The sequence below is a fragment of the Rattus norvegicus genome, chromosome 8, assembly GCF_021556685.1.
Source record: "Rattus norvegicus strain SHRSP/BbbUtx chromosome 8, alternate assembly SHRSP_T2T, whole genome shotgun sequence".
NCBI classification, from domain to species: domain Eukaryota; kingdom Metazoa; phylum Chordata; class Mammalia; order Rodentia; family Muridae; genus Rattus; species Rattus norvegicus.
Window position 1 is genome coordinate 23819110 of NC_141541.1, and position 72089 is coordinate 23891198.

Consider the following 72089-nt stretch of genomic DNA (forward strand, 5'->3'; position numbering starts at 1 on the left):
TGATGTCCCTGTTCTATGCTGCTCCATTCCTTGGGGACACAAGTCTTTAGAGAGGGTTAAGCACATCTTCTCCCACTGACAAAAGACCGGGCATTCCTCTGCTTTATATGAGTCATCAGGGGGTGGGGGATCTCTCTTACCAGCTGCTGTATGCTGCCTGGTTAGTAGATCAGTGACTGAGAGATATCAGGTTTCCAGGGTAGTTGAGACTGCTGGTATTCCTATGGATTCACCCTCCTCCTCAGCTTCTTCTAGCCTTTCCCTAATTCAACCACAGGGGTCCCCACGTTCAGTCCACTGATTGGGTATAAATATCTGCATCTGTCTCAGTCAGCTGCTTGTTGGGCCTCTCGGAGGACAGCCATGCTAGGCTCCTGTCTGTAAGTTTGCTACTACATCAGTAATAGAACCAGGCCTTGGAGCCACCCCTTGAGATGAACCCGAAATTAGGTTGGTCACTGGACTACCTTTCCATGAGTCTCCTCTCCATTTTTGTTCCTTGCAGTTACTTTAGACAGGAACAATTCTTGATCAGAATTTTTGACTATGGGATGGCAATACCATTCCTCCACTTGGTGTCCGGTCTTTCTACTGGAGGTTGACTCTACAAGCTTCCTTTATCCACTTTGGGTTTTTCATGTAAGGTCCCTCCTCCCTTTGAGTCCTGAGAGTCTCTTACCTTCCAGATCTCTGATACTTTCTAGATAATCTCCCAACTACCCACTTCCTAAAGTTGCATATTTGCATTCATTTTGCTGACCCTCAGGACATTTGTCCTGCCTCCCGCATCCCTACCAGTAATGTTCCTCTTTTCCCCTGACCGTCTCCTCTTCCACCTAGGTACCTCCCTCTACCTCTCTTGATTATTTTCTTCCCTCTTCTAAGTTTGATTGAAGCATCCTCATTTGACCTTTCTACTTGTTAAACTCCTTAAATTCTGTGGGTAAATTCTGGTATATAAGCTTTTATTTTCGATGAGGTTTCATTTGTCAACTTAATTTCTGAGTGAATGATCCTAAACCAATAAAATATCTAACAAATAATGATTAATTTTATACACATGTAAAAGTGTAGCTCTTATATCCCACAGAACAGCTTCTTTTATAGTTAATAGAGATCATAATAGAAATACACGACTGGTTAAAAAAAAAAAAGTAATGGCTGTGTGTTGGGTCCAAGGTTACCACATCTACAAGGCAACTCCTAATCCTGAGACTCAGGCAAATTTGCAGAAGTGCAGACATGTTGTATTTATCAGAGAACCAGAATGACTGCTGGCTGCCACAATGGCATTTTCTAAACATGGCTGGGAAGGTGCATCCATAAAACCTTAAATTTATTGTTGCATTTACAGTGCTTGCATAATGATAACAACAGTCAACATGGTTGGGTAAATTTTAATATGACCTGATCCCTAGCTAATGTACTATATGTAATGATAATATAACATATGCAATAGATAATAAACTATATGTACTCAATAATTGATGGGTGATTATATTATTACAATCTATAATGCAAATTACATTATAATTCAATAGGATATATATACATGTAAATATATACATAATGTATGTACATATGAGAAGAATTGCAGAGGACATAGGAGGAGGTGAAACAGAGAGGGGTGGTAATAATATAAATACAGTGGTCATGTAAAACTCTTTAAAAAGTTAAATTTAAAAAAATTTACAAAGGAAAATTAACATGTAAAAATGTATCTTACAGTTTCCTAAACTAAAAAAGTAGACAGTTAAATGATTTGAAGAAACTGAGACCATTTTAAAATTCTCAGTACAACAATGCAGTATATTCTGACCACAGTTTCTCCAACACTATCATCTCTCAGATTCTTCATAGCTCCTCAACCATCTTACTGCATGTTTACTTCCTCCCTTTCATTTCTTTTTATGGTGGAAAAATTAACCACAATGACTCAGTTGAGATAATTTCAATTTGGTTGGCAACATCCATACCATCATAATAATGACACAACTAAAATATATACACCTTTTTTCTCTATCAGGCTCTATCAGGTTATTGACTTGGGCCACATCGACATCAATGAGTTTATGTACATTCCGTTTGATCTGGTAAGGGAAATGCAAATCAAAACAACCCTGAGATTTCACCTCACACCAGTGAGAATGGCTAAGATCAAAAACTCAGGGGACAACAGATGCTGGCGAGGATGTGGAGAAAGAGGAACACTCCTCCATTGTTGGTGGGATTGCAAACTGGTACAACCATTCTGGAAATCAGTCTGGAGGATCCTCAGAAAATTGGACATTGAACTGCCTGAGGATCCAGCTATACCTCTCTTGGGCATATACCCAAAAGATGCCCCAACATATAAAAAAGACACGTGCTCCACTATGTTCATTGCAGCCTTATTTATAATAGCCAGAAGCTGGAAAGAACCCAGATGCCCTTCAACAGAGGAATGGATACAGAAAATGTGGTACATCTACACAATGGAATATTACTCAGCTATCAAAAACAACGACTTTATGAAATTCGTAGGCAAATGGCTGGAACTGGAAAATATCATCCTGAGTGAGCTAACCCAAACACAGAAAGACATACATGGTATGCACTCACTGATAAGTGGCTATTAGCCCAAATGCTTGAATTACCCTAAATGCCTAGAACAAATGAAACTCAAGACAGATGATCAAAATGTGAATGGTTCACTCCTTCTTTAAAAGGGGAACAAGAATACCCTTGGCAGGGAAGAGAGAGGCAAAGATTAAAACAGAGACTGAAGGAACACCCATTCAGAGTCTGCCCCACATGTGGCCCATGCATATACAGCCATCCAATTAGACAAGATGGATGAAGCAAAGAAGTGCAGACCGACAGGAGCCGGATGTAGATCGCTCCTGAGAGACACAGCCAGAATACAGCAAATACAGAGGCGAATACCAGAAGCAAACCACTGAACTGAGAATAGGACCCCCGTTGAAGGAATCAGAGAAAGAACTGGAAGAGCTTGAAGGGGCTCGAAACCCCATATGTACAACAATGCCAAGCAACCAGAGCTTCCAGGGACTAAGCCACTACCTAAAGACTATACATGGACTGACCCTGGACTCTGACCTCATAGGTAGCAATGAATATCCTAGTAAGAGCACCAGTGGAAGGGGAAGCCCTGGGTCCTGCTAAGACTGAACCCCCAGTGAACTAGACTGTTGGGGGGAGGGGGACAATAGGGGGAGGGTGGGGAGGGGAACACCGATAAGAAAGGGGAGGGGGGAGGGGGATGTTTGCCCGGAAACTGGGAAAGGGAATAACACTCGAAATTATATAAGAAATACTCAAGTTAATAATAAAAAAAAAAAGAGAGAGAAAAAGGAAAAAAAAAACTAAAAAAAAAAAAAAGATTTGAAATCCACAATGAACACAAGTGCAGTGTTCTTCAATCTTATTCAGGGCAGTGGTCATGGAAAATTTGATGATATTATAATGGTCAAGCTTCCTACAAGCCAATAAGAAAGAAAGACCACAAGAAACACACACAAACACAAACGCACATGCACACACACACACACACACACACACACACACACACACAAACACACACACACCCCAAATCCATACAAAAATAAAGTTTAAAAATGATATTTTACATTCAAAAGGCCAGTAAAATAAATAACAAAGCAATATATGACAAATAGTCAACAAAATACCATTGAGTTTATTTTGTGTTGGCCATCTAGTGGTTGACCTAGAACTCCCCTTATGTGTACTAATGATACAGTGAGTTTCCATTGAAAATTGATGTTTACTTTGCAAGCTGTTGTTTATTGAAGAAAGCTTTTTGGTTATGGATGGAAATGTGTACCCAATCTCCTTCTCAGTGCTAGGACCCCATCTAGCTTAAACATGTGCAGAACCTGTGCATGCTTCCAAAGTTTGTGTGAGTTAATATATGCATCAATCCTATTGTCTCTATGTCAACATCTAATGCATTGAGGGGTCCCAAGTGAGGGCCACATTAATCAGACACAGGGATGCACAGTGATAACATACCAATGCATAGTTTATTAAAAGTTTCAGTATATATTATAAAATTGCAGAATAAAGATTTTCCTACAGTTTCCAGTTTATACCAGATGTGGTTTACCTAGAAATAGCTTATCTTGGTTTTAAGTGGCCCAAACCTCCTTGCAGACTGATGAATCTGCCAGCAATTCAACTCTTAGTTGTGTTGCTTCTAATAATTAAAAACAATGTTACTTTCTCATGAGGAAATGGACAGGGAGGTTGCTTCTTCAGGTTTGTAGAACCTTGGCAGAACACAAGGATTCTCTGCTTAAGAAAGTAAGCTTCCTGGGTCTCAGACTGCTAAGAATGACAAAGACACTAGGTTGCCTGGAAGCTGGCAAGCTGAGAATATTCTCCTCATGTCACTTTTCTACATTTCTGGAAGACATTGTCTCCTTTGTGACATCCATCTCACCCAGCTCTTATAATAATCTCTCTGCCTCTACTTCTCGATAGCTTCCTGAACTCTGAACAGAGGGCTTTGATAAAGAGATTCCATTAAAAGATTAACTGTTTTAAAGCACCTCACTTTTTACAGTATTTAGTTCTGGGTCTCTATGTGAATTTCCATATACTGCAAAAGGAAGAATCTTTGATGGGGGTTGATCTAGACACTGATTTGTGGATATACCAGAATATCACTACAGGTTACTTTATTGCTATGTTCCTTCACTAGAGCAATAATATTTTACATCCTTCAAACCCATAGTTTATTTAACTTAAGGTTGTTGACTAGTAAAGCAACATGATGATCTATTGGGTAGGGTCTTAAATCCAAGCAGAGACCCTGAAAAAATCATTTCCTATAATTACATTAAAATATTAGAATGTAGTAATATTAAGTGGTATTTAGGAAAAAAGAGTATTTGTAATGTTACAATATGACACCTAATTAAGTTTTTAATCTGGTTCCGTGCCATCGTTACTGAGAAAGTAAAAGATTTTATTTTTATATATAAAGTGTCGATTTAATTTACTCTGGAAAAATATGTCCCAGATACATGGAATGAATATAAATAGGCAAAATGGGGAGAATTTTGTGATGCCAAAAAAATCAATATTCATTTAGGTGAATAGCAAGAGCCTATATTGCTTCTTCAGTGAATATTTATGTAAATGGATAAATAAACTTATTTGTCTTGAAATTATTGAGTTTAGAGATCCTAATCTAGAAAAGATCACCCTGAGTGAGATAAGTCAGACCCAGAAATACAAACATGGGATGTACTTACTTATAAGTGGCTATTCTCCATAAATTACAGAATAACTATGCTACAATCAATAGACCCAAGAAGCTAAGGAACAAAGAGAGCCCAACTTGGGATTCTTGAACCCCACTGAGAAGAAGAAATAAAACCAGCATTGGGGGTGAGCAGATGGAGGGAACTGGGTGAGATAGGGGGATCAGCTGTGGGGAGGATGGAACTGGGGAAGAGGGCTACTCTGTGTTGATCTAGAAACCTAGGTCAATGGAAACTCCCAGGAATCTATGAGAGTGACCATAACTAAGACTCTTAGAAATAGGGAATATTAAACATTAAATGGCCACTTTCTGTAAGCAGGAAAGATCTCCAATGGAAAGACAGGAATACCAACAGACCCATAGAATCTTCAACCTACAATTTGTCCTGCCTACAAGATTTTTAGGAATAAAGATGGGGCAGAAATTGAGGGAGTGACAAACCAATGACCTGCCCAACTTGAGACCCACACCATGAGAGAGAGTCCACCCCTGGCATTATTAATGATATTCTCCTATACTTGAAGACAAAAACCTAGCATAAATTTCCTCTGAGAGGCTTCACTTGGCACCTGATTGAAACACATGCATAGACTCCACAGACAAATATTAGGCAAATCTCAGGGAACCTTTGTGGAAGACAGAGAAGAAAGTTTGAAGGAGCTAGAGGAGTCAAGGACACCATAGGAAAATCTACAGAATTGATAAACTGGGCCTATAGGTGTTCAAAGAGATTGAGCTCCCAACTAAAGATCACGTATGGTACAGATCTAAGCCCCCTTTACATATGTAACAGTTGTGCAGCTTGATCTTCATGTAGCCCCCCTTAATAAATGGGGCAGGGTTTGTCTCTGACTCTGTTGCTTGCTTCTGGACTCCTTTTTCCTTACTGAACTGCCTTGTTATAATTTTATGAAATATTTTGGTATGATGCTAACCAAGCAAGTGAAAGATCTTTATGACAAGAGCTTCAAGTCTCTGTAGAAAAAAATTGAAGAAGACGTGTTAAGATGGAAAGATCTCCCATGCTCATGGATCACCAGAATTAGCATAGTAAAATGGCCATCTTATCAAAAGAAACCTATTGATTCAATGCAATCCCCATCAAAATTCCAATGAAATTCTTCACAGATTGAGAAAGAGCAATTCTCAAATTTATCTGGAATGACAAATAACCCAGGATATCACAAACCATTCTCAACCATAAAAGAACCTTTGGGGGAATCACCATCACTGATCTCAAGCTATATTACAGAGCAATAGTGATTAAAAAACCACATGATTTTGGTACAAAGACAGACAGGTAGATCAATGGAACAGAAGTGAAGGCCCAGAAATGAAACCACACATCTTCATACACTTGATCTTTGACAAAGGAGTCAAAATCATCCAGTGGAAAAAAGACAGCATTTTCAACAAATTGTGCTGGTTCAGCTGGCAGTCAGCATGGAGAAGAATGTAAATTGACCCATTCTTTTTTTTAATTGAACCATATTTTTATCTCCTTGAATAAAAGCTCAAGTCCAAGTGGATCAAGGACCTCCACATCATACCAGATATGATGAATCTAATAGAAAAGAAAGTAGGAAAAAAAAACCTCAAACACAGGGGAAATTTTCCTAAACAAAACACCAATGATTTATGCTCTAAGGTCAAGAATTAACAAACAGGACCTAATAAAATTGAGAAGCTTATGTAAGGCAAAGGACACTGTCAATAGGGCAAAATGGCAACTAACAGAGTAGAGCAAGATATTTACCAACCCTAAATCCAATACAGTACTAACATCCAAAATATACAAAGAACTCAAGAAGTTAGATCCCAGAGAACAAAATAACCCTTTTTAAAAATGGGGTAGAGAAGGGCTGGCGAGATGATGACTCAGCGGTTAGTGGCTTACAACCATCTGTAATGGGTCCAATGCCCTCTGCTGGTGTGTCTGAGGACAGCTACAGTGTATTCATAAGAATATAAAAATAATAAATCTTTAAAAATAATGGGGTAGAGAACTAAACAAAAATTTCTCAACTGAGGAACATCAAATGGCCAAGAAGCACCAAAAGAAATGTTCAACATCCTTAGGCATCAGGGAAATGCAAATCAAAACAACCCTGATAATCCACCTCATACCAGTTAAACTGGCTAAGATAAAAAAATTCTGGTGACAAGAAGATTCTGGCAAAGTTGTGGAAAAAGGTGAACACTCCTCCATTGCTGGTGGGATTACAAACTGGTACAACCACTCTGGAAATCAGTTTGGCAGTTCCTCAGAAAACTGAAAATAGTTCTTCCTGAGGATCCAGCTATACCACTCCTGGGCATATACCCAAAAGAAGCTCCAACATATAATAAGGACATATGCTCCACAATGTTCATAGCAGCCTTATTTATAATAGCCAGAAGCTGGAAACAACCCAGATGTCCTTCAACAGAGGGATGGATACTGAAAATGTTGTACATTTCCACAATGGCATACTTCTCATGTATTAAAAAACAACGAATTCATGAAATTCATAGGCAAATAGATGGAACTAGAAAATTTGATCCTGAGTGAGGTAACCAAGTCAAAAGGAAACACACAACACACATGGTACATACTCACTGATAAGTGGATATTAGCCAAAAAGAAGCTCTGAACACTCATGATACAATGCACAGACAACATGAAACCCAATAAGGAAGAAGATCACATCAAAGTGTGGATGCTACAGTCCTACTTAGAAGAGGGAAGAAAATTATATCCAAGAAGTAGAAGTAGAAAGGAATCTAGGATAGAGAGAAGAAGGTGATGGAGAGGAGGGCAGTTCAGACATGGGAATTGATAGGGGATAACTACAGAGGATCAGGGATTTGAAAGTAGGTGTATAGCATTGGGGAAGGGGGAATCTGGGGATAGGAAACAGGGAATCTCCAATACCAGGGACCAACAGAGCGGACATTACCAGAAATACCCAACAAAAGGGAGAGAGACTGGTAGAAACCATATCCAGTGGGTAAGCATGGCCCCTGGTTGAGAGATGGGGCCACCCATCCACTTCAAAAATATCAATCCAGAGTTTCTTCTGTCAAAAGGAAATGTAGGGATAAAAAGCAGAGCAGAGACCAAAGGTAAGGCCAGCCAGAGATCGCCTCCCTTAGGGATCTATCCCATCTGCAGACACCAAACCCAGACACTATTGCTAATGCCAAGAAGTGCTTACTGAGAGGAGCCTGGTAGAACTGTTCCCTGAGATGCTCTGCCATAGCCTGACCAATACAGATGCAGTTGTATGCATCCAAACATTGGACTGAGCTAAGGGACTCCAGTGGAGAAGTTAGGGCAAGGAGTGTAGGAGCTGAAGGGTCTGCAACCCCATAGAAAGAACAACAATATCAATAAACCAGACCCCCTGAATCTTCCAGGGACTAAACCTCCAACAGAAGTGTACACATGCGGATGACCCAGGGCTCCAGCAGAGGATTGCCTAAGTGTCAATCACTGAGTGGGGAACATCTAGGTCCTGTGGAAGCTGGATGACCCAGGGTAGGGAATGCTAGGGTGCTGAGGCATGAGTGGGTGGGTGTGCTGGGCAGCAAGCTCATAGATGCAGGGGAGGGAGGAAGGGAAAGGGGGCTTGTGGAGGAAAAACATGGAAGAGGGATGATATTTGAAATGTACATAAGTAAAATAATCAATAAAAATGAAAAACAAAAACAAAACAAGATACAATGAACCTGATATAAAAGAAAATAGGGAATGGCCTTGAATACACTGGCACAGGTGACACCTTCTAGAACAGAAGGCCTTAGCACAGGAACTAAGGTTGACAATTAATAAATGGTTGTCATGAAATTGAAAGGCTTTTGAAGACAAATGGCACCTTACAAAATGACAAAAGTTCTTTACCAGCCTCACATTTGACATGGGGCTAATATCCAAAGTACATAAAGAACTCAAGAAACTGGACATCAACAAACCTACTAATTCAATTTAAAAAATCGGGCATATATCTAAATAGAGAGATTTCGACAGAGAAATCTCAATGGCCAAGAAACACTTAAAGAAATGTTACATCTTTAGCCATAAAGTAAATGCAAATCAAAATGACTCTCAGATACTATGTTTCACCTGTCAGAATGACTAAGATGAAAAACACAAGGGATAGCTCAAGGTGGCAAGGATGTGGAGCAAGAGGAACGCTCCTCCATTGTTGGTAGGCATACAAACATGGCCACTTTAAAAATCAATATTTTTGTATCTTAGCCAATGAGGAATAGATCTACCTCAAGATTCAGCTATAAAACTCTTGAGCATATAACTAAAAGACGCTCCATTATCCCACAAGGGCACTTGCTCATCTATGTTCATGGCAGCTTTATTTGCAATAAACAAAAACTGGAAGCAACTTAGATATCCCTCAACAGAAGAACAAAGAAAATGTAGCACATCTACACAATGGATTATTATTCAGCTTAAAAATATGTAACATGAAATTTGCAGGCAAATGGATGAAACTAAAAATAAAATAATTGTCAGTGAAATAACTCAGGCCTAGAAAGTCAAACATGGCATATACCAACTTGACACAAGCTGGAGTTAGCACAGAAAAAGGAGCCTTTCTTGAGGAAAGGTCTCTATGAGATCCAGCTGTGAGGAATTTTCTCAAATCATGATCAAGCCAGAGATGGTGCCTGGTGGGTGCTACCATCCCTGGGCTGGTAGTCTTGGGTTCTATAAGAAAGCAAACCAAGCAAGCCAGGGGAAGCAAGCCAGTGAGTAACACATCTCCATGGCCTCTGCAGCAGTTCCTGCTTCCTGCCCTGTGTGTGTTCTAGGCCTGACTTCCTTTGGTGATGAACAGCAATATGACTATATAAGCTGAATAAACCCTGTCCTCCCCAACTTGCTTCTTGGTCATGATGTTTGTGCAGGAATAGAAACCTTGACTAAGATACCAACCTATAAGTCAATATTAGCTTTAAGGAAAGAATAACCAGGTTATAATACACAGATTCAGAAAAGCGAATTAAAAACAAGGTGGAATGCAAGAATCACCCTGGGAAGAAAAAATAGAAAAGATATTATGGATAATCAGTTGGGGTGGGGTTCTTGGGTGGGAGTTGGCAGGGGGGTTGACTCAGGTCCATGAGGGATCAGGTGGAGGGGGGACAGTGGGAAAGACTATGAGGGGAGACAACTGCCAATGGGAGACTCCTTGGGGGCCAGCTAGAAACCTAGTGCAAACGAAACTACAAGTAATCTATTAGGATGACTCTAGCTAAGACTTCTAGCAATGGAGGATATGAAGCCTGAACTGGCCATCTCTTCTAACCTGTAGAGTGTTCCAGTGGATATATTGGTACACCAACCCAACAACAAAACCTTCGACCTCCAATCTGTCCTGCCTACCAGATAATGCTTGGGTAAAGATAGCACAAAATTATGGGAGTGTCTAGCCAATAAGACTTATTCCACTAAAGGGAACACACCCTTGAATCTGCCTGGAAGGGCAGGAACTAGAGCCTGGATTGCCCAGAGACCTAGGGAAAAAAAGCATGATTTGAGAGGAAAAGTCAATTAAACGATTCCTAACTACATTCTGCTCTACTCATGGATTGGTGACTATCTCAATTGTCATATGAGAGGCTTTGTACATCAACTTATGGAAATAGATGTAGAATCCCAGAGCCAAACATTAGACACAATTTAGGGATTCCTGGAGAAGAGGGAGGAAAAAGATTCTAGGATCCAGAGAAATCAAGGGCACTACAAGAAATCCCATTGAATCAAATAACCTCATCTAAACAGAGAACCAGGGTACCGGCATAGATTGTACCTTGGCCCTCTACATATATGTAACAGTTGTGTAGCTTGTCACTCTTTATGGGACTCCTAGCAGTGAGAGCAGAGGCTGTTTCTGACATGAGGTTCACTTATTAGTTGTTTTTATAGCTTGGGCTATGATTGTTCTGTTCAGAAGTTTTCTCCTACCAATGAGTTCAAGAATATTCCCCACTTTCTCTTCTATCAGAGTCAGTGAATCTGGCCTTTTATTGAGATCTTTAGTCTATTTAGAGTCAGGTTTTATGCATAGTTGTATGTATGGATCTCTCTGTCTTGTTCTACATACAATTATCAAGTTTGGCTAGCTCCATTTGTTTAAGACATGTCTTACTTTCAATGTGTATTTCTTTCTTTCTTATAAAAAATCAGTTGTCCATAGTAGTGTAGACTTACTTCTGGGTCTTCAGTTACATTCATTAATGTGGCTGTTTTTGTGCCAATTTCATGCTGTTTTTATTCCTAGACCTCTGCAGTATAATTGGAGATCAATGATCATGATACCAGCAGTTCTTTTACCATTCAGGGTTGTTTTAGGTATAATGAATTTTTTTTGTTTGTTTTTAAATGAAGCTGAAAATTGTCAAATTTTGTGAAGAATTTTGTTTGAAATTTGATGGGAATTTTACATTGAATCTAAGGTTTGCTTTTGGTAGGAGGGTTATTTTTACACAGTTCTATTAGCTATTTACCTTACATTGTCACAACATAAATAACATGAAGTAATTTCCAGTTAAACAGTTATCTGAACTTATAGTTTGAGAGGATATAGTCCATTCTGATTGGGAAATTCTGGGAGCAGGGGCATAAAAGGGGCTTGTCATATTGCATCTGCTGTTAAGAAGCAGTGCGTAAATAGAACTGGAATCAGACTTTCAAACCTCTAGTGATTCTGTAACTAAAGGTTACACAGACTTCCTAAACAGATATTCCTGTACTGGTCAACTATTTAAGCTGTGGCTGCCATTTTACCTTCAAACAGCAACAGGGTTACAGCAAGATACTGGAAATCAATACTTCAGGTCTCACATGCTACCGGATGACATTTTTTGGCTCTCAGTGTGGTAGACCCTAGTGTTAAGTAGACATAGTCAAGGCAAAATGAGTAATATTTTGTGAATTATTGAATGCAGGCTGACAAGTAGAAGTATACAAATGTTGACTGCTATCATCTGAAATTTCCCTAATGGTAAAAATAGAAAGAAAATAATACAAATGTATATTGACTTTGACATTGGAGATTCTTCCTGTTGGTATTCTGTCTAAGCTCCACTCCCACAACTTCCTGGCAACAGCCAGGTATGCTCCGCCCTAGAGTTACCTGGCAACAGCCAGCTGTGCCTGACACTATATAAGGGGCTGCTTGTCCCTTCCTCATTCTCTTTGCTCTCTCTCCTCCATTCTTTTGTCTCTCCCCTTGGTTACTTCTCTCCCCATTCCCCTCCCCTGTTCCCTCCACTTGCCCATGGCCGGCCTCCTTTAATTCTCCACCCTTCTACTCTTCTTCTCTCATTAAACCTTTCCACATGGAACCATGTTGGCTTGGTGTATTCTGTCCAGGAAAGGAGCTGAGGTTTAAACCCCAATACATCCATCTTTACTAATATTGTGATTTTCAGCCTGGGGTCATGGTCTATGCTGGGAGTACAGGTTGATAATACAGAGATACTATGGCTATGAGAATTTCAGAGCTTCATGTGAAGTTTGAATGCTAAGTAAAAACGAATTATCTTGGGCAATTTTCAGTATCCTCTATTCATTTCATTGTCTGGCCCTGTATGTGGTTGAACAACCTTTTATGAAATTCTTTAACATGTGTTATTAACAGATAAATGATATCAATTAATACTGAAACTATGAGTGGTATCGGGTAGCAACACAGACACACAGCAGAGGTTTTTTATTCTTTCTGTTTTTCTGCAAGATACTAATCATGTCACCCATCATATTTATTAAATGTCTTGATTATTATTAATGTCTTGATTAATTTCTGTGGTAAATATTTGTCTTTTATCACACAGTTGGTGTTTCTAGATCATGATCATTGGTATTTCTTTCAAAACAAATTTGTGGCAAGAACAGTTTTGTGTTGACACCGATTTTGAAATTAACAATCTGGTAGAGCTGCTATATTTGAAATTATGTTGGGAATGGTTTTAGAAATTTAATATGTGAATAAAATATGTAAGTAAGGCAGTCTGATTTGGGGGTTAGAGGTGTGGGTTATTAATGGAACATAGTGATTCTATACAGACTATTTAAAATAGAGTCACTGCTAAGAGATGATGGTTATTAGAAATAAGAATAAACTGAGTACAATGCTGTAGTGCAATTAGAAATTGGAAAAATACTCCTGATATACATTCTCTACTTGAGCGAACTTAAGCAGGCCGTCAAACTTAAAGACTACATTTCCCATAAACCATTTCTAAGGTAAGTCACATCGAAAGAGTTAATTGTTTACGCGAGAGTTTCCAGTACACCGAGAATGCGGAGGTTCATGGAGGCTATCAAACTCCATTTCCCAAGATGCACTCCGAGAAGGTTTCACAGTATAAATGGCTAATGAAGTTTCGCGAGATTTCGAAGGAAGTGAAGTAGAAGCCATTACTGTCAAGGAACTACTTTAATAAGACACATCTGCTAAAGAATGTTTGGGGTTTCTCCCGTGTTTGGTCGGGACCCTTCTGTTCCCCGAAGCGTTCTGAAGCATTCGGGGCCTTTAGGTGAACTTCTAGTTCTTCCGCCTTAGCTGCGGAGACTTCCGCTTCCTGCATTCCACCCTCTGGTAAGCTCATGCTTCATCACTTAACCCTTTAGCTCCAGGAAGCAGAGGGCAGTGGTGGGGATGAGGACACCAGAAACCTTAGGAGGCGTGCCTTTTGGTCCCCATAGCTGGCGACCGAGGAGAACTTGGATTAGAACACTTCATAGGTGATAAAAGGAGTTTCTGCTTACCTGGCTTAAAAATATGTAGAACAGGATGTTCTTGGGTGACGAAAGGACAGGAATGCTCTTAGCATGGATTTTCTTTCTAAAACTATCATCCTATGCACACTTTCTTCTTGTTATCATTAATTTCTTCCTATTATTGTTAAATCATCAACTACTTTATGCGTTTGTTAGCTGGCAATCCTCGTGTTTATAAATTACTTGTAAAAGTGGTTTTAATTCAATTTAACATACTGCTAATTTAATTCAGAAGTTAGTGTATTCGCTAATGTTCTGCCTTGAACTTTTCCCATAATATTTTCCATGTTTTGTTTTAAATGAAGACCACAATTTTCATGCTTAACCATACAATTAAAAAGATAGCAATAGTTATATTCTTTGTAGAGGCCAAATTTTTGTTTGTAGTCTGTGAGGTGACAGTAGTATCGGTAAATAATAAACATGACTTTAGAGATCAGTGATAATGGTTACACAATAATGAACATACTGGGTGCCAGTGAAATTGTACACTTTAAATAAAATCACAATTTCTATGTTACGAAAAAATTAAAAATATGACCATTTAGGAAATTTATAAGTTAGATTATGGTGGAGATCATTAAGTCTTAAAGACTTGGGTGTTCTTTTTATAGTGCTTATTTTTCTCTCCCCTATAATCAACTATATGGATTTCACTGTTTCCCAAATACATATTACACTATTATGTATCTTAATAAAATCATTTTTCTACTGATGCAAGTATACTATTGATGTAATTTAACTGTTTCTAAGTATCTTGAATGCAAAAAATAGTCATTGCTTTTCAATAGTGTCACACCTTATATTTTAAAATGAGATTATAAAACTCATATACTGGATTTCTCTTTCCAAGGTATGTTGGATCTGTATCTAAATCTTAGAATATTGACATTTTTATGCCATTGAATTTTATAGTTAATCTGTTTCTATTTCTGAGAACCTTGACTTTCAGTGTGCAATTACATTTTCTGTTAATCTGTTATACTTTATGAATTTGAGATCAAGATTCTTTCTACAATATATATTTCTACTAATTTAGTACACTATTTGGATGTTATTCATAGGTAGTTCTGTCACCTGAATAAAATAAGTAAATATGTATGCTTCTTTTGAATTATACACAGTTGTTGCATCTTGGTCTGGATGGAGACTTGAAATATCGATAATGAACTTGTCTAGTGTCTAGGCGGTCCTGCTTTCCTTCTGACTCCCCAGTGCTGGAATTTTTCTTTCTATTTTTATGTCAAGAAACTTATCTTTTTCTGGAGGTGATTTGCTTTGTTTGTTTGTTTGGTCCTTTTTTTTTTTTTTTTTCTTTTCTTTTTTTCGGAGCTGGGATCGAACCCAGGGTCTTGTGCTTGCTAGGCAAGCGCTCTACCGCTGAGTTAAATCCCCAACCCCGTTGTTTGGTCCTTTTAATTGTTGTTGTTCACTTGTTTTTATTCTTTTTGTCCTCTGAGTTGCTGTACTCTTCCACCAAGTGTTTTCCTTTTTTCTGTTCTTTTTTTCCCCACTGTCTGATGTGCTGATGAATTGAGATAACTTGTGCTTGACCAATATAATGCTGGTATATTAAATGAATAAGCAAATAATGGAGTTTTGTTTTGTATTCTTTTGTTATTCAAGAATAATAGAATTAAGATAACTGACTTTTCAGTGGTAATTAGGTTTAGAAAGGATACATTCTCTTGACATTAGGGAGTTTTTGCTGAGTTTGCTAATTGTGTGTGTGTGTGTGTGTGTGTGTGTGTGTGTGTGTGTGTTACTATAAGTTTTTCTTTTCTATTACAGGCTCATGCCAGCTATCTTCCCAAAATGTGTCAGAGGTTTTTTGTCATCTAAATTCTTGGATATTTGGGTCAGAATATCACTGGACATGTTTGCGGACCCCTATAATTTCAGTATTTAGGAAGTAGAAGCAGGAGGATCAGGAGTTCAAGACCAGTGTATACTGTATGCGTGTCTAGTTATAGGCCAACCTGGGCTGCATGAGACCCTATCTGATAAGAACTATAAAAGGAGTTCAGTAAAATGACTCAATGGATGAAATCATTTACAGAGTAGTTCTGACTAACAACCTGACCACACACATCAAATCCCACCATTCCTTTAAGGAAAATGGAGGCTTGCACAGTAGAATATCAACTAGAAGCAAGTGGGATGGTGGGGGAGGAGGCATGCAACTGTCCTAGGAAGTACAGACACAGAAATAGGAGAGCAGCCTTGAATCAACAAGGTGGAAATCAACAGACCTGACTCTCAAGGGTTACTCTCTGACCTTCTTGTGTGTGCCCAGACACGTGTACACACGTTTTTGTTTTAAAAGTACAGTCTCACTTTATAGCCTTCCAATCTTACTGCTTCAGAGGCCAGAGTGTGTGCTTGTATTAAAGGGTTTTGTCATCTTGCCCAGCTCCAGAAAATTTTATTTAAAGCTGTACTTGAGTTCATGGAGGATTATGTTGCATCCATCTTTTCTATTTTGTTATGGTAAACATTTCTTTAGGAAGTTAGTATTTCCTCATAATCCTCAAGTTATATAATTAATATTTATTCACTATGACTTATGTCTTAATATGTCCTACATATTCTTAATATTTATATACTTAATCTTTTTTTTAAATTTCAACAGGATCTCACAATGTAGTCCAGACTGGCTTTTCAAACTTAAAATTTTTATGTTCTGACTTTCTTCTGTCCTGGGATTATAGGTGCGTATGTACCATGCCTGGTTTAGATATTATTTATTTATTTATTTATTTAGAACAAAACCATCCGGTCTTTACCTGTTTTATTTAGATAGTCCCTTTTCTATTATGTATTAGCTGAGAGTTCTACATCTTCATCTGAAGGCTCCTAGTAGAAGGTTGACTTCTAGGCAGCTAGGGTGAGGGTCGTATATCCCACATCCACAGTATCACACCTACTCCAACAGAGCCACACCTTTTAATAGTTCCTAGGTCAACATATATAAACCGTAACTCTCAGTCAAGTATAGCTTGCCATATGGTTATCATATATAATGGCTCCTTTGATATGTGTATAGAGGTTTCTAATGAATTTCCTTCCTCAACATTTTGTTGGAAATAAATCTCACTCTTCCCTTCTAGCTCCTGGGACATGGGCTAGATAGCAGAGCTATATTGAAATATTTGTATGTATTTACTGAGAATGAAACTCATATTGTTTCCAAGTAATACTGGAGAAATGGATCTAAATAGTAGTGGAATTGCAGAGGCAATAATATATATTGTTTTGTGTATGTTTATATCCTGAATACTAGTTGAAATAAGGACAGGCCCAATTAAAATGCTGCTTTGTTCATAATAGTTGCAATTATATATGAGTGCCCTGCCTGCCACTGTGTTGTGAAGTCATATATGGAAATAAAGTTGAACTTTCTAAGAATTACAGCACAGAAACAAAACCAAATTTGAATCATAAACTTGACAGCCTACGTATAACTTCTGCCTTTGTGAGAAGAAAGGCAGAGACTAGCGTAAGTTCTATTAAGTTCCAGGTGCCAGTTCAGGGAAGCCCTTCCTTGGGACCAACACTTGATGACCCATATCTGTTTGAGTTAAGCACTCTAGTGAAAGGAACCTAAGTAGTGGCTGGAATAGTAACAGCCACTCCTTGTTAGCCCATTGCTTTCTATAGTCCAAGTCATAATGAGAAAAATGTGTCTGCATAGTAGTGGAATTGAGGAAACAATACACAGGGGTAATACTCACTGTGTTACAAGGTGGGCGCCATAGAATCCAACATCTGGTATCTCTGAAAATTCTGTATCCCACTTCATCTATGGTGCTGTCCTTCTGATTACCACTGTATTATATTGTGGATCTTGCAGAAAACTTCAGAACTAATATTTACTGTGCTTCAAACAGTTGATCTCTGCTGCATCTGTATGTGAGATCACCAGTTTGTGACCTTCATCCAAAACTTGTATATAGGGGCATTCTCTCTGCTTGAACTACCTGGGAAATTATTTGCTCCATGAAGTAGATGGCAAGGCTTAAGGTGCTAAACTGTAAGGCTGTCTTAGCACCATATTTGCTGTTGATATCACATAACCTTTAAGAATATTTCCAACCCTTTAAATTCTTTATAGGTCTTTTCTTTGTAATGCTTGCAAGGCGCTTGCCTCATAGAAAGTATCTTGCTGTAAGAGTAAATGCGTATTGACTTCTGTTTATTTGTTGCTTGAATCACTGTTTACTTTTCTGTTATGAGTTATCACTCCAGCTTAAGGACAACAAACAGAGCAGAGAGGCGAAAACCTTACTTGGAGTGTATTGTATGATTAGAAATGTAGAGAAAGAACTAACCAAGTAAGCTGTGTAGGACGTTGGACATATGGCATCCTAATTTCATTACTGTAGCTGTGATAAGTACTCTAACAAAAAGCATCATAAAGGAAGAAAGGCTGTGCAGAGAAGACACAGGCCGCAGTGCAAGGCAGCTAGCCTCATGATATTCAGAGCCACGAGCAGAGGAAAAAGAATACATCCATGCTGCCTGCTTACCTGCTTCTTATTACTCAGCTAGCTCCTTACACCCTCACACAGCTCATTGCCCAGTGTGCGAAATGGTGCTGCCACAGCGACCTGTGTCAACTAGGAGTTGAGCTAGTTTCCCTGTGCTTGACCACAGGCCTGTCTGGGCTTGACAATTCAATTGAGACTCTCTCCCAGGTGACTATTAATTTTGTGGAAATGGGACATTTTAAATTAGCCATTATAGACAGCAATGCCTACTGACCTTTGTGTGTGTGTGTGTGTGTGTGTGTGTGTGTGTGTGTGTGTGTGTGTGTAGCTCCTTGGAGATAGCAACAACAAGAGGCTAGCTCTGACCAGTTTTCTGTGAGGATTTGTAGGCAAAAGCGTAGAAGAAAGAATGCATTGTTCCTTCATTGCTCAAAGTGGCCATAGGTTTAACTGATTTCAGGAACCAAAATATATTGCTGGGTAAATCAAAATATTCACTCTGTAGCAGATTGAATTTGGAATAATGTTGCAGGAGTTAGGGTCAGACCCTGGATCCTGTCAGCCTTAGCAGAGTAGGTTTGGTAACCATTCTCAATAAGGCAATTAAAAAGATCAAAGTGAAGATTAGGGAAAGGATATTCATTCAATGAGTCCTCAATGGAAAAAAGAAAGCCTAATGATTCTTCAAGTCCTGCTGGTGCTGACATGAAGTTTCAGCTTGAGCAGAGGGGGAGAGTATGTATACTTAGCAGTTGCAGTGAATGTATAGTGTCCCCTGCAATATGATCTGATAAATTATCAGAAACTTCTTCAAGTACTATAGGTTCCCCTCCCCCGCTGAGTGACACCAAACTTCAACCTATTCTTTTTCCAGTAAGATTCCTGGACATATTTTATTTTCTGGATTGAATTGTTTCAGCAGTCTGGTAGCAAAGAGAAGGGTATCAGGGCCCTTTAGAATATCTTCATTTCTGTGAGGATGATGACAGCAAGATTTGCAAGACTTTGTTTCATCCCCTCCTCTTTCTACTCATTACTCCTTCCCTTCCTTTATTGTGTAGTTTTGAGGCACAAACTCAGGCCCTCAGCGTGGCAGGAATACATTCTGCTACTAAACTGTATTGTTACCTCTAAATTCTGGTTTATTAGTTATTCAGGTCTACATTTGTTGATTTGTAATAATATATAGCCCGTTATAACTTACTAAATAATATTTGTGGGTGGGGGAGAAATGTAGATGAAAAATGGAATATCTTGGAAGCAAGAGATAGGAAGTGCCAATGTCCTAAGTTGTGTGCATGTCTGGGGACATGGGACTCAGTCAAGAAGTCATTATATACTAGCATAAGTGAAGGACTGGGTAAGGGACATTATTCTGAGGAAAATATGACACTTTCAGAATGTTTGCAGCAAAGATTTGATGTTACATATATTTTATAAGCAAAGTTCATGGCAGCTTAGGAGATTGATTTTGGTTTAGGAGATTTGGGTTGATTTGCTGAGGGGGTGAAGTCTGAGATCAAAGCAGTTATAGTGTAGATGCTGAGGAATAGCCAGAATTTTTCAGGTATTGAGTGTGAAGTGACAGGATTTGATCATTTGAATGAAAAATGGAGGAAATTGCTCCATTCTTTAAGACACGGACTGGTATTAAATGCAGAGTTTGTTTTGGTTAGACGGGTTGGTCAATAAGACCCAAAGATCCCAATATTGTCCTGCTTTCTCTTTTCCTGTGATATGGCCGTGGACTTGACCTGTCATGGCCAGTGTTTGATGTGGGTGATGTGATCGGAAATCATGTCTTTATGTGTGCCTGGCAAGTGTTTTACCATCTCCCCAGCTACTTCTTTTGCAGTGCTGAAGATTAAAGGTTTTACCCATTCCAGGAAAGGTTCTCTATCATTGAATTATGTCTTCCAGGCATACTCTTTCTTATTTTTCAAATTAATAGGTTAGTTATACATTTCTTTTATGCTTTTAACCATCTATTTTGTATTTCTTGCCTAGTTTGAATGATTCCAAAACTGTAGTTCATCAGCTTGGCAAGTCAAGTGTTTTTACTCATGTGTAAAAAATATGTACATAGCTGAAGGAGCTGCAAATCAAACGATTCCAGAAGATAGTTTCCCAACACTTAACAAAAGGGTTATATGTGTTTATAAATATTGGTCAAGCATTTTACTATCTAGAAATTCATTCAATGAGGAAAAAGAGTTATAGAATTTTAGCTGTAAGAAATTATTAGAGGTATAGTTTTTCTATTTGCAAAATGTAAAAAATTCAAATTACTGTAACATAGAATACAGAACATTTAGTAACATTGAAGGCTTGAGGATGGTTGGAGAAAATGGGCCAAGAAGAGTGTAAGAGCCAGAGAACAAGGACACTTGCTCCAATATTGTGTTTTCTTTTAGGAAAGGTGACGTGAACTAGAGGTGGATAGGGAGGAGGAGCTGTGGGGTACTGAGGGAGTGAATAGGTTCAAAATTCTCAAAGAATCAATAAAATGTTATTAAAAATGAGAAACCTCAAGGATGTTTTGTAAATACTTTTGTTGATTCTAAATGCCATTGTACTGCTTTTTTAACTTTCAGACAAGATTGCGATCCAGTTTCCAGTGGTGCTTATTGCTGACCCAAAGCAGAGTTTCTACGAGGTTGCCTATGCTTGGTGGAGTCAGGATCCAGGGAGAAAGAAAGGAAGCAGGTGTGCAATTGGCCATGGAGGATTTCAGTTCGAGGGTACCAGTCAGAACACCGTAAGATCCTCCACAGTGATCATAGTAGGCTCTTACAGCAAATGGGGATGCCACAGTCCCAGGGAAACTGATGGTTAGGGGAATCTTCACATAAGTCTTTTCCTTTGGTCCACACACTGAGGTGCTATATCGTACTCCATACAGACTAGAAAGGCTTGCTGCTTGGTTTCTCCTTGGCTTCACTCCAAGTGCCTTTATTGTTTGTTTTGTTTGAGAGCAAACAAATACATGTTTGAGATTGTTCTTGTCCTCTGTAAGGTTGTTGTGTCCATAATCTGCCTAACCACAGGGCTTGGCCACTGGGGAGCCAGGATGTAGGATGTTTAGCCGCATTTACCCCCCACAAGTTTTGGGCTGGGACGCCTGTGGGGTGGGAAGCTCAGTCTGAGGTGCGGGACAGCTGGTTCAGGGTAGGGGTGGGGGTTCCTAGGCCTGTGACTAGGTGAGGCAGAGTGACGGCCTACAGGCTAGATCTAGTCTTGAGGGTGGAGGAGGTCTCCTGCTGGTGGCTGCAGTGGCTTGAGCTTTGATCATGGCTGAGAGCAGAGAGGTCTCCTGCAGGAGATTAGACAATGTCTCTGTAGGTGAAGGCCTTCTGCATGGCTTTCATGGAGGATCCCGATGAAAAGATGGTTTTAAGGCATTTATTGTCAAGGCAGAAAGTGGATGTGAAGGACCATACCCCACTTCTCAGGGTGCACCTGAGATTAAATGCCTTTTGCAGGGAGGAGTGTCTGGGAAGGAAAGCTTATTGGCTAAGCCCTCCAAGCCTTTAGGTACCTCATTAAAATGGAGATATGTCTTGAGCCTAAGTGACCACAGGTCATATCCTATACATGTGGAGGGCTTGGAGTGTTGCCCTTTAGTGACTGATGGCCACAAATCTATGGGTGGTGGAGGCTAGTGATGGGGGCCTGGTGCCTGGGAATCAGGCAAAACTCCTATCATCCCTCCAGGGTCTCTGGGTTTTTGAGCCTTAACTCAACCAGGAACCAGGCTATCTTTCATGCTCTCACAGTTCTCCATTTATTTGCTTAAATTTTTTCATTTATCCTTTGTAAATTTCATATCATCCACCCATATCCTACTCATGTATTCAACCCTCCACTGCACACACACACACACACACACACACACACACACACACACACACACACAATGAAAAAATAATAAAAATTAACGGAAGAAAATTCTCTGTGGAAGCTGCAATGTGTCCCTAGGTGTGACACACAGTATACCTTTCTGCTCAAATAGCCTTACTTGCAAACGTTTATTGCAATGATTCATTGTTCTGTTTCGAAACCTCTGGCTTGTGCTATTCTTTCAATACTAGATTCTCACTGGGGCTCCTCTCAGATATCCTGCTGTTACCTTCTTCATGGATCCTGCAGCTTTAGTTCTGCAGGAGTGGCCCCTTTCCTGTGCTCCAGCAATTCATAGATAGGGTAGATGTTGGTGTGGCCCAACTCAAAGTCCTGGATCTGGGCCTGGGTCGGGGCTGTGTTGTTCATCCTACCAACTCAGGTATCACCAGGACCAGCTCTCCAGCAATGCTCAGAAGAGGTAACCAGCCCCCAACTCCCACCCCATCCTGCCCAGTGTTTCAACTTGTGAGAGACAGAGCCAACTCTAAGTCACAAGGGTCAGCTCTACACTATTGTGCTCCCCAGTTGAGTTGCAGGAGGCCTGCTCTCCAGAGAGCTCCAGATGTGCGTGTGTGTGTGTGTGTGTGTGTGTGTGTGTGTGTGTTTTATGTGTATATATATATATATATATATAAATATACATCCTTACAGTAGATGTATATTGATTGGTACTCAAAACTGGATTTTATGTCTACCATATTTATTCTTGATTACTCGTTAATAACATTTTTTTACTTGTTTCTTTATTTTTTGTGTTTTCAGATGTCTCATTATAAGGTGGTTTGTAATTCTCAATCCTCAAACCTTCTATGTACGAGAGGTTAGTGGAATGTATTACGAAGCTTGACTTCCTTTCTAAGTTTTGATTGCCACTTATTTTAATGAATTATGATTGGAAAGTCCATGCGTAATCCTTTTTTAATGTGTAAATATTGGCAAATAATTTCTACAAGAAAATGTCTACAAATAATCCAAACTCTAGTACAGTCCATACCACACAAAAGCTACTTAGCATGAATGCATATTTTTTCATAATGTCCAAAAATGAATCATGCATATATGATAAAACTTTAAAAAACAGAAGAATCAGAGTTTAGAGTAGTGGTTTTCACTGAGGCTGTCCCAGTGGAATTGTGGACATGTGCATAGTTGAGTACAATATATACTTTATCTATTTGTTAGTTAGAATCTATTCTTTAGGTGTTTCTTCCCATGTCTAGCTCATATCTTACATCCTCAACTATTTTTAAGTTTAGACCTCTCTGTTTATCTCTCTTCTCAGGGTATTCCAAGTGCTTTAGCATTTAGGTAGATACCCCTCTCTGTCTCTATGAAGTATCGGTGTGAAATAAAATTTACAATAATTGCACAAGTATTGGAGTAGGTGATGCTTTTCATGAATATGTGTAAAATTTTAAAAGTCGTATTTTCAGTGTGAATCCCTTATGAAATATCAGGTTAATTTAGTATCTTTTGTTTGTTTGTTTGCCACTGTGTTATCAAATCAGGTAGGAAAGAGTTAAAGAAATTTAGGAAAATTTGAGGGCAATGAGGTAGTTCAGCAGGTTAGGTAACTTGCATGTGCCTAAAGATCTGAGTTGGATTCCTAGAGTCCACATGGAGGAAGGAAAGAACAACACGCACCTACAAAAGATTAAGTGGTGTGCTTTTGTCCTGTTTTGATATATAGGTCCCAAAATGAGGCCATAAATTTGAAAGAAGAATGGGGATTTAACAGGAGGGATTGTAGGGAGGGAGGAATGATGTAATTATATTAATATTTCAAAAAATTTTAAATTCTAATATTCAATTACAATCGGATATATCATCAGGTTGGCATGATAAATATCTAGTAGGGAATTCATGCTTAAGTCATTATTTCTTCTAACATTTGTAGTAGTTCTTAAAATGTTAAAAACATTTCCTTTTAGGTTTTGAAATGTGTAATCTTTTTATTGCATTGTCTAATTATTCTCCTGTGCAATAGGATCTTTTTATTTACATTTCAAATGTTACCCCCTTTATTGGTTTCCTGTCCATAACTACCCTGTCTCATCCCCCACCCCCCTTTTTCTATGAAGGTGTTCCCCCACACAACCACCCACACCTTCCCACCTCCCTGCTCTGACATTCACCTACACTGGGGCATTGAGCCTTGTCAGGACCAACAGTTTCTCCTCCCACTGATGTCCAACAAGGCCATCCTCTGCTACATATGCAGCTGGAGTCATAGGTCTGTCTGTGTATACTCTTTGGATGGTGGTTTAGTCCTGGGGAGCTCTGGTTGGTTGCTATTGTTGTTCTTGTGGGGTTGCAAGGCCCTTCAGTTCGTTCAATCCTTTCTCTAACTCCTCCAATGGGGACCCTGTTCTCAGTTCAATGGTTGGCTACAAGCATCGTCTTCTGTATTTGTCATGTACTAGCAGAGCCTTTTAGGAGACAGCTATATTAGACTCCTACCAGCATGCACTTATTGGCATGAGCAATATTGTCTGGGTTTGATGGTTGTATGTATGTGGGCTGGATACCCAGGTGGGGCAGTCTCTGGTTGGCCTGTCCTTCAGTCTCTGCTCCAAGTGTTGTCTCCTTATTTCCTCTTGAGATTATTTTGTTCCACCTTCTACAAAGGACTGAAGCATCCATACTTCGCTCCTCCTTCTTCTTGAGCTTCCTGTGTTCTATGGATTGTATCTTGGGAAATCTGAGCATTTTGAGCTAATATCCATTTATCAATGAGTGCATACCATGTGTGTTGTTTGGTGATTGGGTTACTTCACTCAGGATGATATTTTCTAGTTCCATCCATTTCCTTATGGATTTCATGAAATCAATTGTTTTTGATAGCTGAGTAGTACTCCACTGTGTAAATGTACCACATTTTCTGTATTGATTCCTCTGTTGAAGGACATCTGGGTTCTTTCTAGCCTCTGGCTATTATAAATAAGGTTGCTATGAACATAGTGGAGCATATGTCCTTGTTATATGATGGGCACCTTTTGGATATATGCCCAGGAGTGGTATAGCTGAGTCCTCAGTTTACTAACTATGTCCAGTTTTCTGACGGAGCTCCAGATTGATTTCTAGAGTGGTTGTATCAGATTGCAATCCCACCAAAAAAGAAGTACTGTTCCTCTTTCTCCACATCATCACCAGCATCTGTTCTCACCTGAGTTTTTTATCTTTGCCATTCTGACTGGTGTGAGGTAGAATCTCAGGGTTGTTTTGATTTGCATTTCCTTAACGACTAAAGATGTTGAACATTTCTTTAGATACTCCTTAACCATTCCATAATCCTCAGCTGAGAATTCTTTGTTTAGCTCTAAACCGTATTTTTTAAATACAGTTATTTGATTCTCTGGAGTCTTACTTCTTGAGTTCTTTGTATATACTGGATATTAGCCATCTATCAGATGTAGGATTGGTAAAGATCTTTTCACAATCTGTTGGTTGCCATTTTGTCTTAATGACAGTGTCCTTTGCCTTATAGAAGCTTTGCAATTTTATGAAGTCTCATTTGTTGATTATTGATCTTAGAGCATAAGCCATTACTGTTCTGTTCTGGAAATTTTCCCCAATGTGCTCAATGCTCTTCCCCACTTTTTCTTCTATTAGTTTGAGTGTATTTGGTTTGATGTGGAGATCCTTGGTCCACTTGGACTTGAGCTTTATACAGGGTGATAAGAATGGATCAATTTGGATTCTTCTACATGTTGACCTCCAGTTGAACCAGCACCATTTGTTGAAAGTACTATCAACACTTTTATAGTGGATAGTTTTAGCTCCTTTGTCAAAGATCAAGTGACCATAGGTGTGTGGGTTCATTTCTATTCCATTCATCTACCTGCCTGTCTCTGTGCCTATACCATGCAGTTTTCATCACTATTGCTCTGTAATATAGCTTGAGGTCAGGGATGGTGATTCCCCCAGAATTTCTTTTATTGTTGAGGATAGTTTTCAATATCCTGTGTTTTTTGTTCTTCCAAACAAATTTGCAAATTGCTCTTTCTAACTCTATGAAGAATTGAGTTAGAATTTTGATGGGAATTGCATTGAATCTGAAGATCGTTTTTGGCAAAATGACCACTTTTATAATTTATCCCTCCAGTCCATGAGCACGGGAGATCTTTCCATGTTCTGGGATCTCCTTCAATTTCTTTCTTCAGAGACTTGAAGTTCTTGTCATACAGATCTTTCATTTGCTTGGTTAGAGTCACCCCATTTTATATGATGTGTGACCATTTTGATGGGTTTCATTTCCCTAATTTCTTTCTCAGCCTGTTTATCCCTTTAATAGAGGAAGGTTACTGATTTCTTTGAATTAATTTTATATCCACCCACTTTGCTGAAGTTGTTTCTCGGATTTAGGAGTTCTATGGTAGAATCTCGGGGGTCACTTAAGTATACTATCATATCATCTGCAAATAGTGATATTTTGACTTCTTCCTTTCCAATTGGTATCCCTTTGACCTCCTTTTGTTGTCCCATTGCTTTGACTAGGACTTCAATTACTATATTGAATAGGTAAGGAGAGAGTGGGCAACCTTGTGTGCTTCCTGATTTTAGTGGGATTGTTTCAAGATTCTCTCAATTTAATTTGATATTGGCTACTGGTTTGCTGTATATTGCTTTTACTATGTTTGGTTATGAGCCTTGAATCCCTGATCTTTCTAAGACTTGTATCATGAAGTGGTATTGAATTTTGTCAAATGCTTTCTCAGCACTTAATGAGATGATCATGTGTTTTTGCCCCACTTTGAGTTTGTTTATATAATGGATGACATTGATGGATTTCCATATATTGAACCATACCTGCATCCCTTGGATGAAACCTACTTGATCATGATGGGTGATCATTTTGATGTGTTCTTGGATTCAGTTTGTGAGAATTTTATTGAGTATTTTTGCATAGATATTCATGGGGGAAATTGGTCTGAAGTTTTCTTTCTTGAATGGGTCTTTGTGTGGTTTAGGTATAAGCATAATTGTGGCTTCATAGAAGGAATTGGGTAGTGTTCCTTCTGTTTCTATGTTGTGGGATCATTTAGACAGTGTTGGTATTAGGTCTTCTATGAAGATATGATAGAATTCTCCAGTAAGCCATTTGGTCCTAGGGTTTTTTTGGTTGGGAAACTTTTAATACTGCTTCTATTTCTTTAGGAGTTATTGGACTGTTTAGATGGTTTATCTGATCCTGATTTAACTTTGGTATCTAGTATCTGTCTAGAAAATTGTTCATTTCATTCAGATTTTCCAGTTTTGTTAACTAAATGTCCCATAAACAACCTGGAGTAAAATTGTTTTCTAGCCTTTTACTCTGATGTAGTAACTGTCTTTGTCACTGAGGTGTGTTTCTTGTATGCAGCAAACTGCTTCGTCCTCTTTCCATATCCAGTCTGTTAGTCTGTCTTTTTATTGGGGAATTGAGTCCCTTGATGTTTAGAGATAGTGAGGCATAGTTATTGTTCTTTTCTGTTATTTTTGTTTCTACAGGTGGAATTATGTTTGTGTGGCTATCTTCTCAAGGGTTTCTTGTAAGAAGATTCTTTTCTTGCTTTTTCTAGGATGTGGTTTCCCTCCTTGTGTTGGAGTTTTACATCTATTATCCTTTGAAGGGATGGGTTTGAGGAAAGATACTGTGTAAATTTGGTTTTCTTGTGGAATATCTTGGTTTCTCTATCTATGTTAATTGAGAGTATTGCTGGATATAGTATCCTGGGTTGGTATTTGTGTTCTCTTAGGGTCTGTATGACATCTGTCCAGGATCTTTGGGCTTTCACAGTCTCTGGTGAGAAGTCTGGGGTAGTTTTGATAGGTCTGCCTTTATATGTTAAATGACCTTTATCTCTTACTGCTTTTAATATTCTCTCCTTGTTTTGTACATATGGTGTTTTGACTATTATGTGACGGGAGGTTTTTCTTTTCTGTTCCAATCTATTTGGAGTTCTGTAGGCTTTTTGTATGTTTATGGGTATCTCTTTCCTCAGGTTAGGGAAGTTTTCTTCTATAATTTTGTTTAGATATTTAGTGGCCCTTTAAGTTGGGAATCTTCACTCTCTTCTCTACATTTTATCCTTAGACTTGATCTCATTGTGTCCTGGATTTCCTAGATATTTTGGGTTTAGGAACTTGTTGTGTTTTGCATTTTCATTGGTGGTTGAATCAATGTTTCCTATCCTATCCTCTGCTCCTCAGATTCTCTCTTCTAATCTTCTGTATTCGGTTGGTAATGCTTGTGTCTATGGCTCCTGATCTCTTTCCTAGGTTTTCTATCTCCAAGTTTGTCTCCCTTATTGTTTCTATTTCCATTTTTAGATCCTGGATGGTTTTGTTCACTTCCTTCACCTGTTTGGTTGTGTTTTCCTGTAATTCTTCAAGGGATTTTTGTGTTTCCTCTTGAAAGGCTTCTACCTGTTTACCTGTGTTGTCCTGTATTTCTTTAAGGGAGTTATTTATATCCTTCTTAAAGTCCTCTAATATCATCATGGGTTGTGATTTTAAGTCAAAATCTTGCTTTTCTTGTGTGTTGTGGTATCCAGGGCTTGCTGTGGTGGGTGATGATGCTATGTGGGCTTGGTTTCTGTTGTTTAGGTTCTTACCTTGCCTCTCACCATCTGCTTATCTCTGGTGTTATCTGGTCTTGCTGTCTATGACAGTGGCTTTACCCTCCTGTAAGCCTGTGTGTCAGCACTCCTAGAGACCGGCTTTCTCCCTACCTTGAAGGGAACAGAGAGTTGTGGCACAGGGTCAGCTTTGGGCTCATGCAGAAACTGGAAGGATCCTATCTCAGACTGCTCCTCAGTTCCTGTGTCTAGAGGGCTCCAGGCGGGTTCCTCTTGGGCCAGGAATCTGAGCAGAAGAGGTGTTCTCTCCTTTCCTCTCAGGATTGTCTGCATTTCTAAGAATCCAGCTCTCTCCCAACATGATTGGGTTATGGAGAGCTGTGGCGCAGGTTTAGCTCCTGACACAGGTGGAAACCCGAAAGTTGCTATAGGGTTTAACACTTTAAAGTGCTGAGATAAAATAAATGATTGGAGGTATAGCTCAGAAGTAAAGAGCAATTGGTGTTGCAGACGACTTTTCATGGCACCTTTATGACAGTTCACAATATGACCTTGTCTTTCATTCTCTATATGCACCAGGAACACGCATGATGCATATACATACACACAGGCAAAATACATAAAATCATTTTAATTGGTGTGAAATAAAACAAAACTTTCCCTTATTGATCAATTCAGTGATGATCCATACATTCATAGTGCACTTCATTCCCTCTGTGTAACTCTTGAACTTTTCTTTAACTTCAAACTGAAACTGAGAATCCCTCAATTCTTTTCTCCATAGTCCCTGGCAAAAGCATTCTGTTCTTTGCCTTCATGAATGAATCTGACTTCTTGAATCTCATGTAAGTGAAATCACATATCTGCCCTTCTTTGTTGTGGTATTTTCTTTTAGCACATTGTTTTCATTATTTATATGTATCGTAGCATGTTTCAGAACTTCATTCCTTTTAAGGCTGGTTATTATTCCTTATATTTGCTTGTCCATACTTCTTGCTAACTCTTATAAACTGTTTGCTTCTCCCTTTATTTTCTTCTTTGTTCCTCTCTTTTCCTCTGTCTCTCTTTCCTTATCTTACTTGCTTTCTCTTTCTCCTCCTGCCTGCACTCCCTCAATATCTGGTACTACGCACACAATTACCAAAACCCTTCAAGGCTGTTGAAGTTAATCTTTATGATTATATTCATGGTGTCCAATTCATCCATAAAAATTTTTGATTAGTTTGTTTATTTGTTGTTTTTATTGTTTTTAAGTCAAGACCATTTTTTCTGTCTGTATTGAAAATAAAGTTCAACCCACTTTTTAAATTAAAAGTTCTAAAACAGGGATTCTAATGGTTCTTTGATACTGAATTGTTTTGTGCCCTTATTGAAAATTGTTTGTTTACCCATGCCAGAGTTCTTCCTAGCTTATGGTTTTGACGTTCCTGTGTCTACTTTAGTTATTTTCCATACTGTGGAAGTCTGGATTTATGATTTTTTTAAGTTTTACCTAACTTTAATTATTGTTGTTAGAGTTCTTTATTTTTTGCTGTCACTCTTTTTTTTTTTAATAATAATTATTTAATTTTTCCCCTCTCTTTTTTCCCCCATTTAGCATTTGGTCTGCTGAGGCCTATGCTTAAGAGTAGTTTGCTTTTCCAGTGAGACACCATTGGAGAAAACTGGTTTTCATATGTAAGCAGTTATCACTTGATGATATCGTCTGGGTTAGGGACTGGACTTATGTGCACTTTTCCTTTTAGTTCTGTTTCCAGTTTTTTGCAATTCTGAATAGAGCAGCGCTGAACATGGTTGAGTATGTCTCTATAATAGGATAAAGCGTCTTTTGGATATATACCCATGACTGATATAGATGGATCTCAAAATAGATCTACTTCCAGCTTCCTGAGAAACCGCCCCATGGATTTCCATCATTGCTATATACGCTTGATTCCCCTGAGCAATGGATGAGTGTCCCCCTTACTCCACATTCGCATCAGCATGAGCATTCATTTGTTTTATTGATTTGGGTATTCTGGCTAGTGTATGGTGAACTCTTAAAGTTGGTTTGATTTATATTTCCTTGGTGACTAACAATATTGAACATCCTTTAAATGCTTCTCAGTCATTTGTGTGTCCTCTTTTGAAAATTCTTTGTTTATATCTGTACTCTACTTTTAAATAGGGTTATTTGTTTTCTTGATGCCCAGTTTTTTAAGTTTTTTTAATATAGTTTAGATATTAGCTCTCTATCAGAAATATAGTTGGCAAAAATCTTTTCCTATTCTGTGACCTCCTACTTTCTCCAAATGATAGTGTCCTTTGTCTTACACAAACTTTTCAGTTTCATGTGGTTCCATTTATTAATTGTTCGTTCTGGGTCTTCGATTCAGTTCCATTGATCAATCTTGTCTATTATTGCTTCTGCAATTGTTTTGTTCAGAAAGTTTTTTTTCTCATGCCAGTGAGTTCAACTCTTCTCTGTGTTCTCTACCACCAGATTCAGTATATCTGGTTGAGGTCTTTGATCGATGTGGAGTGGAGTTTTTTGCAAAGTGAAAAGTTTCTATCTATTTGGAGTCTTTTTACATGCAGCCACTGAGTTTGACCAGCATCATTAATTGAAGGTGCTACATTTTTTCCAATTTTTTTCTTCAAAAATCAGTTGCTCATTGGTGTATGGACTTATAACTGGATGTTAAATGAGATTCCATTTATCATCATGCCTGCTTTAATGTTAAATCATGCTGTTTTTATAGCTATATTTCTGTAATACAATTTGAAAATTGGTGATGATAATACTTCCCGCAGTTCTTTTATTATTCAGAATATTTTATATTCAAAATCCAATGTGTGTGTATGTATATATGTGTGTGTGTGTGTGTGTATATATATATATAAATATGTATATGTATATATATATATATGCCATTGTAAAAGGTATTGCTTTCCTGATTTTTTCACAGTTCATTTTTATAGTGTATAGAAGGGCTACTGATTTTTGCATAGTGATTCTGTATCTTGCTGCTTTACTAAAAGTATATATATCAGATATAGCAGTTTTTAAGATCACTTATATATATATATATATAATCTAATATCTATGATTTAAAATCCATAGACTGTCTTTTTCCATTTATATTCATTTGTTCTCTATCAATTGTATTATTGTTCTAGCTAAAACTTCAAGTGTATTGAATAGGTATGCATACAGTGGTCACTTTTGCTTTGTTCCTTATGTTAGTATAAGTGCTTTGTATTTCTCTTCATTTAGGTTAATAATCTGTCTGATTATGAATCAAGAGGAAATGTCAAGACACCAAATTCAGTGTTCTCACTAAGTATGAGAGACAGCCTTTGAAGATCCCCCTTGTGGCAGTTGTCAGCTTGGAAAAGCAGTGCTTCTTCAAGTACTCCCACATTCAGCTAAGGTTACTGTGCCCCACAAATGGCTACCATCTGTCTGTCTCCCAAGTTTGGTAAGTTCTTATGTTCTTACTTTCAGTAAATGAACTTTTATGGTTCCTACCACTCGTAAGATAGAGAAGATACATATATGTAAGCTGTTGAGCCAGGATGAGTGAGCTGAGCAGTGTTAGTCTATGTTATTGACTAAGGGCATGTGTGCATTTGAGGCAAAGAAAAACGTGTATAGTTGTATACATAGAGAATAAGGTAAAGGTGAAGGATAACCTTATATGATCTGTTGTTTTCATAAAATTGAGAAAGGCATCAGCTTTACTTCTTAGGGCTTCAGTTTCCTCACTCAGAAACAGAGACTGACTGTGTAGAGGTTGAATATCCCTCAATCTGAAACCCATATCTGAAACTTTATAAGGGTAGCCATGATGCCACTTGAAGACAATTTTAAACTTTACTCATAACATAGGTTATTCAAAGTAACTATGTTGTAAAAGTAACAAGGTATGATATTCAACTATGTGTGTTAACTGTGTTTAAACATCAGTACCATCCCTAAGATACATATATTTATTCAAAGATCCCAGACTTAAGGTCTAAGCAAATCATGTATAAGATATATCACTGCTCATGGCTGTGTGTCACCAACACCCTATTGTTTGTGAATATGGAGAAGACTGTGTGAGTGTTGGCACTTATTTGAGTATGCTTACTGAGTGAGTCTCAAGGACTTTATTTTCTTGCCTTAGCTATGTCCTCTCTGGGCTCTGCAGATAACCAGGAATCAGAATTTCCTCTTCCATCAAAATGTGATTCTTGTCATCAGAGTTTGAGTTTGTTTGCTTGCCGTGCTCCAGAGCCTGATACACCAGCTCATGTTTATTCTCAGGTACATAAGATCACAAGGCCCAAGTGTGGGACAAGTACATTTTAGGACATGACCACTACTGCCACCACTGTGTATTGGTATTCTTGTAGATATTTATCCAGTTCAGTGAATGCCTGGTCAAGGACCAGCACATGAAGGAAAGTTGGATGGCAATATCCATTATTAGGGAAGTTAGAGGTTATTTGTGTAACAAGTGCTTCTTTCATGTTTACATAGTGCTCAGAATCAACTTGTAGACACAGAAAGCAAGTAAAGCTACAAGCTTTTAGCTACCCTAGCCATGAAAAGAAATTTTCTTCTTGCTAAGAGTTATATTTGAAGCAATAACACCGGTTAAGGTCAACTCAGAAGAGATAATTATCTGGGAATATCTTTCTAATACATATACAGAAACCTTCAGAAGACCATATCTGGCAAAGCCGCATCATATCCCTTGTGCTGATATTCTGCCTCTGTTGTCTGCCTATGCACTGGTTTCTAATTGCCCTTAAATGTATATGGTATTCCAGGAGTTCGTGACATTTCAAGATATTGCTGTTGACTTTACTGAGAAAGAGTGGCCCCTGCTAGATTCTTCTCAGAGAAAACTGTACAAAGATGTAATGCTGGAGAATTATAGCAATCTAAGTTCATTGGGTAAGGCTAACATTGTTCCTTCATCTATTCTGCAATAATATGTTTTATGTAGTAGTACTTGCTGTGACCCAAACCTAGGTGTGGTTTATAATAAAGTAGGAAACAAGCAGAGCTGATTCCTACTCTCATAGATTCTCTGGTAGTAGGTCCCGTTTCATTCAGCTGAGAGGTTTTCAAGTGTGTGACTGAGATTAACGATAATTTTCTAAAATAAAAGGTTCTCATTCTTGTCTATAGGGAATGCTCACTGAGTAAAGGAAGTTACTGTAAAAGTACTATGCCCAAAGTTTAAATTCTTAGCAATCACATGCAAAGCTGTTGTTGTAGATAGCAAGTGATAGCTGAGAGCTGTTGGGGATGGAAATAGATAAGTGCTGGGGATTGTTGGACAATAGCCTAGCTCCAAGTTCAATGAGAGACTTTCTCCAGGGAATGAAGTAGAGTTATAGATCAGTGACCACACACACACACACAACACACACACACACACACACACACACACACACACACACAGTGGGAGGAAGGGAGGGAGGGAGGGAGGGAGAGATTTATTAAAGTTAACTTTGAAAATAAAATAAAAATTAATTTATTTCTAAAAGTTTTCATTTTTGTTTTTGGGGTGTAGCTCAGTAGTAGAGTGCTTTTCTAGATAGTACAAGGTCTTGGTTTTCATTCCTAGCACTTACCATAAAAAAGGCCATATTCTTTTGGATGGCAAAATGTATGAGTCTTTGTGGTTTTCTTTTTTTAACGAGAGACTTTTATTGTGTTCCTTAAAAAAGTGGCACCATCATTTTGTTGCTTCTAAGTCAGCCTTATCCATATACAGATAACCCTGAAGACCAAATTGTTGACCACAGTCTAATGGAAGGCTTGTTCATCTGCATGGTCCTCTTTCAACATGTGTCTTTCCCCGTGAGTAGGTTTTCAGGTTGGCAAACCCCTCCTCATCTCACACCTAGAGCAAGAAGAGGAGCTGAGAATGGAGGAGAGAGGCATTCAGCAGTGTCCTTCTCCAGGTGAGTGAGCACCGGTACCAAGGTGTAATTTTGGCTGTTAGTTCCTTTTCAATGATTTGAGAGGGGTTACGCATTGCTGCTTTCCTGTTTCTTTTACAAAATTACCTTGATGTGTATTTTTATCGGTTTAGGAACTCACCACCATCATCCTAGTGTATGTTGTGTCATAACATAACATGTTGCATTTGTATAGTAGGTAGAAAGTAACTTAGGAGAAAAAGAGTTTATTTAGTCACAGTTTCAAGCTAAAGTCCATCATGGCAGGAAGGACCTGGTGACAGGAAGGTGAAGGGACTGATAACTTGGTGTGTGCCTTCCTGATGTAAAGAGAGATATAAAAATGTACTCAGCACATTGCCCTTTATATTTAGTATGTGCCCCCATCTCCACCTAGTCCATGGGATGCTGCAGCCCACATTTAGGCTGGGTTTTCTGGGTCTGGAATGATCTTTGTAGGGGTGAAATGACATGGTTTCAGCCCCTGGAAGAGGTCCCATGGGACATAGGGCTCCACTAGTATTGAGTATCATGTATCAATGGCTTCACTGGGTGTAAGGCTTGTTTGTATAACAATGTACTTATTTTCACATTCATTCAAGGAGTGTCCTCTCTGTTATCCTTAATGACTCCATGATGATCAGAGACAACTGGAGTCCAGGAGACAAAGGTGTGGCTAATGTCTCAGCAATGTGTTAAATTTTGGGTCCTTTAGGACAGCCCTCAAGGCTATGGGAAAGAGTTCTAAATACATGAGGTCGAAAATACCTAATTTCTCAGCTATTCAAAAATTAGAATGCAATATGAATTATATGAGGGGCTTCATGAATCTAAAGGAACAAAGGCAGCTATAGTATGAGCCAGCTTGTCAGAAAGATACAAAGGTTATCCTAGGACAGCAAGGTTAGGCCCAGGTGTGATATACATAGTAATTTCAGGGCAGGGTCCCACCCATCTAGCTTACCATCAGTGCTTAACAAAGGCAAACTGATCTCAAATTCTTTTGCAATGTCTAGGAAAAAAAAAGTGTGCTTGCTGTTTTCTAAGAATCAAAGGGCTGGGTTCTTGGGATGCTGATTCGTAAGGTAATCAAAAGGAAAACCTGGAGTAAATGACTGGGTTAATGTATAAAATAAAAGACCGGATCTGTATTCTGTAGGGAATGAGCTATCCAGAGAACTTTTTACTATAGAGAGAACTGACACACACACACACACAAGCAAGCAGAAGGGATGGATGGAAAGATCTCTTAAGATAGCAAGGAAGCAGAATATAAACAGAAATCTCCAGAGAACACAGAAGAGTAGACTGGAAAAGCTGTATCAAGCTGAACACAGGTTGCCAGCATGGATCCACGATTTGACCTCTCACAGACAGCCCTTGTATCAGAACCCTTCAAGCTGAGGCTTGTCCTTAGCACCTCATAGTAGGTCCCACCCCTTCAAAGGTTCTACCACATCAGTGTCACTATGCCATGTACTAACTCATTAACATGTGGATTCTAGAATAAATACCTTCAGAACATTAATATGGAGGTATATCTGATAACAAGAACTAGGAAAGGAAGTGTTCTTTGCCTTTTTATCTATCTATTGTTTTAAAACCTTTTAATCACTAGATTTCATCTCTGTGTTCCTTTAGCTCTAAATTTAATATTTACCATCATTTTATTTATTTGTATGTTCTTCCTTGTATATCATGAGAATTTACAAAAAAATTTACTTTTCATTCCCATCATCTTACTTTCTTTTGAGTGTGTCAAATTTTCCAGTTATTTCTTTCAGATTGGGAAACTACATCTAAGATCAAATGGTCCATTCTTATGGAAGATATTTTTGGGAAGGAAGCATCTGATGGTGTAAGATTGGTAAGATTTCCTTACTCTAAATCAGTGTCAGTCTTCTACACTGGAGAAACTCAATGCAGCCACTAGTCAGCTCACTCAAAGGATCAGTCACGTGACTTACTCTAGAAGAAACAGGACTTCCATAAGTGCTAAGTTACAGTTGTTCCTTGGTATCTGCATTCCAATGAGCTGCACTCAGTGAACTTCCTGTTGATACCAAAATCTAAGGGTGCTTAGTTTCTTTGTATAAAATGCCACTTTGTATCATCTGCATAGAACCTATACATATCTTCCTATATGCACTGCATTCTCTTTATGTTGCCCATAATTCATAATATAGTATGGTATATAAAATGTGTATATAGCTTTACTATTGTATTGTGTTGATAATAATGACAAAAGATTGCATCTGTTTGGCATCTCTATTTCTGCCTTGAAATTCTTTGTGAATGAGATTATTGAATTTTTTTTATTGGCTAGTTTATGTATTTACCTTTCAAATGTTATCCCCTTTCTCTACTCCCGCCTCTCCCATACCCTCTCCCCCTGCTTCTGTGAGGCTACTCCCCCTCTTACCAACGCATTCCCACCTCAACACCCTGCATTCCCCTACACCAGGGAAATGAGCTTTCACAGGACCCAGGGCCTCTCCTCCTATTGATACCAGACAATGCCATCCTCTGCTACATATGCCACTGAAGCATTGGGTCGCCCCCATGTATATTCTTTGGTTGGAGTTAGTCCCTGGGAACTCTAGGGGTTTGCAAACCTCTTTAGCTCCTTCAGTCCTTTCTCTAACTTCTCCATTGGGATCCCCATGCTCAGTCTGATGGTTAGCTGCAAGCATCTTAATCTGTATCAGTAAGGCTCTGGCAGAGCCTCCCAGGAGACATCCATATCAGGTTCTTGTCAGCAAACACTACTTGGCATCAGCAATAGTGACTGGGTTTAGTGGCATGATATGGATCAATCCCCATGTGGGGACAGTCTCTAGATGGCCTTTTCTTCAGTCCCTGATCCACTCTTTGGCCCTGTATCTCCTCCTGTTAAGTATTTTGTTCCCACTTTTAAGAAAGATGAAAGCGTCCACATTTTGGTCTTCCTTCTTGAGCTTCATGTGGTCTGTAAATTGTATCTTGTGTATTCTGAGTTTTGGGCTTATATCCACTTATTGGTAGTGCATACCATGTGTGTTTTTTTATGACTGGGTTACCTCACTCAGAATTATATTTTCTAGTTCGAATTCATTTGCCTAAGAATTTCATGAAGTCATTGTTTTTAATAGCTAAGTAGTACTCCATTGTGTAAATATACCATATTTTCTGTATCCATTCCTCTGTTGAAGAACATCTAGGTTCTTCCAGCTTCTGGCTATCATAAACAAGGCTGCTATGAGCATAGTGGAGCATGTGTTGTTGTTATATGTTGGAGCATCTTTTGGGTATATGCCCAGGAATAGTGTAGCTGGGTCTGATAGAATTCTGCACTAAACCCATCTATCTGGTCTTAGGCTTTTTTTGGTTGTGAGACTCAATGACTGCTTCTATTTTTTATCTGTTTAGATGGTTTATCTGATCCTGATTTAACTTTTGTACCTGGTATCTATAAAATTGTCTGTTTTATTCACATTTTCCAATTTTGTTGAGTATAGGCTTTTGTTATAGGATCTGATAATTTTCTGAATTTCCTCATTTTCTGTATCTGTGTTTCCCTTTTCATTTCTGATTTTGTTAATTTGGATACTGTTTCTCTGCCCTCTGGTTAGTCTGTCTAAGGGTTTTTCTAAACTGTTGAATAAGCTGGTTTTCTTGATTCTTTGTATAGTTCCTTTTGTTTCTACTTGGCTGATTTCAGTTATGAGTTTGATTATTTCCTACTGTCTACTCCTCTTGTGTGTATTTGCTTCTTTTTCTTCTAGAGCTTTCAGGTGTGCTGTCAAGCTGCTAGTGTATGCTCTCTCCTATTTCTTTTTGGAGGCAATCAGAGCTATGAATTTTCCTCTTAACACTGCTTTCTTCGTATCCCATAAGTTTTGGTATGTTGTGCCTTTATTTTCATTAAATTCTAAAAAGTCTTTTAATTTCTTTCTTTATTTCTTCATTGACCAAATTGTCATTGAGTATAGCATTGTTCAGCTTCCATATGTATATGGGCTTTCTGATGTTGTTGTTGTAATTGAATACCAACCTTAGTCCTTGGTGATCTGACAGGATGCATGGGATTATTTCAGTCCCCTTTTTCTATTGAGGCCTGTTTTGTGACCATTTATATGGTCAGTTTTGCAGAAGGTACCATGAGGTGCAGAAAAGAAGGTGTATCCTTTTTTTTCATGATAAAATGTTCTATAGATATCTGTTCAATGCATTTTGTTCATAACTTCTATTAGTTGCTCTGTGTCTATGTTTAGTTTCAGTTTCCATGATCTCTCCATTCTTAGAATGATGTGTTGAAGTCTCCCACTATTATTGTGTGTGATGCAATGTGTGCTTTGAGCTTTAATGAAGTTTCTTATATGAATGTGGGCACCCTTGCATTTGGAGCATAAATGTTCTGAATTTAGTGCTCATTTTGGTAGATTTTTTTTTTCCCTTGATGAACACAAAAGTTGGTTTTATTCGATATTAGAATGACTACTCCAGCTTGTTTCTTGGGATCATTTTCTTAGAAAATTGTTTTCCAGGCTTTTACTTTGAGGTAGTGTCGGTCTTTGTAACTGAGGTGTGTTTCTTGTATTCAGCAAAATCCTGGGTTCTGGTTATGTATCCAGTCTGTTACTCTATGGTTTTGTTGTTGTTGTTGTTGTTGTTGTTTTCTTCCTTTTTTTTATGGGGAAATTGAGTCTATTGACGTTAAGAGATATATAAAGGAATAGAGATTGTTGCGTCCTGTTATTTTTGTTGTTAGAGGTGGAGTTGTGTTTGTATGCTTTCTTCTTCTGGGTTAGTTGAAAGAAGATTACTTTCTTGCTTTTTCTAGGGTGTAGTCCCCTTCTTCTGTTGGAGTTTTCCATCCATTATCCTTTGTAGGAATGGATTTGTGGAAAGATATTGTGTAAGTTTAGTTTTGTCATGGAATATCTTGGTTTCTCCAGCTGTATTGATTAAAGGTTTTGCTGGATTTATAACCTAGGCTGGCATTTATGTTCTCTTAGGGTCTGTATGACATCTTCCCAACATCTTCTAGTTTTCTTAGTCTCTGGTGAGAAGTGTAGTGTAATTCTGATAGGTCTGCCTTTATATATTAATTGACCTTTTTCACTTACTGCTTTTAATATTCTTTCTTTGTTCATTTGGTGCTTGACTATTATGTGATGGGAGGAATTTCTGTTCTGGTCCAATCTACTTGGAGTTCTGTAGGCTTCTTATATGTTTATGGGCATCTCTTTCTTTAGGTTGGGAAAGTTTTCTTCTCTCAATTTGTTGAAGATGTTTACTGTTTTGGGTTAGGAGCTCTAGCTTTCTGTATTTTGACTATTGAGTCAATGTTTTCTATGGTATCTTTACCCACTGAAATTCTTTCTTCAATGTCCAGTATTCCATAGGTGATTCTTGCATCTATGACTCCTGATCCCTTTTCTAGGTTTTCTATCTCCAGGTTTGTCTCTCTTTGTAATTTCTTTTTTTTTTATTTATTTAATTATTTATTTTTATTAACTTGAGTATTTCTTATATACATTTCGAGTGTTATTCCCTTTCCCGGTTTCCAGGCAAACATCCCCCTCCCCGCCTCCCCTTCCTTATGGGTGTTCCCTCCCAACCCTCCCCCCATTGCCGCCCTCCCCCCAACAGTCTAGTTCACTGGGGGTTCAGTCTTAGCAGGACCCAGGGCTTCCCCTTCCACTGGTGCTCTTACTAGGATATTCATTGCTATTTATGAGGTCAGAGTCCAGGGTCAGTCCATGTATAGTCTTTAGGTATTGGCTTAGTCCCTGGAAGCTCTGGTTGCTTGGCATTGTTGTACATATGGGGTCTCGAGCCCCTTCAAGCTCTTCCAGTTCTTTCTCTGGTTCCTTCAACGGGGGTCCTATTCTCAGTTCAGTGGTTTGGTGCTGGCATTCGCCTCTGTATTTGCTGTATTCTGGCTGTGTCTCTCAGGAGCGATCTACATCCGGCTCCTGTTGGTCTACACTTCTTTGCTTCTTCCATCTTGTCTAATTGGGTGGCTGTATATGTATGGGCCACATGTGGGGCAGGCTCTGAATGGGTGTTCCTTCAGTCTCTGTTTTAATCTTTGCCTCTCTCTTCACTGCCAAGGGTATTCTTGTTCCCCTTTTAAAGAAGGAGTAAAGCATTCACATTTTGATCATCCGTGTTGAGTTTCATTTGTTCTAGGCATCTAGGGTAATTCAAGCATTTGGGCTAATAGCCACTTATCAATGAGTGCATACCATGTATGTCTTTCTGTGATTGGGTTAGCTCACTCAGGATGATATTTTCCAGTTCCAACCATTTGCCTACGAATTTCATAAAGCCGTTGTTTTTGATAGCTGAGTAATATTCCATTGTGTAGATGTACCACATTTTCTGTATCCATTCCTCTGTTGAAGGGCATCTGGGTTCTTTCCAGCTTCTGGCTATTATAAATAAGCCTGCGATGAACATAGTGGAGTACGTGTCTTTTTTATATATTGGGGCATCTTTTGGATATATGCCCAAGAGAGGTATAGCTGGATCCTCAGGCAGTTCAATGTCCAATTTTCTGAGGAACCTCCAGACTGATTTCCAGAATGTTTGTACCAGTCTGCAATCCCACCAACAATGGAGGAGTGTTCCTCTTTCTCCACATCCTCGCCAGCATCTGCTGTCATCTGAGTTTTTGATCTTAGCCATTCTCACTGGTGTGAGGTGAAATCTCAGGGTTGTTTCGGTTTGCATTTCCCTTATGACTAAAGATGTTGAACATTTCTTTAGGAGTTTCTCAGCCATTCGGCATTGCTCAGCTGTGAATTCTTTGTTTAGCTCTGAACCCCATTTTTAATAGGGTTATTTGTCTCCCTGCGGTCTAACTTCTTGAGTTCTTTGTATATTTTGGATATAAGGCCTCTATCTGTTGTAGGATTGGTAAAGATCTTTTCCCAATCTGTTGGTTGCCGATTTGTCCTAAGCACAGGGTCCTTTGCCTTACAGAAGCTTTGCAGTTTTATGAGATCCCATTTGTCGATTCTTGATCTTAGAGCATAAGCCATTGGTGTTTTGTTCAGGAAATTTTTTCCAGTGCCCATGTGTTCCAGATGCTTCCCTAGTTTTTCTTCTGTTAGTTTGAGTGTGTCTGGTTTGATGTGGAGGTCCTTGATCCACTTGGACTTAAGCTTTGTACAGGGTGATAAGCATGGATCGATCTGCATTCTTCTACATGTTGACCTCCAGTTGAACCAGCACCATTTGCTGAAAACGGTATCTTTTTTCCATTGGATGGTTTTGGCTCCTTTGTCAAAAATCAAGTGACCATATGTGTGTGGGTTCATTTCTGGGTCTTCAATTCTATTCCATTGGTCTATCTGTCTGTCTCTGTACCAATACCATGCAGTTTTTATCACTATTGCTCTGTAATACTGCTTGAGTTCAGGGATAGTGATTCCCCCTGAAGTCCTTTTATTGTTGAGGATAGTTTTAGCTATCCTGGGTTTTTTGTTATTCCAGATGAATTTGCAAATTGTTCTGTCTAACTCTTTGAAGAATTGGATTGGTATTTTGATGGGGATCGCATTGAATCTGTAGATCGCTTTTGGTAAAATGGCCATTTCTACTATATTAATCCTGCCAATCCATGAGCATGGGAGATCTTTCCATCTTCTGAGGTCTACTTCAATTTCTTTCTTCAGAGTCTTGAAGTTCTTATTGTACAGATCTTTTACTTGCTTGGTTAAAGTCACACCGAGGTACTTTATATTATTTGGGTCTATTATGAAGGGTGTCGTTTCCCTAATTTCTTTCTCGGCTTGTTTCTCTTTTGTGTAGAGGAAGGCTACTGATTTATTTGAGTTAATTTTATACCCAGCCACTTTGCTGAAGTTGTTTATCAGCTTTAGTAGTTCTCTGGTGGAACTTTTGGGATCACTTAAATATACTATCATATCATCCTCAAATAGTGATATTTTGACTTCTTCTTTTCCGATCTGTATCCCCTTGACCTCCTTTTGTTGTCTGATTGCTCTGGCTAGAACTTCAAGAACTATATTGAATAAGTAGGGAGAGAGTGGGCAGCCTTGTCTAGTCCCTGATTTTAGTGGGATTGCTTCAAGTTTCTCTCCATTTAGTTTAATGTTAGCAACTGGTTTGCTGTATATGGCTTTTACTATGTTTAGGTATGGGCCTTGAATTCCTATTCTTTCCAGGACTTTTATCATGAAGGGGTGTTGAATTTTGTCAAATGCTTTCTCAGCATCTAATGAAATGATCATGTGGCTTTGTTCTTTCACTTTGTTTATATAATGGATCACGTTGATGGTTTTCCGTATATTAAACCATCCCTGCACGCCTGGGATGAAGCCTACTTGATCATGGTGGATGATTGTTTTGATGTGCTCTTGAATTCGGTTTGCCAGAATTTTATTGAGTATTTTTGCGTCGATATTCATAAAGGAAATTGGTCTGAAGTTCTCTTTCTTTGTTGGGTCTTTGTGTGGTTAGGTATAAGAGTAATTGTGGCTTCATAGAAGGAATTCGGTAGTGCTCCATCTGTTTCACTTTTGTGGAATAGTTTGGATAATATTGGTATAAGGTCTTCTATGAAGGTCTGATAGAATTCTGAACTAAACCCGTCTGGACCTGGGCTCTTTTTGGTTGGGAGACCTTTAATGACTGCTTCTATTTCCTTAGGAGTTATGGGGTTGTTTAACTGGTTTATCTGTTCCTGATTTAACTTCGGTACCTGGTATCTGTCTAGGAAATTGTCCATTTCCTGTAGATTTTCAAGTTTTGTTGAATATACGCTTTTATAGTAAGATCTGATCATTTTTTGAATTTCCTCTGAATCTGTAGTTATGTCTCCCTTTTCATTTCTGATTTTGTTAATTTGGACACACTCTCTGTGTCCTCTCCTTAGTCTGGCAAAGGGTTTATCTATCTTGTTGATTTTCTCAAAGAACCAACTTTTGGTTCTGTTGATTCTTTCTATGGTCCTTTTTGTTTCTACTTGGTTGATTTCAGCTCTGAGTTTGATTATTTCCTGCCTTCTACTCCTCCTGGGTGTATTTGCTTCTTTTTGCTCTAGAGCTTTTAGGTGTGCTGTCAAGCTGCTGACATATGCTCTTTCCTGTTTCTTTCTACAGGCACTCAGCGCTATGAGTTTTCCTCTTAGCACAGCTTTCATTGTGTCCCATAAGTTTGGGTATGTTGTACCTTCATTTTCATTACATTCTAAAAAGTTTTTAATTTCTTTCTTTATTTCTTCCTTGACTAGGTTATCATTGGGTAGAGCATTGTTCAATTTTACGTATATGTGGGCATTCTTCCCTTATTGTTATTGAAGACCAGTTTTAGGCCGTGGTGGTCTGATATAGCACGCATGGGATTATTTCTATCTTTCTGTACCTGTTGAGGCCCGTTTTTTGACCAACTATATGGTCAGTTTTGGAGAAAGTACCATGAGGAGCTGAGAAGAAGGTATATCCTTTTGCTTTAGGATAGAATGTTCTATAAATATCCGTTAAGTCCATTTGGCTCATGACTTCTCTTAGTCTGTCTACATCTCTGTTTAATTTCTGTTTCCATGATCTGTCCATTGATGAGAGTGGGGTGTTGAAATCTCCCACTATTATTGTGTGAGGTGCAATGTGTGTTTTGAGCTTTAGTAAGGTTTCTTTTACATATGTAGGTGCCCTTGTATTTGGGGCATAGATATTTAGGATTGAGAGTTCATCTTGGTGGATTTTTCCTTTGATGAATATGAAGTGTCCTTCCTTATCTTTTTTGATGACTTTTAGTTGGAAATTGATTTTATTTGATATTTGAATGGCTACTCCAGCTTGCTTCTTCTGACCATTTGCTTGGAAATTTGTTTTCCAGCCTTTCACTCTGAGGTAGTGTCTGTCTTTGTCTCTGAGGTGTGTTTCCTGTAGGCAGCAGAATGCAGGGTCCTCGTTGCGTATCCAGTTTGTTAATCTATGTCTTTTTATTGGGGAGTTGAGGCCATTGATGTTGAGAGATATTAAGGAATAGTGATTATTGCTTCCTGTTATATTCATATTTGGATGTGTGTTTATGTTTGTGTGCTTTTCTTCTCTTTGTTTTGTTGCCAAGACGATTAGTTTCTTGCTTCTTCTAGGGTATAGCTTGCCTCCTTATGTTGGGCTTTACCATTTATTATCCATTGTAGTGCTGGATTTGTAGAAAGATATTGTGTAAATTTGGTTTTGTCATGGAATATCTTGGTTCCTCCATCTATGTTAATTGAGAGTTTTGCAGGATACAGTAACCTGGGCTGGCATTTGTGTTCTCTTAGGGTCTGTATGACAGCAGTCCAGGATCTTCTGGCCTTCATAGTTTCTGGCGAAAAGTCTGGTGTGATTCTGATAGGTCTGCCTTTATATGTTACTTGACCTTTTTCCCTTACTGCTTTTAATATTCTTTCTTTATTTTGTGCGTTTGGTGTTTTGACAATTATGTGACGGGAGGTGTTTCTTTTCTGGTCCAATCTATTTGGAGTTCTGTAGGCTTCTTGTATGCCTATGGGTATCTCTTTTTTTAGGTTAGGGAAGTTTTCTTCTATGATTTTGTTGAAGATATTTACTGGTCGTTTGAGCTGGGAGTCTTCACTCTCTTCTATACCTATTATCCTTAGGTTTGATCTTCTCATTGAGTCCTGGATTTCCTGTATGTTTTGGACCAGTAGCTTTTTCCACTTTACATTATCTTTGACAGTTGAGTCAATGATTTCTATGGAATCTTCTGCTCCTGAGATTCTCTCTTCCATCTCTTGTATTCTGTTGGTGAAGCTTGTATCTACAGCTCCTTCTCTCTTCTTTTGGTTTTCTATATCCAGGGTTGTTTCCATGTGTTCTTTCTTGATTGCTTCTATTTCCATTTTTAATTCCTTCTACTGTTTGTGTTTTCCTGGAATTCTTTCAGGGATTTTTGCGATTCCTCTCTGTAGACTTCTACTTGTTTATTAATGTTTTCCTGTGTTTCTCTAAGGGAGTTCTTCACATCTTTCTTGAAGTCCTCCAGCATCATGATCAAATATGATTTTGAAACTAGATCTTGCTTTTCTTGTGTGTTTGGATATTCCATGTTTATTTTGGTGGGAGAATTGGGCTCAGATGATGCCATGTAGTCTTGGTTGCTGTTGCTTGGATTCCTGCGCTTGCCTCTCGCCATCAGATTATCTCTAGTGTTACTTTGTTCTGCTGTTTCTGACAGTGGCTAGACTGTCCTATAAGCCTGTGTGCCAGGAGTGCTGTAGACCTGTTTTCCTGTTTTCTTTCAGCCAGTTATGGGGACAGAGTGTTCTGCTTTCGGGTGTGTAGTTTTTCCTCTCTACAGGTCTTCAGCTGTTCCTGTGGGCCTGTGTCTTGAGTTCACCAGGCTTGTCACTTGCAGCAGAAAAGTTGGTCTTACCTGTGGTCCCGAGGCTCAATTTTGCTCGAGGGGTGCTGCCCACGAGCTCTCTGCTGAGGCAGCAACCAGGAAGATCTGCGCCGCCCTTTCGGGGAGCTTCAGTGCACTAGGGTTCCAGATGGCGTTTGGTGTTTTTCTCTGGCGTCCGAGATGTGGGTGTAGAGTGCAGTCTCTTCTGGTTTCCCAGGCGTGTCTGCCTCTCTGAAGGTTTAGCTCTCCCTCCCACGGGATTTGGGTGCAGAGAACTGTTTATCCGGTCTGTTTCCTTCAGGTTCCGGTGGTGTCTCAGGCGCAGGGGTCCTGCTGCTCCTGGGCCCTCCCCTTCGGGAACCCAGAGGCCTTATACAGTTTCCTCTTGGGCCAGGGATGTGGGCAGGGGTGGGCAGTGTTTGTGGTCTCTTCCGCTCTGCAGCCTCAGGAGTCCCCACCTGACCAGGTGGTGAGGTCTCTCTGTAATTTCTTTATTGTTTCTATTTCCACTTTAAATCCTGGATTGGTTGGTCTATTCCTTTACCTGTTGTGTTTTTCTCTAATTCTTTAAGGGATTTTTGTGTTTCCTCTTTAAGAACTTCTATTTGCTTACCTGTGTTCTCTTGTATTTCTTTAAGGGAATTATTTATGTCCTTCTTATCATCCTCTATTTTCATGATAAAGTGTGATTTTAAATCCACCTCTTTCTCTTCCAGTGCGTTGTGGTATCCGGGACTTGCTGTTGTGAGAGAACTAGGTTCTGATAATGCCAAGTAGCCTTGGTTTCTCTTGCTTAGGTTTTGTGCATACTCCTCACCATCTAGTTAGCTCTGGTGTTAGTTGGTGTTGCTGTCTCTAACTGGAGCTTTTCCCTCCTGTCAGCTTGTGATCTTAGGAGTGAGAGCACTCTTGGGAGACCAACCTTCTCAGGGTAGGTTTTGGGTATGGATGATTGTGGAACAGCCTTATCTCTGGACACAGATGGAGGCTGGAAGGATCCTGTCCCAGCCTGCTTTGCAGTTCCTGTGCCCTGTGTGCTCCTAGTGGGGTCCCTCTTTGGACAATTATTGTAGTGAAAGTGGGTCTCACCTGTAGGCTTAGAAGTGATAGCACTCCTGGGAGACCAGCTCTCTTGGGGCATGATTTGGGTAAGGAGGGCTGTAGGACAGGTTTAGCTCCAAGGTGCAGATGGAGACTGCTTCCATAAGATAGGACTATAGGCAAGCCTGTAGGACATTTTCTTAATTAGTGATTGATGGAGGGAGGTCATAGCCCATTGTAAATGGGACCATCCCTGGGTTGGTGTTCCTATAAGAAAGACTGAGGAAGCCAATAAGTAGAAGTCCTCCATGGCTTCTCCCACTAGTACCTGCCTCCAGGTTCTTACCCTGTTTGAGTTCCTGACATGACTTCCTTTAGTGATGAACTATGGATGTGGAAGTGTAAGCCAAATAATATTCCTTCCCATATCACTATTGCTCATGGTGTTTTATAGAGCAATGGCAGCCCAAACTCTGATATCATTGTTCCTACTTCATTTGAGCAATGTCAAAGCAAAGAGGAGGCTTGAAGTGGTTGTAGGCACTCACTTATAATACCAATTCAGAAGACTAAAGCGAAAGATTTGGAGCACCAGTCTAGCCTGGTTTATACAAGCTTTTGCCTAGTTTTAAAAAAAAAGTAAAGGTAGAATATTGGCTGTAATGCTATAAGGATCCATTATAGCAATGTTTTTCTATTGGTGCTAATTTATTCAGAGCTAAGATTTAAAGAGGCTGGGGCTGTTTACTAATGTTCAAGCCCATTGATGTATTTTTATCAAGCCTTTCTTTCAACCATCAGCACAAAAAAACCCATAAAATGAAATAAGGAGTGTTATAAATGTCAAAGTTAGCTCTTATCTCTTAACCAACAGGAAGCATCTCATCTTTTGGAGAAATCATCTGACTTTACCCATTTATTTGAAGTCCTTAATATTGGTCGTCACCTTGCACAGCCAATAGGAATGCCCACAAGCAAGAGACCCTATCACCACCACACCTGTGGAGCTGCTTTCAAGAACAGGATTCACCTGACTCAGCACATAAGCATGTATGATGGGAGAAAAATGCATGAATGTCACCAGTGCCAGAAAGCCTTCACCACCAGTGCTTCTCTTACAAGGCACTGTAGAATTCACACTGGGGAGAAGCCTTATGAGTGCAGCAGCTGTGGCAAAGCCTTCAATGACCCCTCAGCTCTAAGGAGCCACACAAGAACTCACCTCAAAGAAAAGCCCTTTGACTGTAGTCAGTGTGGTAATGCCTTCCGGACCCTCTCTGCTCTGAAGATACACATGCGAGTTCACACTGGTGAAAGACCCTACAAATGTGACGAGTGTGGCAAAGCCTATGGCAGGAGCTGCCACCTCATTGCCCACAAGCGAACACACACTGGAGAGAGGCCCTATGAGTGTCAGGACTGTGGAAAAGCCTTCCAGCACCCCTCCCACCTGAAGGAGCATGTTCGGAACCATACTGGGGAAAAGCCTTTTGAGTGTATACAGTGTGGCAAAGCCTTCCGATGGAAGTCCAACTTCAATTTGCATAAGAAGAACCACATGGTGGAAAAAACTTATGAGTGCAAAGACTGTGGAAAGTCCTTCAGTGATCTCCTATCAAGAAGGAAACACATGAGGAGTCACATTGTAAAGAAACCAGTCGAGTGTCATCAATGTGGGAAAACCTTTCGAAACCAGTCCATCCTAAAAACACACATGAACTCTCACACTGGGGAGAAACCTTATGGTTGTGATCTCTGTGGCAAAGCCTTCAGTGCTAGTTCCAACCTCACTGCACACAGGAAGATTCACACTCAAGAGAGACACTATGAATGTACGTCCTGTGGGAAGGTCTTTGGTGATTACCTGTCACGAAGGAGGCACATGAGCATCCATCTTGTCAAGAAGCGTGTGGAATGTAGACAGTGTGGAAAAGCCTTTAGGAACCAATCTACCCTGAAGACACACATGAGAAGCCACACCGGTGAGAAGCCATATGAGTGTGACCATTGCGGAAAAGGTTTCAGCATAGGATCTAACCTTAATGTTCATCGGAGGATCCATACTGGGGAAAAGCCTTATGAATGTCTTGTTTGTGGAAAAGCCTTCAGTGACCATTCATCCCTTAGGAGTCATGTGAAAACCCACCGGGGGAGAAGCTCTTTGCACCATCTCTGTGGAAAAGGTTTCAGTGAATACTCAGATGCAGAGGAAACATGGCAAGTGTAAGTCGTCAAGAATCTTTCATGACCTCTCCATATACAGAACGCAAAAGATCAGTTTGTAGAAAGACTGAGAAGACCTAAGTTGGTATTCAGCAACTGGGATCTCTTGAGAACCTAGCAACTGTGAAAAATTTGTATTGAGTAGCAAGAAACTTTCAACATATATTGTGCTCTGAACTTAGGCAGAGAGTCTTCAGTGTGGACATTTAGTATTAAAGTCAGCAACACTTTGTAGGCACACCAGAGTGAATCCTATCATTCAGTGATTAGAGAAGTCTTTCCTCATCTCACCTTTGTTCCTCATGGGAGAAATCAGAGTTTTTTTAAAAAACAAAACAAAACAAAACAAAAAAAAAAAACCCTCAGAAATAACCTTGGAAAAGTACATTAAAAATAGGAAAGCAACCTGGCCATTTCTTTATTGATTTTGGCTCAGAAGACAAGAATGCTTCTTTCTTTTTAAAAAGAAAAATCTGGCAGAGGCAGTACATGGCACTCAAATTCTGTTTATAAAAATATTCTTTTAGGGCTTTAGTCAGTAGCATTGGATCTCAACCTGGAGCACTTTTGCTCTCCAGGGCAGTTGTGTCTGGGAAGATTTTGGTTTTAAGAATGGAGAGAGGTGCTACAGACGATCACAGATGCTATCAAATAGCCTATGATATATAGAAGTCTTCCTATGTGTACAACTGTAAAAGTACTGAGTTTGAGAACAGTCTCATTCATTCCTTGGGTACTGTGATTCCTGTGAACACTAACATGAGGAGAAAATTTTTACAGTTTTTTAAAAGAAAAACCATCGCATTGCAGTTCTCTCTGAAAATGTATGAAAACGTACACTGCTTATAACTTTATGAAAATAATTTTAGCCATAGTCCCCTTGTATGTGAATTTAATTAGAGTTGTATTTAAAAGTCATTTTTTGGTGATAACTGACTCCAGCTCTTTAGTTTTTTTGATCTTTTTATCTTTAGGATTATGGTTCTCTAAATAACTTTGTCCCCATCATAAATAATTAAATATAGTATTTTTTACTATAGCTTTGTAAATTATATCTTTATTTCACTTTAGTAACCTTAACATGACCACTGGCATATTTAGAATTGTGTAATGTTATGCACTGGGTAATATAGGTATTTTTAGGTACCTGTGTCATATGCATTGTGGTCAAAGCATGAAGCTTCCTAACAGATAGTACTTTTGGTTTTGCCTTTCTGTCCAAAAGACCTATAAGATTTCGCATATTCATTTAAACACCTTCTATAGCAGAAGAATAACAGTTTTATCTATAGTGCCACTATAAGAAATCTTTTTTAGTTTTTCATGCAACTCATATTCTCTACATGTCATGACCCCTGGATATTCACTCATCAACAGAGATACATGTGTGGTATTCTGAGAAAAAGCTCTTGGGGAAAAAATACCTGATTTTTGTTTTTGAATTCGTTGTGTGACCCTGAAGATGAAAACCACAGTCTAAAAAGAATAGAATAGAGAAGTCACAGTGACCCTAGTCTGTATTTTTGCTTCTGAAAGAGTTTACATTGGTATTCAATATTATATCTAGACTTTCTCTTCCCCGAGAAAATAATAAAATTGATTGCAAGTTTAAAATGGGACTGATACTGTTTTGTTTGTTTGTTTGCTTTATTGGCTGGAAGTGTTTCCTGCCCTGTTGGATGCTGGTCACAGCTGATACCCCTTTCTCTGAAAAGTTAATCACTGCTAAGTTTATGTACAGATTTAGTGGGTATTCTATTAGATACAGATTTTTAAGTCCTTTAATTCAAGTGTTGTGACTTTTCAAGATGATGTGTTATGCTTTTGACAACTGTATATAGATACACTCCAGGTTATGTAGGAGTACATCCAATAAACCTATCATTAGTCAAAATGAAAGTAATTCCGTCAGTAGATCCAGATTCCCTCCACAGTGCAGTGAGGTCATTCTATTTTTATTGTACATTCAGAAACATTAGAATCCTAATTAAACCTAGCAGGTATCACTTTTTCTAAAATCCCAAAGAAGCAAGTACTATCACATTTCCAGTTCACATGTGCAGCATCTGAGACAAGAAAACCTAAATCCAGCTTGCCAGCAAATACATCTTGGACTTTAAACCCTTGTGTTTGGCTCTGTCATGAGTGCCTCTTTTATGACATTATTCTTTGATAACTAAAATTCAAAGTAGGGACTCAAAATTTTACTGAGCTGAGACTTTCTTTCTAGTTGTTGTCAAAGCATCCGAGGCATTTGTTTATTATGTATGACATAATAGCAAAAAAATAAAAAAACCTTAAACATTGAGGTGAGAATATCTATGGTGTTTAAGTAGCACAGTCAATGAGATTGGAAAATTGTTTTTTTAACGTTGAACAGAGGTGTGGTAACTGTATGTCTTACAAGCTGAAGAATAGAATTCCTAGCAGTTCAGAATAAGTAGAGTACTATTCTTGGCAATTATTTAGCAGCCAAGGCATGGTCTGAACAGAGCAAGCTTGAATACCTTGGATTAGGCTTGTACCAGGAACTTGGTCTGGAAGACTGCCTGTTATTCTCAATGAATCAAGGAAGTCAATGAAGGGTTTAGTTTTGGATTATAATTTAAGACTGTTTGGCCTAAACTTCAAGTGACATTGTCTTTTGTCATCATCTCTGAACAGCTGAGATTATATTGGGTTGGGGGATTTTGGATAGGAGTCTTGATAATTTTTCGTTTATATTTTTTCAAAGGATCATACTGGCTTCTAAGTTGATAAAATAAAAGGGAGCAGGGTACCACCAGAAACTTGTTATAAAGGCTTTCAGAACAGATTAGTGATAGGTGTGATGAGGAGTAAGAAACATTGGTCAATGGTTTCAGTTTCACTTGAGATAATAGTTCTCCGTTATTTCACAAGGTATGAAATTGCTGGATTCTGGCAATAAAATACCAAGATTTTCTTTTTTTTTTCTTTTTGTAAAATTTAAGACCTATTTTATGAGTTTGAGTGTTTTCCTTTATGGATGTTTGTGTACCACGTGCATGCTTAGCCCATACTAGGCCAGAAAAGAATGTTTCCCTGAAATTGAATTACAGAAGATTGGGAGCTGTTCTAGGTTCCAAACCCAGATCATCTATCTGCAAGAGCCCAATAATATAACAGTTGTGTTCTCTCTACTTCTGCTAAGACATTTCTGTAGTGATGTTGTAAAAATACACAGTGTGTTTTAAAACATGTTTTATAAATACAGGAAATCTCAGTTCCAAAGAGTGCATCTGAATTCATCATTACATGAGCAAATCCATGGCATCACCCGGTCAAGAAATAATCACAAGAGTCTCTTCTTAACACTTCCAATTAAAAGTTATGCTCAGTTCTTCTTAGTTTTCTTTAATGTTTGTATCATAAATGATATTTTGTCTCTTATTATATTTCCTTTGTGTATATGAGAATTAAATCTTTTTCTTAATTGTATAATATTTACTGTACACATTCATGTTTTAGTTGATTTTAACATTGCTTCTTTGGTGGTCTGCCATAAATAATACTCTGTTGAGATAACTTAAATCCCAACATTCTTCTTCACCTGCAGATTTTATTGTCTAGCTGTGTTAGCTAGTGCTGCTGGTAGCCAAGAGAATGTGAATCTTTGCTTAGGACTGAGACCTTTAATTTAATCCTCTCAATATACTCCACCTCTGATTCTTTCTTACTCCACTAAGAGTCTGGGAAACCTATGTAAGATATTTAATAGAAGGTCTCTCAGATACTAATCAAAAACTAGGTAGGTCTTGATGGACACCAGATGCCCATCAAGAAAGGAGTATTTATGCTGTTCCATAATATTGGTTACTTAACTTTTTGACCTTGCTAAATGGATAAGCAGCAGCAACAATTTTAATACATCCTAAGATGGGATGGAGGCTAGAAGATATCCGTTATTATGTCCACATGAATCTTTTGGGTTCAGAATATGAGCAGATATGAATGGGAACATAATGACAAAGAATCTGAGGAAAGGCATCCTAAGGGTTTATATCTGAAGATCTAGAATGTTAAATCTCTGCTGTGGGTAGTAGATACATATTCCTGGCTGACTTGCCTTTTCAGGAAACGGGGTTACCCAGAAGTCCTCAAGAAATAATTGTTTCAGCTTCAAAGTCTTTTGAAATAGGAAGAGGGCTTATTGTGCCTGCTGAATAATGTTATATGTGCCTTTCTTTATTTTGCTATTGCATACCAATTCCAGCTCTCTATGAATCTGCATTTGTTTCATTCTGTTGCAGGGATTAGAAAAGGTTTGCCTAACCATGTCAAAACTTGACTTTCCTTGCTGTTTTTAAAAACACCTGCGTCTATAATCCCCTTACCTTTTTCCAGTGCTAGAGATAGAACACAGGGCTGTGGGCATATGGGTAAGTACTGTACCCTCAAGTGACACCCCAGCTCAGACCTTCATTCATACGTCTTTGCCCTATATTTTGTTTTGGTATCTTAAGTCTTACCTTTTTTGGATCCCCCCACCAAAACAAAACAAACAAAAATAACCTTCATTTTAAGCAATGTGTGGTCTTTCCATTTTGTATCATCAACACTCTTGATTTCAGAGTAAAAGCCAATTTTAAAATGAATTTAGTGGGTATCTCAAATTAATACACAAACCTTTCATAGACAGATTCTGACCTTGGACTTTTAAAACAATCTCCACTAAAATGATCATTATTAAAATAGATGATGGGAAGAAAATGGCAGACTTGGATTCTTTTTGTGAGTTAATCTGGCCTCTTATCGGAACTGTGCAAGAATGTCATTAACCATGTAGATGACAGGAAGAGGTGGAAGCACAGCTAACTCAAATGAAAGATGATTAAGTGCTCATCGTTGATCTTCATGTCCTCCACTTAGTAGAGCACTTGGGCTAATGTGTGGTGGGCAGGAGTTTTAACACCCCTCTGAGAATTAGCTTTTGTTGGGAGTCCCTTTGTGCCCTCTTCCTCACCAAACACTTTACTACAGTTCTTGAGTATATGTATCTGAGTGGACAGTTGTATCTCCCTGTATGAAAGTGCTGGCTGTTTAGTGAGCCTCAGTCAAAAGTTTGCCTAAGCTCATTAGTGAAAGAATTACTGTCGCTTACTAGTTCTTGCCTAATGTTGGAGAGAAGAATGTATATCCCAGAGGCTTGACCTAATGGAAAAACAAACTTTCTCAGCTTTGAGAAAACCTGAGCCATTTGTTTAATTAGGAGACTCGGGACTGCAGTACCGCTTCTCCCTTGTGCCCAATCTCCTCCTCCTCACAGAAGTAAGGGTGAGCTGAGCTAATGAATTCTCATGGGTACATAAGTGGCTGAGGCCTCTTTCATCTCATTGCTCTTCCCTGCCAGTTCTCAAAACAAGGTACCTTACATGTTTGCTCAAGAGGGAACATAATTGAGAGCTAATATAGTCTTGCTTTTTTTTTTTTTTTAATTTATTTCCTGAGACCTCTCCAGCATAATCCCTCTGCCTTGTGTAACATTAGTCCAACTTTTAGTCAAGCTGAACTTTTTTCCTTTTTTTGGGACTTCAGTATAAACACACAGAGATTCTAGCTCTGGGGAAAGAAAGACCAATAAAGCATTGCCTTATCCTTAACTGAATAAAGGGTAGGGACAAAAATGCCAACAGGTTAACTGATAGGAAGCACCCAGGAGACCCAAGAGAGGACATGTTGAATTTGGGGCTGTCAGACCCATGGAAAGGTGATGCAAACATTCTGTGTAGAAGTCTTATTAAAATTAAAGAGAAATGGCTGAGGAATAAGTACATAAAGCGTGTTCCTAGCATGCATGTGTCCCGGGGTTCATTCACTAGTACTGATAAAAACAAACAAAACCAAGTAACCAATAACAAGAGCAGAGTTCAATAAGCATGCCAGTGTTGAATGCACAGATACAGTAAGGTTTTAAAGAAATCACATTATTGGTGTAAATAAGGAAAGGCCTATATTTTAAAGCTGGAATGATATAGGGTAGATTGAATACCATATCATTGTGCTAGTGCTAGTGCATCCTCTGTTTAACATTTTGGTTAAGAGCTACAGACTGTGACAAGCTACACTGCTATTTAGATGTTTGTTTCTATCCCATCAGCCATCCATCCACTCATATGACTGACCACAGAATGGACCTCTACTCAGTTTCATGGAAATAATGTAGATACAGAGAGATGTTTGATTGTTGTTTTCTTTTCTAACCATCAACTTGTAGCTGAGGAGGAAAGGATGTTCTTGAACTTCTGATTCTTCACCCTCATTTCTCAAGTGCCAAAGTGACAAGCCCCTGTCTCTATGCCCAGTCACACAATTCCAAAGTTTCAAGCACACAGTAATCAGTCTATCCCCAGGTTTGTGGTAGCAATTCTTATTGCAGCCTACTACAAACCATTTTGTTTACTTTGTAAATGTCTAAGTAAGAGTGAATTATTTTACTGGGATACCTTTCTCATTAAGAAATTACATATAAGCTTTTAAGATCTCTGTGCCTGTAAAACCATTATCACTACTGTCATGATAGTCTCCAAAAAGTTATATGATTTACCTATTATTGCTCCTCACTGTTCCCTGGCAAATGACAAAACTTTTTGGAGGCTACCTTGATGGTGTTATAGGTGTAGAGATCTTAAGACGTAAGTGTAATTTCTTATATACCAAAGATATCTCAGTAAAATTATCCACACTTACTTAGACATTCATAATGTAAACAAAATGTTTATGACAGACTGGAATAAGAAGAGCTGCCACAAACCAGGTAGCATGTGTGTGTGGGGGGGGGTAGGGAGAAGAGGGGTGCTCCTTAATGCACAAATAGGTGGTTCTCTTAATCTGTATCTGTTTCTTCTGCCTTTTCTTAGATTTTTTTCTGCATTCTGTTTGTTCGAGGTTTTTATTTTTTTTTGTCATATTTCAACATTTTTATATTATCAGTATTCCTTAGCGGCCAGAATGTGGTGGATTCAGATGGGAGCATGGGTTAGGAGGAATAGAGGGTAGGACATATGTTAAAAAATATTTTTCAATACAGGGTGAAATCTTGATTAGGACTTTTTACATAAAGTAAAAGGAGCATATAGGAGCATTTCCTCCATATGACTGGAAATTAAGTATTGTATTTACCAGGCTTTGTAGAAAGTGCAAGAGAAGTATATGCTATAATTCAAGTTTGCTGAGCCAGTGTTTCTTCTAATGTTTGATCATTAACATTGACCTCTAGTTAATCTCCATTCCCATAATAGAAGAAGGCAGTGCAGATTGGCAGCATATATATTTTTTTGTCTAACACTATTTCCTGGTTCAGGAAAAGCAAAATTTTGCCCGAAAGTGGACAAGATGACTGTAGGTAACAAGGATTTGAAAAAAAAAAAAAAACAAAAAACAAAAAAAACAACAACAAACAAAAAACAAAGCAAAGCTGGTGTATTTTAGAAGTAATTCTAGCAATATCTTTCTTGTAGCAATGTTCTACTTGTCTAAGCTGTCATTTGCAGACCCAATTTCTTTTTAAACGACTCTGCTCAATATATAGTATGAGACTGAGGCCTGAAAGAAGTTTACAGATAATTTCATATGTGAAATGTGTAACTCTCAGGCCTACATATGCTGGTAAATTTTTCTGTCCAAGGCTGGTATTCTTTTGTGTCAATAGTAGTTATTTTAGCCAGTGTTCTTTTAGCCAGAAATAGTCACATGCTACTATTATTTTTTCCTATCTAAGCTCTTAGATTCTATGAATGATTTTTCCCTGGGAAAGCACATTAATTCTATAACACTTTGCCATTATTTCTAAATCTCAACCCTCCTCCAGGCGAGGGCCAGTATCTTGGTTTCTGTTTTGGATCTTTTGTTAGGATCATCTGAGTTTGTTTTTTATTACTTGTCCCTTTTCTTGACTTCTGGTTCATAATAGATCATTAGTTATTACCAAAGAAGATTTTATTCTCTAAAGATATTTTTGGTGAATGTCTATGATTTAATGGGAGAAGAGCACCTGTTAAAATAAAAAAAAATGAATTGAGACTATAAATTATGTTAAATAGCTAGATATCATAGAATTCATAAAGAAGCCTGCACCACATGGGTAAAAATGTGATCTGGCCTTGAATTCCCAGAGTCCTGGTTCATAAACCTTGTAGTAGAATAATAACTTCTAAAACAGAAAGCGAAAAATAAAGATGGCAATCTATTACGGATCCATGCTCCTGAGGGTGAATATCTTGCATATACCCTTCAACATACACACCTCCAATAGCAAACCAGGTAATCAATGCTAGAGATCTGTGTTTAAATGGTAAAATATTATGGCACTGAATAAAACTTTTCTCTTGAGGTCAAGTCAGTTTGTCTTACTTTCAGGTGTTTCTTGGGTAATGTAGCTGGGCACAGCTTTCAGGAGTGGAGGGTCTGCCATTAAAACAACACCCTTATTGACATAGGATAGGATCAATAAATACATTGCGCGCGCGCGCGCACACACACACACACACACACACACACACACACACACACCTGCCACTTACAAGGTCTCTATGTATTAGTCACATAATGCTGATTCTCTAATCAATCTGGTAATTATTGCCAAGAGTCATGGATTTTTTTAAAGAAATGATAAAGTTACAAGTAGAACTGAATTTGCCGAAGTCTATTCCCACGTCTCATCAAGTGGATGATTCAGCATTATACAAGCCAACTCACGGTAAGTTTCAGTTTTGTGATCTAAGTCCTAGAGCATTCCGTATGATGTTAGATACATATGTAGAAGCACAGTCAACTTATCAGCTCATTGGTATGGGGGAATCTTTGCATGGAGCTCTTTAAGGTACATTTTTAAACATTTTGTTATTTGATAATTTCATACATTTGTATATTATATCTTGATTAGACTATCCTCAACTCCTCTGTCTCACACCACCAAATCCTCCCTGACATGACTCCCACATACATGCAAGTTTCTATAAAAATAACTCATTGACTTCACATAGTTTTACATACATGCCCATGTGTATGGGGCCACCTAGGCATAGGCAAAATTCTAATGCCCAAACCATCAAAGAAAGATGAAAACTCCCCTGACCTGCCAATGTCTCTTCAGTTTGGGATAGAGACTCAAAAATCCCTCCTCATCCAATGCTGGAATGTTAACTGCCTTGACCTTATGTAACTAATCAAAGCTCTTGTAAGTTAATAAATGCAAGGCAACTTCTATTTCATGTTTGTGAAAAGGAACTGAATGTGAAGATTTGAGAAAGTGTAGCAAAACAAAGAATATATTAAGCAAATTATTTTGTATGTTTTATATACTGCTGTGAAGTTTAGGCTGACTTTGATAACTGATTTTTCTGCCTCTACCTACTGACTGGCAATCAATCACTTTGTGTTTTTGTTTCATATTTATGAGAACGTGCTGATATATATGTTATTATATTTTATATATGGTGGTGGGGAGAGAAAGAGAGAGAGAGAGAGAGAGAGAGAGAGAGAGAGAGAGAGAGAGACTGACTTGTACTGGCTTTAGCCCCAGAATTTTATCTTTTTTTTCAAGCAAAAATATTTTTATTTTAAAAACAATCAACAAAGGTGGACAATGCAAATGTTATCTCAGGACATTTCCCCTTAGTTCATGAATTTACAAATTTCCACCAGCATTTCTCTGATTTTTACGGTCCTTTCAAACATGCTTACTGACTAGATGTATGTGTTGCCCTGAAAGAAAAATCCGTCTGATAATAAAACCAACCAAGACAATAAACAGGAACAAAGTCCCCAGGCCATGCTCTACTGTGCTTTACTCACATTTCCTGCAGGGAGACAGACCTATATAGTCCATAGACTTTCAGAACTGACTGAACAGAAATGTAATATTAGTACTGTAACCACACAGTAAACTAAAAATGACTCTTCCATTCACACTTTACTGAAACAAACTCCAGGACATCTGCAGAATTATGCAGGTTTTAAAATTTGAAAAGGAGGGTGTGACTTGAAAAGAACTCTGAAAAAAAAAAAAAAACTTTCAGCCTACTGGTTTCCCACATTTAAAAACCTAGTTACTGCAGCATGCCAATGGCCAGAATTTGCACAGCACAGCCAGTACTGTGCAGTGAGTGGGCCTACAGCCTAATGGCTGTCTCCAAACATAAAGAGAGCAACTACCAGTTCTCAAACAACCTGGGCCGATGTAACAATCTAGAAATATCAACTACTACTCTATCTCCATATACTGTGAAATGACTTCAGAAACAGATTAAACATACCATTGTTTTACAAAAAATAAAAATCGGGACTTCATAAGCTCTACAAAATACACCACCTGTAAATCAAGAAAATTTCACACACACCAAAAAAATTGATGATGCTTGCAGACAGGAAATCTAGTCAAACTCTGATCTCTTCTGGATCTGTAAGACTCCATGTTCTACTGTGAGAATTTTCTCAAAACTTTTCATTTTTGCCAGGTGTTAGAAGTGCCTGGGGCAGCATAGGCAGATGGATTTCTGAGAATTCAAGGCCAGGCTGGTCAACAAATTGAGTTCCAGGACAAGCAAAGCTACACAGATAAACCCTGTGTGGAAAAAAATAAGGGTTTCCTCAGATTTTTCCTTTAGGAAGTACTGTAAAGCAAATACAGTTATATGTAAAAGTATCTTAGGAAAGTAGAAGCCAGTGGAATATACCACTTCTATACTAGTGACAAATTTCAAATCAAATTCCAAAGAATGGCAACTGGCTAATTTTAAGCATACATGTAACTATTATCATTTGGTGCCTAAAAGATGTAAAAATATAATCACAACTATTTTATGAAAAATATGTTTTCATATAGGGAGATACCTCTAAATTTAGTTCCTGGTGGCTGTCAAATATTCTCACCAACATTGATCAAACATTCATTTTCCACCTGTAAGAGCACCACTATGTTTAAATCAATCAAAGAAGTAAGAACGTAGGCCTTGTGTTGATTTCAGTGACAGTGCTGCCACAGTAAGACACCATTTGGGATTGAGAAAAGAGAAGTAATAAAGAATTTCCAAACCATGTTCCTTTACTTGTGTCTTAACCATTACATAGAATGCTAGGGGGAAGCCATGGATGTCGAGGTTCCCACCATTCTGTGCTTTTAGTTTTTCCATATCACTGGGAAAAATGTAATGCAAGATCTGTTAAATAAACATCTTGTCCAACTTACAAGAAAATAATCTAGAAATAAGCAGAGTAGAAAGCCAAGACCTTATCGGATGCATTTTCAACAGTTTGTCCCTGTGAGGCCAGAGAGGAGGAGAAAGCACAAGGCTGCTTTCTACAGGAAACTGAGGCACAGAGAATAAGACCTTCTCAGGCAGTCATGACCAGAGCAAAACTGAAAGAGCCATGAATTTTATGCTTCCCTCAAAGCTGATTCTCAGACAATTATTTCACAGCATGTCCTTAGTCACTGCTGTCATTGTCATCATTGTCATCATTTAATGGAGACTTCAATGACTGACTGTAAGTCTGATCTAGTTGGCTGACATGCAGCCATGTCCCCCGTGGAAAGCAGCTCATAGCAGAAGTCACAAATCCACATAGGCTTAGAAGGCAGGCTGGGAAGAAGAAATCTCTTTTCAGAACAGGGACCACAAACAACAAAGTCACATTTGCAGCAATGATGCCGCTGATTCAGGTGTGAATTTTGCTTTCAGACAGTGCATACACACGGTGGCCTCAGAGTCAGGAACCCTATTTAGCAGCATGTTCATTGCTATGCGTCTTTCTACTTTTGTAGAATAAATCACTGACACACTTATGTATGTGGTTCATCCACTGACTTTTCTGTGACAGTGGCAGCATAAACTGCAAAGGACTTAGTCTGTGTCTTAATAAGTCATCCATTCTGTAATTCCTCTACATCTTTGATAGAATCAATGGTGACATTTTCCAAGGGAATAACATATTGTTTGTTGTATTTTTTCTTCTGGGTAACAATATTACCGTATGCAAGAATATCATTAAAATAAGAAAAACTGCCTTGCTTTATGCTTATTTCTGCACAGCTTAGTCAATACTCCTCCAATAAGCACTGGTCCAGGGATGGTCAAGGCTGACCAGTTGCCAAAACAGTTCTCCACAATACTTACGCATCTAGTATTTGCTTCACTGTTTGCCAGTCGATCCACCATCTTTTGCTAATAACCCGCCAGAGCATGGGCCACGGCGCCAAGTGTGCGACTTCTCCTCATCGCCAACTCCGGGCACGAACTTGGCCTGCTCCCCCACCCCAACCTCGCAGGGCACGGTGGGCACAACCGCTGGCACGTGACTTCACCACCCCTCTAGTTCCAGAATTTTATCTTAAAGAAAAATTCCAATGGGATCCTCACCATAGGTCAGTAACAATCACAATCACGTTTTTATTTTGAGGTACTAGAGATCAAGTTCAAGGACTCTTGCACAGTATACAAAACCCAACTACCATCATGACTAATAATAATGATGAAAACAAGGCTCAATAAATATATTTTGTAGAGAAAAATAAAGTTACTTTGATAAATATATATTTAATAAATTTTTCGCTGACAAAGACCAAAAACAAACAAAAAAAGCCTGCAAGCATTACTGTGGAGACAGTGACTTAAGGAGTTGAGCATAAATATATGTCATATCTCTCTTTTACTGGCTGTGTTTTCTACTTTGCCCCTGCCATGCTTGTAAGTATATATTCTTGAAATTATTTACATAAGGAATCTAGTTGCTGACTACTCATGATTCACTTTGTTTCAATTTTACCTATTGTCATGAAATATTTTCTTCTTGTACTTCATGAGTAACATTTCTTCTCTGTATCTTAAGACTATAGAAGAATGCCACTTGTGCTAAAATACTCCAATCATCAGCCCTCTAGATTCTATTATCTTAATGAAACCTGTCTCTTATGGTATGAAAAAGTCTTCTAAGAGCCTGTTTCAAGTCTTTGTTCCTTAGACTGTAGATAAAAGGATTTAGCATGGGAGTAACCACAGTATACATCACTGAGGTGATTGAACCTTCTCTGGATTTATAGGATGTTCGAGAAGTGAGGTAGACCCCAAGGCCTGTGCCATAGAACAATGAGACAACTGAAAGATGAGAACCACAAGTAGAAAAGGCTTTATATTTCCCCCTAGCAGATGAAATGCCCACTATAGAGTTGATGATTTTAGAATATGAGAAAAGAATCCCAGACAGAGGAATAATACCTAGCAAACCAGTTACACAGTAAAGCAGGACATCATTGGCATATGTGTCTGAGCAGGCAAGCTTGAGGATCTGAGCAAGTTCACAGAAGTAGTGGGGGATTTCTGTTTTCTTACAGAAAGACACCCTCAAAAACATTAAAGTTTGCAACAATGAATAGGCTAGACAGAATAGCCAAGACAATAGAAGTAGAGTACCACAAAAGTGAGGGCTCATGATAATCATGTAGTGCAAGGGGTGACATATGGCCACAAACCGGTCATAGGCCATTACAGTCAGTAACAAACTATCCAATCCAGAAAAACACATGAAAAAATACATCTGAGTGAGGCAGCCTTCGTATGTTATGGATATATTCTGTGCCTGGATGTTCACTAACATCTTGGGAACTGTGGTGGATATGAAGCAAATGTCTGTAAAAGATAGGTTAGAGAGAAAGAAATACATTGGAGTGTGGAGGTGGGCATCAGAGCTAATGATCAGGATGATCAGCATATTTCCTACTATGCAGACCAGGTAAATGAACAGGAACAGTGCAAATAGAAGAGGCTGGATATCATTTTCTTTTGAAAGTCCCAGAAGGATGAATTTTGAAGTAGTTGTGATGTTTTCTGGCTCCATATAATTTACAGTCTTTACCTGGAAATAAGCAAGCATAGTTACTTACAATGAATTCATCATTCATTTCAAAATCATTAGTGGAGCATTATATTTTATCCCATTTTTATTTGCTTTACTGCCCAAGACTACTCATTCTACAACAGCTACCCACAATGCCTTGTCTATTGCAACATTCCTAGCTAGTAGTAATTGGTATCTTCTATAATATTTCTAAGAATAAACCCATTTTCATGAACATCTCCCATCTACTTTGTAGTAAGTGCCTGTAAGATTCCCAGGAAAATGTTGGACTAGCAATTATTGGACTATAGAGTTTGAAGATATTACCTTATGCTTTTGCAAGACTATCCTCTTTCATTTGACTTGAAAAAGGATATTTTGAAAATATTTCATAGGAGATTCCACTATTGTTATGTTAAAATTGTCAGTCCTAATTTATCCTTCTAACTGCATCATAATATGCTCAATCCAAAAAGATTAATTCAAGTGATCCATCATATATTAACTTATCATTTGCATGTTTATATTCTCAATTTTTCTTATATTCAAGCAACTGTGTCTTCTTCATTTCATGTCAGAATTTCTATCCTGCAATTGGATTCAACAATGAGTGCTATATTTCATGGATTCAATGGACTTCACCTCAAAAGTATCTTTGCTTTTCATGCACATAGCTTTATTTTGATCTTTAGAAATTTGAGGACAATTCAAATAAATAAGAATAAAACAAAAATAAAAATCTAAAACAAGGGCTAGTCTGCTCCCCCAGAAGATGCTATATCGTAAGGCATACCAGAGGATTCACTGCATTCGGTATTTGGTAAGATCACTCCACAGGGTCCCATAGCTGCCACTAGGGGCCATTGGACTCAGGGACCCACCATCTCCCCAAAACCTCCAACCGCTAAATACCAGTCTCCTTCTGCCTGGTCCTTTCTGCTGGGATAGAGGGCTAGCTAATCTACTTCCTGGAAGAGGCTATATCCTGAGGCTACTGGATGATCCCCAACAGTCAGCATTTGAGAATCTGCTGCACTCAGAACATTTAACATATCTTGAAGCATACCAGAAAAACCACTGCACTCAAAACATTTCATACCACATCCTTGGCATCCCAGATCTGCTACACCCACGGAATCTGACACCACAACTAGAGACATCCCAGGAGATCCACTGTACCCAGAACACCACAGCTTGAAAACATCCCAGGAGTTCCTCTGCACACAGGACTACTGGGCAATTGACACCACAATCTGAAGACGTCCTAGGGGTTCTGTGGCACACAGGGCAACTGATCCAAAAGACTGAAAACCTCCCTGAAGTTCTTCTGCACACAGGAAAACTGTGACTGCTTCTCCTCTGAATACCCAACAGTCTGAAAGCCTTCCAGGAATTCTACTGCAACCAGGACAACAAATCAGAAGCTTCTCTGTCCCTCTGAATACTCTACCATTGGAAGACCCCACAGGAACTCTGCTACAGTTAGGGCTACAGGCCTACCAGAAGACCTGTTGCAACCCAGGGACAAAAGAGGCAAACTCCAGACAGAGTCACCCAGATAGACAAACACTATGGATATCCAGATGGCAAGAGACCAGCACAAGACAATAAGCAACAGAAGTCAATATATGTGGGTATCATCAGAACCCAGTTCTCCCACCACAGCAAACCCTAAATACACCAACATACCTGAACATCAGGAAGCTGGACTAAAATCCTATCTCATGAAGATAATAGCATCCTTTAAGGAGGATATAAACAACTCACTGAAAGAAATACAGGAAAACACAATCAAACAGACCAAGGAATCACATAATGTGATCTAAGACCTAAAAGTGGAAGTAGAAAGAATAAAGAAAACAAATGGAGGCAAACCAGGAAATGGAAAACCTAGGAAAGAGGTCAGGAATTACAGATGTATCACCAATAGAATACAAGACATAATAGAGAGAATCTCTGGTGTAGAGGATACTTTAGGAGAGATTGACACAAAAGTCAGAATTCAAAATGGAAAAAACTAACCCAAAACGTCCAGGAAATTCAGGACACAGTGAAAAGACCAAATCTAAGAATAATTGGAATAGAGGAGAAGGAAGATCCCCAAATCAAAGAACCTGAAAATGTCTTCAACAAAATTATAGAAGAAAGCTTTCCAAACCTAAAGAAAGAAATGGCTATAAAGGTACAAGAAGCCTACAGAATACCAAATAGGACCAAAAATGAAAATCCTCTCATCTCATAATAGTCCAAACACTAAATGCACAGAACAAAGAAAGACTATTAAGAGCTGCAAGGGAAAAAGGCCAAGTAATATACAAAGCTGACCTATCAAAAACACCCAGACCTCTCAACAGAGAGTGGGAAACCCAGAAGTGCTAGACCAGAGGTCAAGCAGACTCTAAGAGAACACAGATGCTAGCCCAGGCTACTGTACCCAATAAAACTCCCAATGAAAATAGATGGAGAAACCATTATCTTCCAAGACAAATCCAAATACAAACAGTACCTCTCTACCAATCCAGCCCTATAGAGGACACTAGAAAGAAAATTCCAATTTAAGGAAGGTACCTCTATCAAATAAAAGACCAGATAATAAGCATCTCAAAACAAAGCCAAATGCTTATGGATTGGCAGAATTAACATGGTAAAACTGGCCATCTTACCAAAGGCAATTTACAGATTCAATGCAATCTCCATCAAAATGCCAACACAATTCTTCAAGGACATGTAAAGAGTAATTTTCAAATTCACCTGGAAAGGCAAAAAAATCCCAGAATACCGAAAACAATTCTTAACAATAAGAAGGGCTGGGGGAAATCACCATCTCTGACCTCAAGCTCTACTATAGAGCAATAGTGATAAGAACCATATGATATTGGTACACAGACAGATAGGTTGATCAATGGAATAGAATAGAAGACCAGAAATTAAAAGCACACACCTATGCCCACTTGATCTTTGACAAAGAAGCCAAAAATACAGTGGAATAAAGAAAGCATCTTCAATAAATGGTGCTAGTCTAACTGGGTCTCTATATGTAGAAAAATGAAAGTAGAGCCATATTTGTCACCATGCACAAAGCTCAAGTCCAAGTAGATTAAGGACCTCAACATACAACCAGATACACTGAACCAAATATAAGAGAAAATGGGAAAGAGCCTTGAACTCATTGGCACAGTGGGAAATTTCTTAAACAGAACTCCAATGGCTCTCAGCCTAATATCTAGAATTGATAAATGGGATCTCATGAAACTGGAAAGCTTCTGTAAGGCAAAGGATATAATCGAAAAGACAAATCAGCATCCTACAGATTGGGAAAAATATCTTCCATAATCCCACATCTCGTAGAGGGCTAATATCCAACTCTATATAAACAACTCAAGAAGCTAACCATCAAAAATCCAAACTACCAACTCAAAAAAAGTGGGGTATATAACTAAACCGAGAATTCACAACAGAAGAATCTCAAATGGCACAGAAGCACCTAAAGAAATGTTCAAAGTCCTTAGTGATCAGAGAAATGCAAACCAACATGACTCTGAGATTCCACCTTACACTAGTCAGAAGCTAAGATCAAAACTTCAGGTGACAACACCTGTTGGCAAGGATGTGGAGAAAGAAGAACTCTCCTGAATTGCTGGTGGGATTGCAAACTGGTAAAAGCACTCTGGAATTCAATTTGGAGGTTCCTCTGAAAATTGGAACTAGTCCTACCTAAGGATCCAGAAATACCACTTTTTGGAATATACCCAAAAGATGCCCCATCATGCGACAGGGGCACATGTTCCACTATGTTCTTCTTGGCCTTATTAGTGGTAGCCAGAAGCTGGAAACAACCCAGATGTCCCATGGCAGAAGAATGGATACAAAATGTGGTTTATTTACACAATGGAACTACTCAACCATTAAGAACTAGGACATCCTGAATTTTACAGGCAAATGGATGGAGGTAGAAAATATCATCCTGATTGAGGTAACCCAGACCCAAAAGGACATGTACAGTATGTTCTCACTAATAATTGGATATTAGAAAAAAAAAGTAGAGAATACTCAAGATACAGTGCATCCACAGAACTCAAAGTCAAGAAGCTGAAGGGCCCAAGTAAGGATACCTCAGTCCCACTTGGGAGGGAGAACAAAGCAACTAAAATTGGGGAGAGAGGGAGGGACAGGTGAAGGAAAGGAGATGGTAGATGGAGAGGAGAACATGATCTGATATCAGGTACAGGAAAATGACTGAAGACCTGAGTGCCAGCAGAAAGAATGGAAACAGGTGACCTTGGGAGGAAGGAGGTTGGGAGGACTCTCTACAATGTACCAGAGACCTGGGAAGTAGAGATCCTCAGGACTCAAAGGTCCTAATATCCAATTATTAGTGAGAACATACTGTACATGTCCTTTTGGGTCTGGGTTACCTCAATCAGGATGATATTTTCTACCTCCATCCATTTGCCTGTAAAATTCAGGATGTCCTAGTTCTTAATGGTTGAGTAGTTCCATTGTGTAAATAAACCACATTTTGTATCCATTCTTCTGCCATGGGACATCTGGGTTGTTTCCAGCTTCTGGCTACCACTAATAAGGCCAAGAAGAACATAGTGGAACATGTGCCCCTGTCGCATGATGGGCACCTTTTGTAGGGCTAGATGAAATGCTGTGCAGTGGAGAGAGGGAATATATTGAACCCATCTCCAGCAGAAAGACAGGACATCGAGTGAGGGATGGGGTTGATATCCCACAGTCAAAGCTTGGACCTATAATTTTTCCTGTCTGAAAGAATTGCAGGGATGGAAATGGAGAAGTGCCTAAGGAAAAGACAGACCAGCAATAGGCACAAAGTAGAATCTAGCTCAAAGTGTGGCCCCAAGACCTGACACCACTACTGAAGCTGTGGGGTGCTCACAAAAAGTGACCTATCATGGCTGCCCTCCAAAAGACCCAAGAAGCAGCTGAAAGAGTCAGATACAGATATGTGTACCAAACCAATGAACAGAAACTGCTGACCTGTCTGGTTGACTTACAGAAAGACTGGAGGAAGCTGAGGAGGGAAACCATGTAGGAGAATCAGTAGTCTCAGTTAATCTGGACCCCCTGAGATCTCTAAGATACTGGATCACCAACCAGGAAGCATATACCAGCTGAGATGAGGCCTTCAACACATGTACAGCAGAGGACTCCCGGTTCTGGGTTCAATCAGTGAAGATGCACCTAACTCTCAAGAGATTGGAGTCCCAGGAAGTTTAGAGGTCTGGCGTGGTGATTGGAGTAGAGACATACTTTGTGGAGACACGGGCCAGTTGGCCGGGAGGAGGTAAAGGATGTGGATCAGTCCAGGGGTGGCTCTGGAGGGAAATAAAATGTAAATAAATAAATAAATTTTAAAAATCTAAAACAAGAGAAAAACATACTAGGCATGATAATACATTTTTCTAATTGCAGTACTGAAGTGAATGAAGAGAAAGAATCTCAAATTTGAGGCAGCATGGGCTTCTCATAGCTATATCACCAAGAAAAGTAAAGATGAAAAACCCCTGAAAATGTATATGTATAAAATATATTTTACATGATACACATTCTCTCTCTCTCTCTCTCTCTCTCTCTCTCTCTCTCTCTCTCTCTCTCTCTCTCTCTCTCTCTCCTCTCCTCTCCTCTCCTCTCCTCTCCTCTCCTCTTCTTATTCACAAACCCTTCAATAGGACTAGAGATGTAGCAAGGTGTTATTGGTTACTCACCATGTGTATGACTTTGAGTTCAATCTTTAGCTCCATTAAAACAAACAACACAAGCAACATATATACAATATATAATATATTACATATTATATACAATATATTATTTCTTCTATAATAGGTATATTTCTTATTCTTTCTTCCTTAAAATCACAGTAAAACTACCATAATGTTTACATTATATTAATAGGCTATGTCACCTAAAAGTTATTTAATATATAAAGAAAAGAGTATGAAATTTTACAGAAATACTGTACCACTGCATAGAAGGGACTTGAAAAGCTACAGATTTAAAGCCATCCCATGTCTGCAACTACAGAAAAATGGCTATTAAAATGTAGTTTTTCCACAAATATCTGTTCACTGAAAGATAGTTCTACACTTCAGCTACTTCCTTTCTACATCCAAAGTTGGACTAGAGACACTTTTTACTTTCATTTTATTTTCATTTATTTGCTTTACATTGTCCTTGCTTTACCTCCTCTTGGTCACCTTCTCCAACAATCCCTCTCTTTGTACTCTGAGAGGGTGGAGCCCATCTGGTGATCCCCTCACCCTGACATATCAAATCTCTGCTGGGCTAGGAGCATCTTCTTCCACTGAGGCCATTATTATTCACAAGATCCTTTAAGGGGGCTAGACATGTAGCTCAGTATTACTGGGTATTCACAATGTGTATGGCTTTAAGTTCAATCCTTAGCTTCACAGAAACAAACAACAACATGAAAACCTCTTTAGCCAAAAAGAGAGGTGCATATATTATTAAGATTGTCATTTGAACATAAAGGGAATGGCCATTTGTCTCAATTTACTGCATTTAAAATCCTTAGTTTTTGTTTTGATACTAATTTCTGAATTGTGATGGAATTTCTCAGTTTCAGTGTGCTGTCTTCAATTTTATCCTTGCATTATATAAGAATTTCTTCCTTTAGTTTAAAATTCCTTTGAAACATTCATGGTCTTGCTTCTGATGCTCCATGAAGAAGAAATCTCTTGACTGAGAAATTCTTTAGATATTAGATTATACACAAACACACACACACACACACACACACACACACACACACACACACACTTCATCTTCTCCTCCTTTTCTTAACTGACAATTATTGGACTCACCAGTGCATGCTGGGCCATATAATAGGACTATGGATAGAAAGGTAAGAGACCAGGGACAATAATGAGCAGGAAATGCCATTTAGAGGACTTTTCACTGTCTGATCCATTCCATCCACAGACACCAAATCTGATACTATTGCTGATGCAAAGATGTATTTGCAGATTAGAGCCTGGTATGGCTTTACACTGAGAGGTGCTACCAGCACCAGACTAAGACAGATGCACATACTTACAGCCAATCACTGGACTGGGCCTGGGGACCCAAATGGAAGAGTTAGCGGAATGGCTGAAGGAGCTGAAGGGGATTGCAACACAATAGGAAGAACAACAATATTAACTAATCTGATCCCTCAGAGCTCTCAGAGACTAAACCACTAACCCAAGAGTAGATATGGGCAGGCCCATGGCTCCTGCTAGATATGTAGCAGAGGACTACCTTATCTGAAATTAGTGGGAGGAGAGGTACTTGGTTCAGTGGAGACTTGATGGTCTAGAGAAGAGCTATGTTAGAGGGGTGAGGCAGGAGTTGGAGGGAGCACCCTCTTAGAGGCAAAGGGAAAGGATTGGGTAGGGCAACTGTGGAGGGGAGACCAGGAAGGGCATAACATTTGAAATGTAAACAAATAAAATGATTGATAAATAAAAAAGAAAGATAAAAGACAACTATACATGCCACACACTTGTAAATCTTCACATGGGAGGCTAAAATTGGAGAATAGCAACTCTGAGCTTACCCATAGAACTTGCTTAAAAAGAAGATACATTGTTCATTTCTGCCTTTCTGAAGTCTTAAGTGATATAAATATTGTCTTTGATTAGCTTTAAATAGTTCTGGTCAAGAGCCATGTGACTCACTTTAGCAGTAAGATTCTTAATTATTTTAAGAACAATACTTAAACCTGAAGAAATTCTGTATCAGCTTGTTCAAAATGAAAGTTAAGATTGATTTGCGATTCCATCTTTCCCCCAGTAAATATGTCTATCATCAAGAAAGAAGATGTTCAAAAGGAAGGTGAGGAAAGCAAAACCTTTATTCACTGGTAGCATAATCTTAAGCATCTACAGTGGACATCAGTGTGGAAGTTTCTCAGCTAAGTATGAAAGAACAATATTTATCAGCTGCACTACTCTTATATATACTTAAAGGTCTCTAGATTCTACAACCAAGATGTTTGTATGTCAGTGCACATTGCTATGGTATTCATAATATCCAGTAAATAGAAACAGATTCAGCATTCATCAACAGATAAAAGGATGATGAAAATATGAATTTGCTCACTAGAATTTTATTCACCATAAAATTATTAAAAATAGATGGAATTTGAAAAATATTCTAGGTAATCAAATTTCCAAAGATAAATATTCCATGTTTCCTACGATCTCATATGAGGATCCTATAACCGTGTGTGTGTGTGTGTGTGTGTGTGTGTGTGTGTGTGTGTGTGTGTGTATGTGTTTGTGTATATGTGTGTGTCTGTGTGTCTGTGTTTGTGTGTGTGTATTTGTATGGGTGCATGTGTGTAGAAGCCATGGAATAGAAAGGAATTTTTACAATCCTAGAATATCATTAACAATTTCATAAATTGGTGCTCACCTACAATCTTCTCCTGGAGTCTCCACTTAGTTACCCAGAAAAATTCTGGATAATTTCAATTTTGTTTACTATTACAATGATGGAGATAGAACCCAGAACAATAACTTCACCACTGAGCTATATTTCTGCATTCCTTCTACACTTTAAGCTACACTTCATAGATACTCCCAATTAACAGGGAGGAC

General features: G+C 38.7%; 2 protein-coding genes and 1 pseudogene across 2 annotated transcripts; 1 reads left to right on the forward strand and 2 right to left on the reverse strand.

Annotated features, from left to right (window-relative positions):
• Positions 1 to 13704: 13704 nt before the first annotated feature.
• Positions 13705 to 51207, forward strand: Zfp317 (zinc finger protein 317). The gene is given in 10 exon segments (NM_001134634.2): positions 13705 to 13896; positions 16711 to 16789; positions 21163 to 21274; positions 23234 to 23291; positions 32288 to 32492; positions 33207 to 33322; positions 33832 to 33958; positions 34882 to 34977; positions 36759 to 36841; positions 48263 to 51207. Coding segments are annotated over 6 exon segments (1806 nt in total). The 5' UTR covers positions 13705 to 13896; positions 16711 to 16789; positions 21163 to 21274; positions 23234 to 23291; positions 32288 to 32461; the 3' UTR covers positions 49616 to 51207.
• A 9849-nt stretch (positions 51208 to 61056) lies between these two features.
• On the reverse strand, positions 61057 to 61796 carry Plekhf2-ps1 (pleckstrin homology and FYVE domain containing 2, pseudogene 1; annotated as a pseudogene).
• Positions 61797 to 62520: 724 nt separating this feature from the next.
• On the reverse strand, positions 62521 to 63462 carry Or7d12 (olfactory receptor family 7 subfamily D member 12). The gene is given in 1 exon segment (NM_001000872.1): positions 62521 to 63462. A coding segment is annotated over 1 exon segment (942 nt).
• Between the last annotated feature and the right edge of the window lie 8627 nt (positions 63463 to 72089).